This window comes from Pinus tabuliformis, chromosome 3_2, assembly GCF_031772625.1.
Source record: "Pinus tabuliformis cultivar Carrire ecotype Pingquan chromosome 3_2, CPIR1, whole genome shotgun sequence".
Taxonomy (NCBI): Eukaryota; Viridiplantae; Streptophyta; class Pinopsida; order Pinales; family Pinaceae; genus Pinus; species Pinus tabuliformis.
This window is the reverse complement of record NC_142302.1, coordinates 655838906-655910994: the sequence shown is the minus strand read 5'-3', so window position 1 is coordinate 655910994 and position 72089 is coordinate 655838906. Positions and strand designations below refer to the sequence as shown.

The 72089-nt window shown below is 34.7% G+C and overlaps 1 protein-coding gene and 1 pseudogene across 2 annotated transcripts; both read left to right on the top strand.

The window, feature by feature from the left end:
• The first annotated feature begins 11829 nt into the window (after positions 1-11829).
• LOC149182365 (uncharacterized) lies at positions 11830-15307 on the top strand. The gene is made up of 4 exons (XM_089414537.1): positions 11830-11975; positions 12093-12406; positions 12620-14698; positions 15291-15307. The coding sequence occupies exons 1-4, from the start codon at positions 11830-11832 to the stop codon at positions 15305-15307; spliced, it is 2556 nt and encodes an 851-aa protein (XP_089270663.1).
• Positions 15308-37680: 22373 nt separating this feature from the next.
• On the top strand, positions 37681-43257 carry LOC149182364 (uncharacterized; annotated as a pseudogene). The gene is made up of 4 exons (XR_016257120.1): positions 37681-38240; positions 38457-38554; positions 41553-41630; positions 42769-43257. The product of XR_016257120.1 is annotated as an uncharacterized LOC149182364 (transcript).
• Positions 43258-72089: the final 28832 nt, after the last annotated feature.

Below are 72089 nucleotides of genomic sequence, written 5' to 3'. Positions count from 1 at the left end.
TATTTCATAATTATTTATCTATTGACGTGTTTGTATGAGCTCCATTATGAGAAATAAAGGGTAATTGTGAATTTGTTTTCTTTTATAATTGTGTTATATAACTTTATTTTATTAATACAAAGTCGTTAAAAGTGTATTTTAAAAGTATTTTTGTTGGTTAAAAATAATATTCTATATTTTATTTGAATTTTTTTCAAATAATATATTTCAAAAATACAATATCTTTAATTTTAATTTAATACAAAGTTTAATATTTAAAAAAAAAAAAAAAAAAAAAAAAACTTTTTACGATAACCAAAAATACTAATAGATATGAACAAATTCTAATAATAATTTATGGGGAATAAAATCTTTAATCTAATTATAAATAAAAACACATTTTAAAAAGTATTATTTAAAATATAGTAATAAATGTAAATAAGTATAAAAATAATATAATATTAAACATTTTAAGATAAAATAAATATAATTAGATTTTCTAGAACATAACTATAATATTATCTTTATTATTTGGCAGCGTATTTTAAATAAATAGGATGTTTGAATATCCTCTCTAGTCTGAATATTGTACAAGATCAGGGACAAGATTGTCCTCTCTATTCAAGAAAACACAAATCTCTCTACCAACTAGAGTACATGCCCACTCTAGCTAGTCACCCTTGCAAAAACTATCCAGACATGTGCATGCGTGCATTAGTCGTATATCTACCTGAGCTAGGGTATTCTTGATCAAGTGGCACAAAAATTCTCAAATAATAAAGTAAATAACTTTGAAACAAATAGGAAGAATAACCATCAATCTAAAATACAACAATGATTATATAAAGCAAAACAAAATTGTGGAAAAAAAATCTTCAAGCACTTAATTAGTTGGGGCCTCTAAACTAAGCAATCTACATAGTACATTAAAGGATAGTTAATATGCTTCCCGTCAGAGGTAAGGTGTGCCAATGCCACGACAATAAGGGACATGCACTTAACCTCCTCCACACCAAATTCACCTATCCACCATTGGCCACCAACAACTTAGAAGTCTGTAGTGTCAACAATGCCCTTACTTACATACCTTTGTGCATATGTTAACTAGATCTCTCTTGCAATGTTGGGTAGTATATCAAGGAATTAAGGCCATACCTTCCCCCTCTTGGACAACCTAGTGATAAACTAAATATCCTCCTTTGTGGGCATATATCACAAATCAAGAGTGACCTTGAATGATTTCCTAACATGATCCCAATGACAAATCAACTGTTGTAAAAGGGACGAGTTCCCTTTAAGGAATATAGCCTCCTCATAAACTTGACAAGGCCAAAATTCCTCAAATCAAATGAGCATGAGTATGAGGTGTAATAGAGCAAGGGATCCTCTCCCTCTCCTTCTCTCTAGTCTCCACTCATATATAAAGATGTATATGTCGACTTGCTATTATTGTTGCTACTTCTACGCTCATCTTTGTCATCTTTGATTAAGTACAATTCTTTTTAGGCACATGTATATAGAAAAAATAAATTGGAATTATAAATGCATACATATATTAACATTTTTCAATTATCAAAAATTGAAATTAAATTAACTTTGCAAAAATAATGTGGTGAAGTAATTGATGTCTCTATAATAGTTAGCATACAGTTTTTTATGCATTCTATCATAAAACAAGCATCAAAATTTCATAATGCTTCATATTTGGCACATTGGTGCTAATTTAGTCATTAAACATATTGATATGATAATTTTTTTATTATATAAAATATAAAAAATTGTATATATATAGCCAAAAAGATGTAATGTGTGTTTTCTTTAATAGATAATACATGCTAACTATGACACAATATATCTAAAAATAAGCATCACCATTTTCATAGCGCACCATGTTCTTTGACAAACTAGTGGTAATGTAGTCATGAAAAACATCAATATGTTATGCTGGACAACAAGCATTATTATTTTTGAAGGTGCTTCACGTTCATTTGTGCACTAGTGGATTTATTACAGTGTGATGCATCAATATGGTGCATTATTGTGGTTTATTCTCCATAATGCTAGGTTTATTGCAAAGATGATGCCTCTTCTAATATGAGATGCATAGTATCCTTTTCGATGCTCCTTGTTGTTTGGATCATTAATGTGTATTTTTTAATTAAATAACCTAACATGAGCAATGTGTTGTGTTTTTATAGTGCTTTAGTAACGATGTGTCCCACTAGATGCACAACAAATAATGCTTCCTGTAAAATCATAGGGTGCACAATCGAGTTTGGTGCAAGTTGAACCTGTGAAGCGCATTGTGCATAATTTTTTTAATGTAAAAAAGGGTCGAATGCAAGTCCAATTGTAAATTTTAATACGTTGAAATTGAAAATAAGGAGGTGACACTCAACCAGGGCCTGAAGAACAAACAGGAGGGGATGAAAACAAGTGAAGTTAGGCCTAGGAAGAGGAACCACACAGCTATTGTTTGAGCCCATGAATCTGCAGAAGAAGATGCAAATCTGAGTAAAATTGACTAGCAAGCGAGACCTACTGGTTCTAGTTTTTCTTAAAATCTTGTCTGATGTATAACAAGTATATTTTGTTGCTATGCTTCTTTTCTAGAATATATATGGTAGATACCAGCGTTGGAATGTAAGCAAAAGAATAGATGTAGGGAAAGTTATTTTAGAAGAGATTGGACAATGAAATCTCTGAAATATTTTAAAATGTAAGGTATTGGCATAGAATCTAGTTTTTCTCCATTTTAATATAAAATCCCTACATGTTTCATTTTAAAAAAAAGGAGGTGACAAATGATTTACTTGGTCTCTTTTAGCCCAAGGAGATATGGTAGCCTCATAGAGAAAAATAAAATAAAAATGTTCCTTATCTTCCAAAATTAAAAAATGAATCGAACAGATCGACAAAGGCATGAAACAAAGGAAGTAACAATGTAGAGTGGTGCAAACATGGCCGTTGTAGAAGGAAGGTGACCACCGATGTTTGTTTGAGTAGTTGGAAGCACAAAAGAAATTGTGATAATGAAATTTGGTTTTCTATTTTTTGTAAATTTTACCCTAGCATAGTGCGCCTAACAATAAGATGCACTAGTGCATTATGGGGCACCAATACACACTAATACATTATCTTTTTGAATATAAAAAAAGAAAATTATTTTATAAGCAAAAAAATTGAATATGCAATGTGTTATCTTTATCTTTTCACACCAATGCATGGTTATATTCATAATGCATCAGTTGGATTTTTGGTTGTATGTTAAAAACACTTGAGGCTATAGTACTATCAAGCACAACATTAATATTTTGTTGTGTGCTAATATTGTATACAAATTGGTGTAGTTAGGTTTTTAAGCACACAAGTTATGTTTTTTGGCTTTTTTAGATTAAATTTCATTATTGAATAACCAATTGTTCTAATTTGATTTGATATGTTCTTAACACACACATTGATGCTCTTAATTTAGTGTGGAGTATCGATATGCATTTTATTTTATTTCTAAGAAAAGAATTGATATTTGGCATTTTATAATAATATTGATTATCAATGTGCCTTATTAGTTTAGCACGAATGCATTATGTTTATGACCACATTGGTGTGTCCTGATGTTTTAGGTGCATTGTTGTAAAACCCTCTGCAAAATAAAACTTATGTTGTCCCACCTCTGCTAGCAACCTCCATTGTAAATAGAGAAGGGATAAATTTTTCAGGGAGGTTCCTTAAAAACCTTTGCTACAAGGTGTTTTCCTTGTAATTCATGTTCTTGTAAGTAAGTGAAATGACTTTCTGCACTAGTCTCTTACATGCATTGAATGTTGGTTGATAAGTCAAAGAAGGTGGATGGCTTCCTTCAAGGCACATGATAGAAAAATATGAGTTTTAAGGTTAACACTTAGCAATAAATGCTTTATTTTTCTCATAGGTCCCCCTTTTCTCTTCCCCTCTGGTGGAATCATAGCCCCTCATGCTCTTTTTTGTCATATTTGACCTTTATATATTATATTCCATAATTAGTTTTTACATAGTTTTAATTCACCATGAAAAGCTTAAGAAATGGTCCATATATGTATATTTACATCATACATAACTAGTGATTCACCAATTGAGCCATGACCTTGAGCTTTGCACTAGGAATCCATACAAGGAAAATTACAATATTTAGAAGTAGGGTCATTTATTTAAGCTTACATGGCCTAAAAGTTGTCATTATAAAGTCGCCTTTACAATTTATGTATAATTTGATCCAATTTATTCCAAGGTCCAAAACTAGGGTATTACACTTGGACTATTTGTCCACATCTTTAATGAGAGAGTAAAAGTAACAGTAATTGACACATTCAAAGTATGTGAAATAAAACTTAAAATATACATCCAACCTTTTAACCACTTTGTCATTAATAAAATAAGTTATTGATCATACAAACATATTTACACAACCAAATAACCAAGAATTACATGTTATTTCTCTTTATTTATCTCATTAAGACATGTTAATTATGGTGGTATGAAAGAAAAAAAAGAAGAAAAAAGACTACAAAGAACAAATTTCCCAATTCACTCCAATTTGGATATTTTCTTCACATGTGCATATACACACATTTATGTGGACTGCACATTTAATCATAACTAGTTACAAAATGAAGGAACATATCTCTTTTTTCTCTAAAAGCTTTATTAAATTTGACATTGAATGCAAGTGTTTGGTTTGGTATGATAGCAATTTTCACTCACTTCAATATTAACATCATTAATGGTATTAATGTCTTGTCATGTGGGTCATGTCTGCTTGTTATCTTTGTGATAGCATTTTCTCTCACTATGATACTAACATCACTCATGTTATCAATGTCATATCTTGTGGGCCATTTCTATAGGATAATGTTATATATATCACATAGTTGTCATGGCTAGTTGGAGTGAGGAAGGAAAATATCCATATCCATACCTTAAACCAAAATATGTACTGAAATCCTTTTTGTAGTGAAATTTTTAAGGTCGATGTGATAACATTCTCCTATATTATTTACTAACAGTGTCAAGTGAATTTGATGTTATGCTTTATAGGCACTCTCTAACTTGTACTTGTTATCTATGCGATGCACTACAAGTCATTATTAGAATATCATATAGAATTTATTTTACATTAATACTTACTCTATTTTATTAATACTTTTAAATATTGTTAACTCTAGTGGTATATATTAGGGAAAATTTAAAACATGAGAATAATAGGATTTTGGTTCCCCTAGTTCTACAAACCCAAAAACTCAATACGCTGAACTCTAGTTTTAGTTTGAGTTCATCCCTTTTAACATTTAGCAATTTTCAAAGGAAAAATGACCTCATAAACTCCACTTAATTGATGGTACCTTCTTTTTTTATGCGGTAGCCTTAATGAATAACAAAGTCTTTTGGCTTACACTTTAGTAATGAGATCCTACCACTTCTAATCTTCAATGCATGTTTCCAAGAAAGTTTGATGAGATGGGGTAAGTTGGATTGGTGAAATTCACATGTTGTAAATATGTATATAGTTAATCATATATAAAATTATAATTTTATTTGAATTATTTTTATAAAATTAAAATAGATATAATTTTTTATTTAATTAATATTATTTTTAATTATATTTTTTTATAATTAAAATTTTAAAATGAGTTATTTTTTAATCTATTTTGTTTGAGGACTTTTAAATAAATATTATAAGTGTTATTTACAAAATATTAAACTTAAGTAAGTAAAGATAAACTTTTCACTCCTTTATCATTACACAACAATTCAACCAACCAATTACATTATATTAATGGCAAAATAAAATCTATATACAAATATAAATGTTGATTGTATTTTAAATTTTGTTCATAGTTTCCAAATTGTAGATATTCATATCAATTTTGGTTCAATTGTTATAATATTTGAGAAAATATGGTAACTACGAAAAAGTTAAACAGCCGAAAAGCAACTGGAATCTTCTAGTGTTAGAAAATATGGTATTTACGAAAAGGTTAAACAACCTAAAAGCAACTGGAATCTTCTGGGCACGTTTTGTAGTTGGCATACTTGCTTTAAAAGGGATATCAATATAGACATTAGTTACAATGTGATTTAATATTAAGTTAAGATTATTTGCAGGTTTATAAAAACATTTTTAGATACAATTTACGATATATGAAAAGCTATATCGTTATTTTTTTTTTTTTTTTTATATTATTATTTTTTGGTTAGGATTATAGTAATCAATTTGTTTTGTCTTGATCGATTAATATTATTTAATTTTGAAGAAAAAAAAATATTTTTTAATATTATTGTAAAATTTATTTTTCAAATATTTGATTAGACCATAATTTGAAGGTTTTATTGTATCTTTTGTGTCATGTGGATAATTATTTCAAATTTTTTTGCCATAATTTTGGATAGAGTTACAATATTTATGCCATGGATTTTATATATTTGTGGAGTGATTTTCATATTAAGCTTCATATGGAAACCAAACAAAATTAAAATCTTTGAAAATAGCTCATACTTATTTACCATCATTTACTGCCTACCATAACTTAAGAAAGTACTTGCATAAAAAATGGATAGGAATAAGATGTAAATAAATATACTTACAAGAGTTATACACTTTAATAAGGGCATAGAATAACTTATACAAGGAATGACATTTTTCAATCTGCATTCAAAAATATATTTTAAACAACAAAAAAATCACATTCTTACTTGAAATTATATTCTCGAATTCAGGTGAATTCTGGTGAAAATGGTTATTTTGCCTATAAGTTGGACTACACCCTTTTAATAAGTCGGAGTAAAAATGTAAATGTGTAGACTTACTACCCACTACAATTCATGCAACTCATTGCCCCTTAGTTGGAAATTAATCTTCCATTTTATATATCAATTTGCAATTTTTATGAAAATTTAATTTCCATTGTTTGAAACTTTCGCATATGAACTATCGGGAAGTTTTCTTGTATGATGGTACTAGAAAGCAGAGAGCACATAGATGGGTGGAGTGTCCACCTTAAACATCCTAGAGGGGGAAACTTCCACAAATCCGAAAGTTTCAAACTTCAACTCTCAAACATAATTTCCAATTAAGTAGTAGGGACTAAGCTACCTTGCAACACTTGTTAATGCTTGTTCTCCCTCTAAAATTAGCTAATTTGGGTTTTCGTTGTGAAAAAAAAATATAGAACCTAACACTTTTGTTTAAATCTACAATTAACACAACCATATAAATTAAATGATTTGTAAAAATGGATATGAATCAATCCATAACATCAAAACACTTACTCCATGATACATCTCATATTGTTAAAATTGATTAAAAACATAAAAACTAATTCAATTATAATTTTATTTTAAATTATTATTATTATTAATTATAAAAAGAATTAATATATAAGTTAAACATATATACATTAAAAAAACATTGAAGAAGATTCTTAACCATGAAGATTTTTAATCTATAAATAGGCTTTGTTACAATACTATGGCCCAATACCATGGCTTATCAATACCACAAGCCCAAAAAACCATAACTCACTTCATATGACACTTGTTCATATGACATTTTTTTAATTAATCAATTTGATTATAAAGGTTAAAGGGGCATAACTACTTTGGAGATAAATCTCAACCCTTGATTTGTGTATACTACTGAAAATATTCTAAAATATTCTAGGATATTCCATGGAAGTTAAATCCCTATCATCTATCTAATCATTATTGATATTTAAATTAAAATTCTGGAAGCCCTATTCCAAAATAGACACTACTACTTAAATATCTATTTGTTAAGAAATGTTAATGAGAAGTCATTTAATCTTTTTGGGAAACTTCACTACTGAGAATATTTTAGAATATTCTAGGATATTCCATGGAAGTTGAATCCCTAACATCTATCTAACAATTATTGATATTTAAATAAAAATTCTAAAAGCCCTTTCAAAATAAACACTACTATGTAAATATCCATTTATTGAAAAATGTTAAAAAAAGTCATTTAATCATTTTGACAAACTTCTGTCCAATCTTATAATACAAAAATTTAGAGTTTTAATTGATCTTTTTGACATTTAAGTCGATTTAAAATTGGGCAAAAAAATACTATAAAGATACCTTGAATTATGATAGAACTCTACATACTATAAACATATCTTGAATTATGATAGAACTCTACTCATGCACATTATTTCTATTAGATCTTTAGCATATTTGTGCTAGAATCTTTTTACTACAAAATGAACTTACTTTTTGTTAATGATGGTGAATTAGTTCTTTGACTTACATAATAGTGAATGTAGTTTATATTTGTGGGTTGTTATTTTTTTTAAAGCCACGGGAATTGATAACTTAGGCTAAGTTCGGGTTAAGTGATCTCTTCTTGCCACTTAAAAATTGTGATACTCACATAAATTGCAATTACTTAAGTGTTATATTTATTTTCTAACCATGCCTTTTTTCTTCATTCCAAGGACGATATGCAGCGTATGTTAGATTTTTTAGGGTTAATGATTGATATAACAATATATTTATTTAGATTTCAAAATGTCATTTATAAAAATTGATGGGGACGGTAACATTTTTCCTCTAAATTATTGGAACTAAATTCAATTAAAATAATGATAGAGTTAAAATATTTTAATTTTAGGATTTTTTATTTAGGATTTTTTATTAGAATTCAATGATACAATTTTTTATGAAATTATATTTTTTCCTTATTTAAAATGTATTTTGAAATGGGTGTGTTTTTATTTTTGTTAGTGGAATTCAATGATACAAATTTTGAATGAGATTATTATTTTCGTTGTTTAAATAACATTTTTGGATCCATCTCGAAGGCGACAATGGTGGAACCCTAACCTAGGGTTTGTTTCAGAACCTCTGCCCATGGCGGTTTGCAGTTTTGGCTATCGGTTTATGGGCGCACTGTCGGCTTGAACCGCGGCATCAACATCGGTTTACTCGGAGTTTTGTTTTCATCTGCGGTCCCCTCCTGGGTTCTCTCTGCCGCACTGACTTTTCCTTACATCCCGCAGACCGGCCCCCCGATCGAACCCCGTTTAGGCCTTCTTACCGACAAGTTAAAATGGGCGATGAGGAGTTGGTTGACTATGAGGCGGACCCCATGCCGCATCAAGACATATGGGCTCATACTAGGCGGCCTCAACTGATACCGCGGAGCGTTGCGCTGGGCTTAGTGACAGGTGCTTCGTCTCTGCAGCCGCACTTGTCCGCTACAGGTAAAAACAAATCCCCGGTCCTCACTCCCGCGGACTCCTCGCCTCTCGACTGTCCGCCCCTCTCCCCTGCGACGGCACAGCTATTGGGCTCAAGTTTTCTGAGCTCGCCTTTCCTTGACACCCCGCTCCAGTACCATCTCTGCCCTGTATTACCTCCGCCCCCTCCGCCTCCACCCCCATCGAGCTCTCATTCACCATCTGTTTCATTTATGCCGCAGGCACAACAGCCCTCCATTCGCCCCTCTGTATCCCTTCTCCCCGGCACTAGCTATTCGACCCCTCGCACGCCGATTCGCTCGGGGTGCTTCACTACCCCGCCGCTTCCGGTTCGCTCCGCTGCTTCCGCCCAGCACAGCTCCACCGACCCGTGCCGCAAACTCCTGAAGGGGACTCCATTTGGCAAACGCTCTGAGAAGGTGACAAAAGGTCGCTGCCTCCGGGCTATTGATTCAGACTTCAACATCAATTTTGGGCCTGAAGCACCACTTCCGGATGTGATGGATGCTGCTCGTAAGGTCCTGGTTGGCAGAGTCCGGGGCCGAACATACACTGCGGAGCGACTCAAGCTCTGGGTGGAAGAGATTTGGGGGTCTTTCTTTAAAGAACTTCCAGATATTATGGTACTTACAAGGGGCTGGTTCGCCCTGCATTTTCACCGGCCCGAATACACACAGTGGGTCCTTTCCCAATATTGGCACATTGAGCTCGCGCCAGTCATGCTCAAACGGTGGGATCCCCTATTTGACCCGGAACGAGAACAACTGGGGGCTGGCCCCATTTGGGTTCGTCTTCCTGGGTTGCCATGGCAATTTTGGAATCAATATACATTCCAAAGAATTGGGGACACTCTAGGCACTTACCTGGAGCACGACAGGACGTACGAGAAATCGGGTATCAGGACAATGGCTCGAATTCTAGTCCATTTGGACACCAGGCCTGGATTGGAGGAAAAAATCACCCTGCACCACAGTCATGTTTCTCGCAAACAGCCACTTGATTATGAAGGCGTACCATTCCGTTGCCGTAGATGCCATAAAATTGGCCACCTCTACAAGGACTGTCCACTGAATTCGGGGGTGACTTCTGAGGACACCAAAGGACCTCGTCAGCAGACCACTGTGGAACAAAATGCTGGAGATAATATACCAATGGAGGGTGTACAGGCACAACAAGAGACCCCATCCAAGAAGAAGGGGGATAGCGCTTCAAAGAACGCTCGATAGAAGGCATCGGCTGCTCCAGGACCGCCGCGTACCCGCTCAAAGTCCGCTGAGGCTGCCACTAAACCGGCGGAGGCTGCACCTTCTCGTCCGGGTAATGCTTCCACCCCCACCTTTTCTCAATCTTTCTCTAATGATATGCAATCATTTGTAAATTCTTCTTTGCAAGCACTCCATTCTGAGTTTGTGTCCCTCCCCTCCATACTCTGCACCATTGCCCCACCTCCACCCACATTTTCTACCACCCCTCCCTCACACAACCTGACTCTGGGTGGTACAGACTCTCCATCCTCTCTGGGTGAATCCGGCTCACATCATTATCATCTGAGGCCACGTGCACGGCCTCGTATATTAGGCCTGGGATCATCCCCTGGTCGCCATCACAAGCAAAAGCGAGGCAGACCCTCACAAATTTCTTCAGCAAAGCTAAATGCTGTTGCAGATGTCGCCATGGGGCGACAGGTTACTATTGAGCGGGCACTTAGAGCTATTGAGCCCATGACCTGTGGTGTCCCATGATCTGGCTCTCCTTCAACTGCAGGGGACTAGCCAACCCCAAAAAACGTTTGGCTCTGAAAAGACTCTTGCATGAATCTAGGTGTGATATCATTCTTCTTCAAGAAACTTTGTGCACATCCGAGGTGGCGGTGAGATGTCTACAAGCTTTGCTTCCTGGATGGATATTACATGGTCTGGATGCGTGTGGTCAATCTGGAGGACTACTCATTGGTATTAACCCAAGGAAATGTAGGCCACTCTCTGCCTGGGGGGGCAGAGGCTTCCTCAGTATGGATATAATCTTGGGTGACCTGGGTATCCCGATCAGAATTATCAATATTTATGGGCCTAACCAGAATCGTCTACCTTACTGGCAAGATTTCCTAAATGGTAACCATATCACACAGAATACAGTGATAGGGGGTGATTTCAACTTCTCATTGGGAGTTGGAGAATCCTGGGGTCAAAATGCTCAATGTGATCCTATTGCGGATCAAATGCAAATGATCCGTGACTCACATCACCTTGTGGATATTCCCATGAATAAGAAGCTACCTACATGGCACAATCAATGTACTGGTGAGGCTGCTCTGGGGAGGTGACTGGACAGGTTTATGATACATGAGGAACTAATACAGAAGTGCCCCTTATACAGACAATGGGTCAGTTCAGGGGGGCTATCAGACCACCACCCGATTCTTCTTCAGATTAGTGACAAAAATTCAAAGTCGCGGTCTCCCTTTAAATTCTTTGCCGGCTTTCTCCAAGAACCGGAATATATCAAGTTGGTCACGGACTTCTGGGCATCACAGCCCCCACTGCGGGATTAGAGGAAAGCGCTAGATTTTTGTGAGAGACTCAAGATGCTCAAAGTAATGACCGAGAACTGGGCGAGATCTAAGAGGAACAGAGACGAACAGATTCTGAAAGATACTGAAGCTCAGATAGCTTCATTGACTGATGAGAGAGGGACTGGTTATCATTCGGACGCTTCCAAAGCACTACTAAACCAACTGCTTGGGCAAAAAGCAAAGATTTTACAAGAAAAGGAGGAGCATTGGAGACTCAAAAGCAGAGCCATTTGGCTCAAAGCGGGGGACTGTAATACAAAATTCTTTCACAACCTTGCCAATGGCAGAAAGGCATCAAACACCATTTGGAGGCTACCAAGGGAACCAGATGGATGGGCTACTACTCACCAGCAACTGGCTAGCCTGGGGGTATCACATTTCAAGAGTCTCTACACGGCACCAAATGTTGTAAATCTCCCAGATATCATTAGACTTGCAGAAAAGTTCCCTCGTTTTGTTGGACAGGAAGATATTGAAGACCTCACAAATCCAGTCACTATACAAGAGCTGGAAAGTACACTTAAATGGTTTAAGAAAGATAAGAGTCCGGGACCAGATGGCTGGCCTGTGGAATTCTACCTGGCTTTTTATGATCTGCTGGGTGCGGACCTTTTAGCAGTTGTCGAGGAAAGCAGGATCTCGGGGCACATTCATCCGCCTATGAACCAGACCTTCATTGCCTTGATTCCCAAATCCGATGACCCCTCATCCTTCAATGATTTTCGCCCTATCTCCCTCTGTAATTGCCTCTACAAAATCATTGCCAAGATCATAGCCAACCGTATTAAACCTATCCTGTCCTCACATATATCAGCTGAACAATTTGCTTTCCTCCAAAACCGCCATATCCAAGAAGCCATAGGCACTGCCCAGGAAGCTTTACATTCCATCAAGTTGAAAAACCTCAAAGGTGTGTCCTTAAAGATTGATCTTGCAAAGGCCTTTGATAAGGTAAACTGGCTATACCTTAAAATGATTCTTATCCATCTGGGCTTTCCCCATCTGTTTATAAACTGGATTATGGGGTGTGTATCTTCTGTCTCCTTTGCCATCCTTATAAATGGCGCAGCCTCAGAACGTTTTTACATCAACAGGGGAATCAGGCAAGGCTGCCCACTCTCCCCCCTACTCTTTCTTATTGTTATGGAGGGGCTGAGTAGGCTCATTGAGGATGCAAAAAGGAATGGGGAACTCAGTGGTCTCAAAATTACTGATCAGTACTCCCTTACCCACTTATTGTTCGTAGACGACATACTTATCTTTCTCAATGGTAGCGTCCGAGATAGCACTGCTTTAAATAATATTCTCCTACTCTTCTGTAAAGCAACGGGCATGGAAATCAACAGGGACAAATCCACCAGATCATTGATGAGATGTACACAACAGGAAACTCAGCTGGCAATTCAGTTCTTCCCCTTCCTGGAAAATAATCTGCTGGAAGGTATCAAATATCTCGGATTCAGATTAAGGCCGGATGGATATAAAACTGAACACTGGTTGTGGCTTATTAACAAAATTGAAAAAAGGATCACCTGCTGGCATCATCGTTTACTGTCAAAAGCTGGCAGGTTACAGTTGATCAAATCAGTACTTGAGGCCACACCAGTTTATTGGATGTCCCTCACATGGATTCCGAAAGGCATTTTACAAAAAATTCAACAAATATGTAACAGATTCCTGTGGAATGGTAATAAAAAGGGAAAGATATTTGCTTGGACAAGATGGTCCCTCGTTTCCATGCCAAAGAAATGGGGTGGGTGGGGGCTTAAATCCCTCTCAGAATTTGCACAAGCTTTAACAGCAAAACAGGGCTGGTCACTCCTCAAGATGGACAGTTTATGGGCAGAAGTTATACATAAAAAATACATATGGCCTTCCAATATCACAGATTGGCTTCGCAGACCATCTTGGAACTATCAGGGCATTTCTGTGATCTGGAGAGCTACTCTAAAAGCTTTGCCTCTCATCAAGGATAACCTTTTATGGAAAATAGGTAATGGAGCACAAGTCCGTATAGGATTAGACCCTTGGCCTGGGTCAGGGAACGCTCACCTCCTGCCGGAAGACCTGATCCGACACCTCAACAATGGGGGCATCAAATATCTAGCACAGATTGGTGACCCACATCGATCTACCATCTTCACACAAGCATGGGTAACGGATCAACAGTGGCACTTGACAGATGAATGGACTGAACATTGGCAAAGATACATTCAGGCACTCACTGAAACACACATCAAGCTACATGAGAAGGAAGATGAACTCATTTGGGCACCTGCTAAATCTGGTATATATGCACCAAAGCTCGGCTACTTAAAGATCATCGAGGCCAAGAAGCCTGATATTCACAAAAACTGGTGGTCGGATATCTGGCATCTTCAAGCACAGCCTAGGGCCAGACTTCTAATGTGGAACATTTTAGCGAATAAACTACCAACAGGGGCCAATCTCAAAAACCGGGCTTTTGCTGGACCTACCTGGTGCGTACTCTGCAGAAAGGAGGAGGAATCTACGCCCCACCTATTCCTCACCTGTGAAGTCACTTTGGATATTTGGCAGCAGGTCAAACAGTCCCTCAATATCACCACTGCCTGGCACGCAGTTGATATTCCTACAGCCTGGGCGCATTGGTGGACTGCGGTGACTACGGAAAAGGCAAGAAATCTACCGCTAGTGGTGTCCTGGTACATTTGGAACAAGCGCAATGACATTATATTTGAGGAGGGCAGGGTTAACTGGCAGCTTCTTCCGCCTTCCATTTGCGCAGCATACACAGAAATTCCATTTGAAAACAAAACAAATCCTCCCAGGCATATCATGCCCGAAATCATTAACAGGGATATGCCTTGGGCCTATTTCGATGGGGCTGCACCGGCTCATGGTTGTGGAGGGGGTATTCTATTTCATATAACAGAAACACATTATTTTCACCTGAGATTGGGTCTTGGCCCGGGTACTAATAATCATGCTGAGCTTATTACACTGAGACATCTTCTATATTTTGCACTATCAAAAAATTGTCGACAAGTTCAAATTTTTGGGGACTCAAAGATAGTGATTGATTGGGCAAATAATAAATCTATCTGTCATACATATTCTTTGAAACACATCTTGGAAGAAATTGTTTTTTTAAAAACACATTTTGACCGGATCACTGTTTCTCATATCTACAGGGAAAGAAATACAACTGCTGACCGGCTCTCGAAAGAAACGGCGGATCGGCCTCTAGGCGATTGGATGATTGAAGAATACAGTCCAGAGGGGATGCACAGGTTCTATCACCATCCCTATATTGATGGTCTACAACAAGGGGACATCCTCCCCATCTGAAAATTTTGATCCACATGTCAATTTTTGTATATATCTGCATGGCTCTGATCGGCGCTACATTGTTTAGTTCTTGGCTCGAGGTTTATATACCTCAAAACTCTGCATATTTTTGAACATCTATGTGATACTGTTATATATTTTTGTATTGGATACAGCCCCATCGTATCCATAGTGACACCTACAGGACAGCTTTATGTAAATATTTCTGAACAGTGGCTACGCCACACTACTACATATGCCTTGGCATCAACAGCATGTAATCTCTATTATCTCTCTTTTAATAGAAATTACGAACTCTATTTTCCCCGGAAAAAAACATTTTTGGATGTATAAATGGATTCAACATCTTGAAAAATAGTGGAGGCACTTTGATTGTGGAGACTACATAATTCAAACTAGTAATTGAGCTAAGAGGCTCATTTTACAACCCAAAGGATGATCTATAATTTCATCCATACTCAAGTTGGTGTTACTTTTTCCTTATTTAAAATGCATTTTGAAATGAGTGTGTTTTTACTTTTGTTAGTGGAATTCAATGATACACATTTTGAATGAGAGATTATTATTTTCGTTGTTTAAATAACATTTTTGGATGTATAAATGGATTCAACATCTTGAAAGTTCCTCTAGACACTTTGATTGTGGAGACTACACAATTCAAACTTGTAATTAAGCCAAAATGCTCACTTTACAACCCACTCTGAGGGTGATGTGTAATTCCATCCATACCCGTGTAATTCCATCCATACTCAAGTTGTCCCTTAAAAAGATACTTTAAATAAAAAAACATTGTAAGCTATAATAAAAACATAAATGATTATATATATTTGGTTAGTTTTAATTAAAAGCATTATAAAACATCAATAATCTCATTTTCATTGTGCTTATGTGTGGTTCATTGTTAATATTACAATCCAATATGAAAAAGATGTGGTAAAAATATTTCACTTTTACTCTTGGAGTTATAAATAAAATATTTTGATGTCTATGTTAAATAATATAATTTTATATAACTTTACATAGATAAAGTAATTAAAAAAAACATATATTTCTCTTATAAATATTTCAATATAGAACTTAAATAAATTGTTTGAATATCCATGTCAACTAATATATTTCAATATGAAATGTGTGCATGTGTGCCACCTTAGTAAAATATTTCAATGCTCAAAAGGAAAAAGGAAAAAGTAATTAAAGGTAAAATAATTTAGTTACTTCTGTTTTTTAAACAAAAATGTGTATCTTTGTCATTAAATATGTGCCAAGTTTCAACAAATACATGGGATCAATGTCTCTCTTGCCTGGATCCTCTGAAGCCAATCGTGACCTGTATTAGTATCCTTGTTGAGCTTGTGGTCCATTATTAATTCCCCAAGTGCATCCACTTTGTTTTCTAGTCTTGATATTTGATGCTGGAGGGCCATGATTTTGTCACTTTGTTCAATTTGAGAGTGATACAATTGATAGAACTTAACCTGCAAATCATAATCAGCCCTTTGTAGGGCTTCATGAGCTTATAGACAATGAGAACAGGGGTTTGCTGCCAATGAAGTCTCAGATTTGGAGTCATCATTCATGGTGATACACGGGTGTAGACCATCAGAGCAACAAACAATATGAGAAGATGGAACAAACCTTCCCGAGAAAATTATACAGAGGAAATCCATCAAAATTGGACAAGAAATTGAAGGTGAACTTCCAATTAGTGGTATCTTGGTCATAAAAGGCACCTACCTAGTCTAGATTGTTTTCCAAGTTCCCAAAATCCAAGATAATCAGTTGAAAGCTTATAAGCCTAAAATGAACAGACTCATGTTGAGCAAAATGGATTTTAAAACCTCCACAAATAGAGGACCTAAGAACTAGTGGAGAGGCACCCGATAGAGCCTCATACCATTATAAAAAGCCATAATTAGAATGCAAAGCAACAGAATATGAGCCTAGCTCAAAGGGGTTTCATATGAACCTCGTCTATTGTTAATGACCAAATTGGAAACATGAAGCCTAGAATTATCTTCATGCAAAAGAGTTCAAGTCAATTTGTAACCAACCAAGGATAAAAGACCAGGCATTGCTAAGTTTTTTGAGAGCTAGAGAGTCCTTTACACCAAATTTCCCACAAATAGGAGTGTCAAGCCCACAAGTGAACAATCAGATGGATAAGCGACTGGAATCTAAGGCGGAGGAGCTCTTCACAGAGCTACTTGAAAGATGAATGCTTTGATTCAACAGTGAAGTTTAGGGACAAAGATTTATCGAAATTAACAATCCACAAAGGTGTAAAATCAGACCAAGAAGCCAATTCAATCATGGATGATGCAGGATACAAACATGAGTTTTATTTATTGCTAATTCCCTCGCTCAACCACACAATTCTCATCATTTTGTGATTAAATTCCCTAGTGCTGCTTCCAATGAAAACCATCATGATCCTAAATGGAGGTCGTTTCCAAGATTCAGATAGATAGATGCAGTAATAATAAGCATGTGAACATGAGGTAGCATCAAATGCATGGTAGTGGACTTTGTGTGATGCCACATCAAGGGGAATCCATTCATGCCTCCAAAGCATTACGCTTGCAGGGAGCCTAATAAGGGGATAGAAGGTGGCAAGATGGGGAATATGAAGGGGATATGGAGGTTTGGGGAGGTTAGGGAGAAAGGGAAAATGGGGAAAATATAGGGGGAAAGAAGGGTAAAGTAGCTTAGGGATTTTTCCAAAACTTTCATAAAAGGGGAGACCAAGAGAAGAACCAAGAACTGAGAGACATATAACCTTAGGGGATGGGACAAAAACAACTAGAGCCATTGATTTCAAGCTTGGTCACTTCCATGGAGCAAGCTTTATTTTCTTTTGAATCAACATTCACATTATGAAGTATTGGAATATAATAGAATTCTTTGGAATGGAAGGATTCTACTAGTCCTCTAATTCTTTGGAGCACCAATGCAAGGGAGTTATACTTTGGGTTGTCTTTCTTAATGAGATAATTAATTGTGATTAGCAAATCCCTAAGAATAATATTGTCTTTGATTCCTTTGTCTTTAGCAATATACAATCATTGTAGGAGGCCATACATCTATACATGATTATTTGTTTTCCTGCCTAGGCCCCATGCAAATTTGGTTTCTATAATTCCATTGGGATTGAGTAATATCCCTCCCCCTCCTGCCACACCTAATTTAGTTACTTCTTAAGAAGAGGGAAATGTGTAATTCATTCAATTTTTAATATAAAATAATAATAATAATAATTTATTCAAAAATACAATTTAAATAATGAAAAATTACACATGATCTATATAGAGAGATACAAAACCACTATAGATCCATCTCAGAGTGGAGGCTTTTGTGAGAAGAAATTATGTTCTAGCATTTCCAGATTAAATCTCTTCATGTGTAAACATTTTTTCAAGTTTTGAATTCTAAAAAGATGTTTGCATATAATGAGATTTGATCCCTCTGGGCTCTTGGTATATCTGTGGTTAAGATGGATCTATAATGTTCCAAAATTCCGACTAGATTTTGGACAATATTAACAGGAAAATAGTACAAACATAGAATAATTAGACTCAACTTTTGAAATGTATAAATGGATAAAGTGTTGCAACAAATCTTAGAATAATTAGACTAAGCTTTTGAAATGTATAAATGGATAAAACAAATCTTTAAGGCACTTAGACTAAGCTTTTGAAATTTATAAATGGATAAAGTGTTGCAAAAAATCTTTGGGACACTTAGACTATATAAATTTAATGGAGTAGACTAAATTTTCTATTTTTGCCTCTTTTTGCCACTTTTTTGGATATCTTTTCCAGTCATTTTTGTCTAAATCTAATAAGGATTTGTTGAAATCACAAGTTTGAGTGTGAAGTGTGCATAATCCAAGTGTTATGAGATTTTGCGAGTGGACTAACATTTTTTCACCAGAATTTGATGACACAATTTCAAGGAAGATTGTGATTTTTGTTGTTTACAATACATTTTTGAATGCATTAATAGATTCAACACCTTGAAAAACCTCTCAGACACTCTAATTATGTAAATTGAACAACTTAAGCTCAAGCTTTCAAAAATCTCGATAAGATTTTGGTTAGAATTAATCAGAAAAATACTTTGAAATAAATCATTTCTTTTATTAGTTAAAATATGCATTTTTTAAAAAGCGTTAAATTTATTTATACATTCAAAAATATATTTTAAATAACAAAATCTTAAGATTTTATCTAAATTTTATTGTCCAATTTAAATAAAATATAAAAAATAATCATTTAACCACTTAAATAAAATTTATAATTTCAACGATTTAAAATAAAATACATTAAAATTATATCTTTAAAAACACTACAACTTAAAACATTTTAATATTTTTAAAATATTAAAATATCAATTTTTCGATGCGACTGGTTCCTAACCATCTTTGACTATCGAACAATATTTTAAAGATAAAAGTGATGACGAAGTCCCAATATCCCACCATAAAATTAAAAAGTCTTAACCGTTATATATTTGATAGAAAATAAAGTAAAATTATATAATATATATTTATAAAAGAAAATAAATTTATTTTAAATGCATGTAGTTTCGATGGTAAGGAGAAGTTATTATTATTATCCTTATTTAGGTGGGCGTATAATTCAGATTAATATATTTAATATTTGGTAGTAGTTTTTACCTGAAAAATTATCAATTTAGGTGGGCGTATAATTCAGATTAATATATTTAATATTTGGTAGTAGTTTTTACCTGAAAAATTATCAATTTATTTAACAAAGTATTTTGGAACAAAACTATTTTCAAAAAGAAAAGCATTATATTTATATTAAGGCAATATATACGTCATAATTCAATAAGTTCTCAAACTAACCTAAACATAAAGTATAACATTGTTACGTGTATTAAACTAATCCAATTAATTACCCCAAAAAAGTCTAATCCATTAAACAAATTTATGTAGAGTCCATGATAATAAATTATAATAATAGTTAATTATCGTATACATGATTACGATGTTTTATTGAATTATTTGTTTATGGTTTTAGTTAAATGTATTAGGATTTTTTATATTAAAATTATTATTTTTATCTAACCTTAGTTATTTTTTAATTTTTGTAATGTAATAGTAATATTTAATATTTAGTTGATAATTATTTTAAAAATTAACTTATTATAAAATATAATATCTATAAATCAAAATAAAAACTAGTACTTGTATAATTTAAAAGCGGTATAAATTTGTTTATTTTTTTTAAAATCAAATATAATATAAAAATTAATCAAGAGTGTAATTAATATATATTTTTCTAAACGAAGTGTAAATTTATTTTTTATGTTATTTGAAATGTATTTTGGATATTTTTTTTTAAGAATATTTAGATTTTCCAAATAACATATCTCACATTTATAATTTTATTTTTTTATTATAAAATTTAAAATAAAATTTATGAACTAAAATATTCACACAAAAAACAAAAACAAAAAAATATACCTATTAAATAACGTGCTTAAAATATATTCAATAAAAATCATAAAAATATGATAATTTACATATAAAAATATATCAATAAATTAAATTAAAAAGACTAAAACATATATTAGATAGTCTACTTATAAAATATTTAATAAAACACCATTAAAAATTTGATTACTAAAATAAATTAATGATGAATGCACAGTGATATTTATCTTTTAAATTTTAAGAAAGTTATGTCTTAATTTCATTTTAAGAAAGTTATGTCTTAATTTCTTTGAAATTATTTTCTTATCTAAATTTTTTAATATTCTTTTTATATGTTAAATATCGAGAAAAAGGTACATCTAATCTTGTAACAAATATTCATTAAATTATTAGAACTCCCTGATACATGAAGTGAGATTTTGATTAATAATTTTTATTAATTTCTTAACCATTTAAATTGATTTAAAATTAGATTAAATTTTTATATTTATTAATGAATATTAAATAAAATTTAAATAATAATAATTTTTTTATTATACTATAGTTTTATTTAATTTTTAATAAATTTGTAATGAAAAATAAAATATTAAGTGAGCATTATCTGATGCAATGAATACTAAATAGACTATTCGAAAATCATGAGAAAGTAATTAATTACAACTATTTCTCATGGAAATGATCATATATAAATAATTTTTTAACACAGCTGAATCCCAAAAAATAATATCTAAAATAAATTATTTTTATTGTAAAATAAATCTAGTCATTCAAATTCAAATAATTTTAGAGATATCACTAGAACTTATAAATTTCCAATAAAACAAATCACACTAAAAACCTCGTAGAAAACTTATTTTTCGATACAAGTTCTACGTTGACATGAAAACATGATCTCGCAATCTCATACTAAAATAATCAATTATATCCATGTTATGTTTCGTGTCTCTTCTAAAACTTGAACTTATTTAGATTTTGTCATGTAGTACCTACCATTTAGATTTTGTCACGTATCGTACATCATAACTGTTATACTATTTAGATTTTAGTAATTAAAGGTGATTAAATTTATTACATTATTTCATGTTTTATATAAATAAATAAATAAATAATGGTGTTGTTTAAATATATTATGTTTTAGAGTTTTGAGTTTAAATTTGATGAATTTTTAATTTTTGTTATTTAAAATGGAGTTTTGATTATATATATGGATTCAATACTTTGAAATTTTTTAGGGCATTCATATTGGGGAGAGTTTACAATGAAATTTCTATTGAATTTTGGGAAAATTAAACTAGAAAATATGTTAGAAAACCCTTCAAAATGTACAACATACAGAGACCAAAGGTAATAAGGAAAAGTACATCTAAAGATACAACTAATGTCATGCCCCTAACAAGAGATTAAATAAGATATGCTTCCTCACACTAGATCACAAAAGTCTCATTTTGACTAAAATACTTGTGTATGGAATGTCTCAATGATACTCATGTCCATCAACTATTAATTGCCCCATTTTTTTGTAACTGCCAAGATTGACTTGTGTTTGCCTATTTATTGTTGGCATGTGGGACATGGAACCATTGTAGTGATTCAAAATTTATTTTAAGGGTTTTAATTCAAAAGAGAACTTGCGTCAACTTATTATCCTTTAGAATTGTACCATAAGTCACATGCATCACGATAATTGTCGAATCCCCAAATACTAATAACTTTCATATGCTCATTAGTATGCCAATGACAACCTTTGGAACTGAGCATATGCTTTTGCTCGATTGTTTGTCATATGGCCAAAGCTCCATGCAAAACCATACTTTACGATTCCTTCCAATAAGAAATAAGCCCTCGCACACTTACCACCCAAATATTATTATATTATTATATTACTATGAAATGAAATTCTAATTATTGAAACATAGAGGTATTTTACAAACACATATGAAGAATACATGTAACATAATATAATACTAAGCATAAACTACTAAAGTAACATAAATAAATAATTAATAATAAAAATTAATATGATTAAAATACAAACTATTTGTGTAAATAATGGTGTTCAATGTCATGTGAATGGTTTAATGTGGGTTGAAGGGCTCTTGTGGGTTGGTTTTCTTTGGTGTTTGAGAGTCTTATGTGTTAGGGGTCTTCTGTTCTATGTGAAAATGGTGTTGGGGAATGAGTACTACATAGAGGCCGTTGTGACCTATGTCCAACAATCTCGTGCTTCACTTGGGTTGAGGTTTGTGTCACAAGCTTTGTGAATGATATAATGGGTTGTAGCTTTGGTGATAGGGTAGATGTGTTTAGCTTTTCTCTTGTTTTTTTCGCAAGCAGAGGTATACATAGTAGTTGCTCCAAGTGCGCCCTCCCGATCTCTATCACGTTGTCATGTCAACGAATGCGTTGTAGGTAGGGGGAGGGGACATTGGTTTGCAAGGGCAAAGAGGAGTGAGGCTTTCTGCTCACGACTCAGCTACCACTTACTTCAATACAGTTCCGCCAAAAAGAAGGAAGGAAATTCGCAAATTGGAGACTCAAGCTAGGGTGGAGAGACAATCCCACTTAGATTCAAAAATCTTAGAGGATATGTCGAATTGGGTCCCTGATCCTCGGCACATTAGGGGCAGGAAGAAGCAAAATTTGAACTTTGTGGCCCTGCACTCGCAAATGAAGATGTTGCTAGGTTTGGTCCTCAAAGACAAGCAAGTGGAACGACATAACGTCTTCACCACCCTAGATGACATAAAAATAATGCTCAAGAATCAATGCTTTTGCTTGGATATGATTGATTCTCGTCTTGCCCCATGTGGATGGGCACGTTGCATGTGAATCTGATAGCGGGGATCTGCTAGATCCTCCAGGTTCAAGCACGAGGGTACTAGTGATGGTTTCTTCTTCAGATAATGGTTAAAATTCGTGTTGGTTGGCTTTGTAGTTATATGTTCTCTGTGTTTTGGTTCCACCCAATCAGAAGGGGTTTTGAATTTATGATGTACTTACTTAATAGTCTATGTGTCGTTCATGGTGTAGTGTTTGGTCTTGTGAATTTTGTATCCAGGTCTGTATGAAAATATGCAGACCAACTAGTGGTAATGGCTTGAGGAGGATTAAAATCCTCATGGCACAAACTAGCAAAACTATGTAATCCTGAGTTTTTCGCAGTACAAAGTTCTTTATTTTTAAGTTTGGTTGGTGAGACATGTCAGAGGGATTGATCTTCCAAACACCTGGATACACAAGGGCTTGCCAACATGTTTTTTTTTCCAATTGTCGTACCACCTTGCAATACAAAGTATTAATGTAAAAAACATGATTTAAATTAGTACAACTTTTTAATAATAAATAAATAGATGCACATGAAAAAAAACAATGATGTGAATTAAAAATGAAATGATAATAAGATAATTCTATTATACCCCAAGTAAATTTAAGTAATGAGGGGATCAAATTTTTGGAAGTGTAAGATTTTTTTTCAATTTTTTACATTATAGAAAATGTTATGTATTTTAAGAGATTCTTTACATTTGATAAAATTGAAGTTAAGATAAATTTAGACAAATGAGATTTATCAATCTACTACTACTAATAATAATAATTGGGCGGAGAGGCTCTTTATAGCCTAGTACATGAGAGAGATGTTGTCACTTAATGTTACATTAAAAAAATTACAAAATATATATGTGTCAGCGAATATATGTATATGCAATGGATGTTGTGTGTAACTTTACTTTAAAAATAATAACAATAATAAAGTTACTCTAAAAATCAATGTCCTCCATAAATAAAATACTTCAATTTTCACCTTTATTTTACATCAAACTTTATATAGTGAGATAAAGTGATTGGAAAAAAATAGCATTTTAGTATGAGGGATGTATGTCATTCTTTCATTGAGCCGAGATCTAATGCCTATAATATGGCATGACGACAAATATTAAGTAAAATGTAATAATATTACATTTTAATTAGTGTTTCTCTTATTGGTTGGGGGTGGTAATAAATATTGTAATATTATATTTTATCCAAGATTTCCCCTCACACAATTCATTTTTTATTAAAAGGTTTCTTCATATTTGAGGTTCATAAGTAAACTTAACTCCTATGTAAACGTAATAATATTACATTTTAATTAGTGTTTCTCTTATTGGTTGGGGGTGGTAATAAATATTGTAATATTATATTTTATCCAAGATTTCCCCTCACACGATTCACTTTTAATTAAAAAATTTCTTTATATTTGAGGTTCATAAGTAAACTTAAATCCTATATAAACATTTGATCTTAGTATGGTAGAGATGTTGTAATCTTTAACATTTTGACTTGGTAGAAATAAAATAAAATAAAACATAAATTAATAATTACATTTATATTTATAAAATTATAACTAATAATTAAGCCAACCTAAATTCATCTTAACTCCGCATTTACCAAGCGCTCAGAGGAATCAAATCTCTTGAGATGAAAACATCTTTTAGAGTGAAAAAAGGTTTGATCCTATCACTTACAATGGATCTAGGCTAATAATAATAATAATCATATTTAATCTTTGCTACTATTATAACATTCAATTTATTCCTTAACTATGAACCAATTATCTTTTAATCACATATATTTTTATTTTGCTTAATATTGTATATAAGATAATCTCTCTCTCTTGCAACAAACATCATTGATTAACCAAATTTAAGTATCATTTATAACTTTGACATAATGTAATTTTACAAGGTGTAGTCTAAATAATAAGTTAAATGACTCTTTTCTAAGTATTTTTTCTTGTCAAAATTGAACAAAATTTGGTAGATATTTTTAAGTTGTTTAATCTGTAAAGTTTGAATGCTATAAGGGTTTTTTAGGGTGTTGAATCCATTCATGCATTCAAAAGTGCATTTTAAACAACAAGAAATCACTATCTTGCTTGAAATTGTATTGCAAGATTCCATCAATTCGTTAGACTCTACCATTTTACAATATTAAGAGTCTTTAAAATTTCTGATTGGAGGCTTTGATGATTCATGATTTAAGCAAAGGTCTTCCATAAAAATCACATTAATATCTTAAGGTCGAAGGTTTCGAACCCCATCAAGATAAAGTTGGAGAGCAAGATCCACATCAAATATTTATATCAGAAATGCAACGATAAGTTTTTAACAGTCATAAAAATAATATTATAAAATAAAATGGAATGTTATAAAATTCAAATAAATAATTAATATAATTAATATAATAATTAATAAATTAATAATAAAAAAATTTAAACTATTTATAATTAATTTATTAAATTAATTTTATTTATTTAATATTCATATATGCCTTGGATAAACATTAATACTTATTCATAACTTTTAATATGGAAGATTCAATTATAATCATTTAAATAATAATAATATTATTATTTATAATTATAATAATAAAAATAAAAAAATTAATAAAAATCAGAATTTAAAATCAACATAATATAAAAATAAAAATCAATTTAAAATAAAAAAAAATAAACATACAAAAATGAGGAGAACACAAAAAATACTTTTTTAGAGAAACGTAACCAAAACATAAGGGACTTAGGAATAAAGGGAAAAGACCTACGAACTTGATATCCATCGTCTCTATTAGGAGTATTAATTCTCTTCTCAATTTAGATGGCTTCTCTTAGTTTAAAATTTCAATCGCCCTAAATTAAGAGAAACCATTGAAATTGAAATTGAGAAGAAAATTAATACTCCTAATAAGGATGATGGATAGAAGATCATCAGTTTGTGGGTCCCTTCCCTTTGTTCATAAGCCCCATTTTGTTTTTCTCCACTCTTTGGTTTCCTTCTCCTGTAGTGTTTATGTTTCTCTAAAAAAATATTTTTGTGTGTTCTCCTTATTTTTATATGTTTAATAAGTATTAATGTTTGTCAAAGTCATATATCAATATTAGATAAATAAAAATAATTTAATAAATTGATTATAGATAGTTTTAAAAATTGATTATTAATTCATTAATTAATAAATTGCTTATTTTAATTATTTATTTGTTTCCTATAATGTTCCATTTTATTTTATAATATTTATCTGTATGATTGTTAAAAATTTACCATTGCATCTCTGCTATAAATATTTGATGATCTTGCTCTCCAACTTTGTCCTGATGATGAACCTTAGTAGGGGTTGCTATAAATATTTGATTTGTTGATCTTGCTCTCCAACTTTGTCCTGATGATGAACCTTAGTAGGGGTTGTTATAAATATTTGATCTGTTGATCTTGATCTCCAACTTTGTCATGATGATGAACCTCAATAAGTGTTCGAAACTGGTAGACCCTAAGATATCAATATGATTTTTCAAGAAAACCTTTGATTAAGTCTTTAAAATTTTCAAATTAATTTTCATCACTGATTTTTTTTTTGTAAGCTGCGGTAGATCTATTAATTATAAACATATAAAGTACAAAACAAAGGAGCCTCAATCTGCCCCGAGGGGAAACCAGATCTGTTGGCTCCTATCCTTCCGAGAGTCAATGAAGTTATCATTTTGAGCATTGTTCAGTATCACACGACCAAAAAACCTCTTTCCCGCAATTGTCCAAAAAGTAAACCAGTTTTTCTCAGTCCTACTGTTCCTACCCAGAGAACTGTTCATATCTACTATAGACCCAAAACACAGAATATTGACTTTCTAAACAGAAAATGAAACAGGGAACCAGCCTTTTAATTCTCTGCATATCCACGATCCCTTGCGTTGCTGTCTCTGTCTGTCTTCATCTCCGTCAGCATTGTTTTAATTTCTTTGAGGAGTTCGTTCTGCTGTCGCACCAGCTCCTCCAGGCTTGCAGCTTCCTGTTTTGCAGTCGCTGATGCTTGCGCAATCTCCAGCATTTCCGACACCACCTGCTCCAGGGCTTTGGCAAGGAGGTGTTTGAGGACCCAATATGTATGCAGGGCACGGCGGTACATAGTTAGCCTGCCTCGCGTGTTGCCAGGGTCTGGCAGCTGCGAGGCCCATTCGTTCATTTCTAGGTCCGAGGGCTCTTCTAAAACCCTCGCCTCCATCGCGTCCATGATGTTTCTGATGTCCGCATTGGTCTCCACGTTGTATGCTTGTTCCGCTTCATGCATTGCTGTGCTGGTCGTCCTGTTACCCCTCCTTCTCCTTTTCGGCGTCCTGTTACCTTCGTCTGCGCTTGTGGGTTGCCGGGTTTGACCTCTTCCCCTCTGCTCCTGCTTCTTCCGCCCTCTTTCTTTTCTAACTTGCCTCGGTCCCCTGCTGCTCTGGCCCGAATCGAACTGTTTCCCTTTGCAGTCTTCTCCTTGCCTGTAATCCATCTCCTCAGAGCTCTCTATTTCAATTCTCACGCAATCTTGCTCAAAGTGCCTTCCCTCTGCCGCTTCCTTTCCTTTTTGGCCCGCTATCCCCCTCCGGTCACTCATTGTCGAGCGTTTGAGTCGCTGGTTGCTATCTCTCTTCCAGAACTCCTCTGCTTTCGCCACCTTTCTCGTGTTACTAATGCCTGTCATTCTTCCTTTGTTTCCCCTTATACCTGTCTCGCCACCTTTGTTTGAATGATGGGATTTCTTCCCGCTTCGACTGGCGTCTTTACTTCGCATGATGTCTGTTGTAATGAGAATCGTTTTTTGTTTTGGGCGTCGTCCCTGTCTTGCTGCAAAATCATTAATTTCTGCTGTTCGTAATTTAAATGTGCCGTCCTTCTGTCCTCTCCGATTTTCCGCCTGCTCTTGCCAATTACGCCCACTCCCGATCCACGCGGGGTGAAGATTATCCTTGTCCTGCATCATTAATATCACTGCCAATCAGCTGCTTTAGCCCTTCCCATTTCGCCAGCGTGGACTGGGTTATCCAGCTGTCATCGATTCTATCCATTGGTTCCTTGCACCCCCAATTTGCCAGGCAATCTGCGGGTTTATTACCCTCCCTTCGAACATGCGAAGTGATTTTATAATCTATTCCTGTTAGCATCTCTCCTATGTCCCGGACTATGCTTGCGTTCCTCCAGCTTGTCACCACTTTCTCCCAATTCTTCCCTTGAATTAGTTTCCGGATCGTCTCAATGACCAGGGTGGAGTCTCCCTCGATTTCAACCTTCCTGTATGCGTTTCGTCTGGCAATTTTGAGACCGTGGTAAACAGCCATAAACTCTGCCTCATTATTGGTCATAGTTCCTCCATTTTCCGCATATATCCACTCTGTTTCCCCTTGTTCATTTCTGAATATTCCGCCAAACCCCGCTGGACCCGGGTTTCCTTTCGCAGCGCCATCGAAATTGAGTTTCACAAACCCTTCTGGAGGCTTTCTAAACACTGTATTGCTTTGATTAGCTAAAGGTTGTCTCTGATTAGTTTCCCGATGATAAATCATTCCCTGCTCTAGGTTCAATTTCTTTAAGATGGCTGTCTCTGCTTCCGAGGTTTTCCAGTCCTCGTCGGCCCAGTTCTCCGCTAAAATTGATTCTCGAATTTGACTCAGCGTACGCTTCCACACCTCCTCCGGCCCTGTTGACTTCCCTCTGAAAATTCGGTTGTTTCTCTCCTTCCACAAATTCCAGATGTTAAAACCCGCAGTGACACTCCACGCTCTTCTAACTATTTTGCTATGGAATTTACTTTCTCCCCAATCCCCTATGGTTTGAATTATGTCATTCGGGTTTCTGTTTGTTGTGGAGAAAAGATTTAACGTTTTTTCCCACTGGAATTGCGCCACACTACAGCCGTTAAGGAGGTGTTCCTGCTCTTCCATAGCCGATTCACAGAGATGACATCTTGATGGGCCATAAAAACCTCTTTTTTGGATTCTATCCCACGTTAGAATTCTCTTTCTTCCTACCAGCCAGGCAAACAATTTAACCTTTGGCCACCATTTTGTTCTCCAAATCTGTTTCCAGATTTGGTCTTCCTCTCCCTGATCTTGCTGGGTTTTTGCTTTGTAGGCCTCCTTTATAGTAAATATCCCTTTTGTTCCTTTGCCCCAGCGGAGTATGTCTCTACCTTCTCTTCTCTTTATTTTCCTAGAGTCCAATTCCTTTCCAAAGGTTGTTTTTTGTTCTTCGGTTGCACTCCTTTCCCATTCCTCCAAAGGTTGTTTTTTGTTCTTCGGTTGCACTCCTTTCCCATTCCTCCAAAGGTTTCCAGTGTCGCCATTCCTCATTGCCTTGCTCAGCAATCCAGTAATCATTAACCGTGATTAGGTTTCTGTGCATACCTATTCTTTGGAGTTCTTGCATACCTTGAAGATTCACCATTTTCTCTCGTTGTTGCCAGGCTTCATCCCAAAACCTCGCTATCTGTCCCCCTTTGATTTCCCAGAATATATTACTGTCCACTAAGTCTCTGTTTTGAATGGATAAGTTCCATATATCTGATCCCCGAGGCATATCTTGCTTCCTGATAATTTCTTCCGGATTGTTGGGCATATTATATTTAATTGTCCAGATTTCCTTCCAAAGATCCTGTCCTCCTTGTAACCATCTCCAGCGTAACTTGGCTGCTAATACCTGATTTAGAGTCCCTGGGTCTCTGAGGCCTAAACCTCCCTTATCCTTAGGTTTGGTTAGGCTCTCCCAAGAACATAGGGCCCACTTCTTTTCTTGCTTCGGTCCCCCCCATAGAAATTTTCTGTACATCTCTACGAGTTTATTGCATATTCCTTTAGGAGCATTCATCACTGATAGGGAGTATATCGGTATTGCCTGAATGGTGGCTTTAAGAAGAACCACCCTTGCTGCTAAGTTCAGAGCTCGGAAAGTCCAGTTTTCCATTCTCTTCATGATTTTCTCAAGGATATTTTTCCAGTTCCCTATCCTGATGGTTGAAGAGTCTAACATTGTGCCTAAATATTTGGTCGGGAGCTCTCCCTTCCGATATCCCAGGACTCTGGTTAGATGATTCTGTATAGGTTCCGCTATGTTGAAGAAGAAAGTTCTGGATTTCTCATTATTGACCTCCATCCCTGTGCCTTCCATAAATACCTCGAGAATTTTTTTTATCCTTTTCACTTCTCTCAGGGTTGCTTTGCAGTAGATCATTATGTCGTCCACAAACTGTTGGTGGGTGACAGTGGTTTGATTTCCCCATAATCTGAGCCCTTGAATGTTTCTGTCCCTTAATTCTTTTTTAAAATATCTGCCTAAACCTTCTGCTGCAATGATGAAAAGAAAGGGAGATAAAGGGTCCCCTTGTCTGAGGCCTCTTGTTGCATTGAATGTTGTTGTAGGCGCTCCATTTAGCAAGATGGAGAAATTCGGAGTAGAGATCATGCTTAGCACCCAATTTACCCATCTGTCACAGAATCCGAAAGCTTTAAGGATCATTGTTAAGTACTTCCAGCTTAGCCTATCATAGGCCTTCGATAGGTCTAATTTGATCAGCATGCCCTTTTCTTTTTTTGTTTTCAGCGTGTGAATTACTTCCTGAGCCACCACTAGCCCGTCCAAGATCTGTCTCCCTTCGACAAACCCGGTTTGCTCTGGGGAAATAATACTTGGAAGAATCAGTTTCAGTCTCTGAGCTACTATGGACGCCACAATCTTATAAATGACATTACAGAGGGCTATGGGTCTGAATCCTTCAGCTTGGTCTGCCTGATTAGTTTTAGGAATAAGTGTCAGAAGGGTAGCATTTATTCCTGGCCATATTCTTTGATTTATCCTTGCTTCCTCTACAACTTCCACTACTTCATCAGCAATAAAGTGCCACCCAGCTTGGAAGAATTCAACAGTGTACCCGTCTGGTCCAGGAGCTTTATTTCTCTTCATGTTTTTGACAATCTCCTCCACTTCTTCCTTCGTAATTTTCCTCATTAGAGCCTGATTTTGGTCTCTTGTCACTACTTGTGGTATTTCTCTGCTTATCTTGGCTATGGCCTCTGTTCTGTTCGATTGTGGTTCCTTCAATATATCTTTGAAGTGGTTAACCAGCACTTTTTCAATCTCTTCCTGCTGAAGAACTCTTTGTCCTTCTTTGTTTTTTATTGAGAATATTCTGTTTCCTTGGCGATGTTGGACCATGGCTTTGTGGAAAAACTTAGTGTTCCTTTCTCCCTCCCTGAGCCATTGAACCCTTGATTTCTGTTTCCATAAAATCTCTTCTTGTTTCCTTCTTTCTTCAAGCTGATTTAGAATCATCCCTTCTTCTTTTGTTCTCTCTTCCTGTATACCTTCTAAGATGTCCATTTGTTGTAGTTCTTCCATTTTCTGCTCCAATCTCTTTTTTTCCTCTATAATATTCCCGAATTCTTCTTTGTTCCATTTCTTTAATTTGATCTTCATTTCCTTCAGCTTGAGTTGAAAAGTATGCATCTTATTTTTGCCCCTTTGTTCACTCGTTCGCCACCATTCTTCTAATTTTTCCATCAATCCTTCATTTCTTAGCCAAAAGGCTTCGAATCTGAAGGGTTTGTTGGGGGGCCTTTGCTTTAGGTCTATTTCTAGTTTGATTGGCCAATGGTCCGATCCTGCAACAGGTAGGATTGAGGCTTCGATGAATACATCCTTTATCATTATTTGTTCTGAGATTAAGAATCGGTCGAGGCGCGAAGCTATTTGACTAGCTCCTCCCCTTCGATTGTTCCAAGTGTGATTTCCATTTATGGTTTGGATATCAATCAGTTTTTGTTCTCTTATTAAGTCTCCAAATTGTTCCGAAACCTTATCCAGTCTCCTTGTTCCTCCTCTTTTTTCCCCTGTGGCTTTAATCAGGTTAAAATCCCCACCTACTATCCACTGTTTTCCTGGCATCAAGCATCTTAATGCTTTTAAATTCTGCAAGAAGTTTTCCTTTTCATTCTGAATGTGCGGGCCATACACCCCTGTAACAATGACCTCCTCCGTCGATCCTATTATGTTAGTTGTTCCTGTTAGAATTCTTGGGAAACTCATCCAGTTACTGAACTGTATTTCTTCTGGATTCCAGATTATTACCAGTCCGCCAGCGCTTCCAATAGCATCCTGTCCCATCATTTCATACCTATTTCTGTTTCTGTTTAAAATTTCTCTCATCTTCTCAGTACTTACTTTGGTTTCTTGTACTATCATTATACTGGGTTTTTCTTTTTTCAATCTCTCATTTAGATACCTTTGTTTGCCTCTGCTATTGAGGCCTCTTATATTCCAGGTTGTGATTATCATCTTAACAGTTTTAGGGGGGTTTGGAATACCTCTGAAAGGGGTATCACTCTTCCTGAACTTACAAGCGCCTCTCCTACATCTTGTATTGTTTCACTCATGGGTCTTCTCCCTCTTTTTTTCCCGACTTTGCCAGCGCTGCCCGCTCCTATGTCTGGTTTCTCTGTTTTTTGACTTTCCCTCTCATCTGTTATTCCCTTTTTTTCCTTGTATCTTTGAAAAGCTTCTTTATACCTCTGCTTCTGTTCTTCTGGAATAAATCGTTCATCAAGCCTCCTCCATTCTTGTATCAGTTTCGCCATTTCTTGTTCTTCCTCTTCTCCTTTCGTGCGCTGTGTGTCTATCTCCATTTCTCCTTGGTCCTCTTGGGTTTCGCTTAGGTTTTCAGTCCTCTGTTCTTTATTCCTTTTATCTTTTCCTTTGCTTGCATTTTCGCCAATTACCTCCATTTCTTCCATTTCTTCTTCCTCACTTGCCTCTGTCTCGAGACCTTCTTCCTGCAGAACTGTAAACTTGTTTTGTGATTCAGTTTTCTGGGTTTCCTTTTGCTTTCCCATCGGCATCCTTTTATTTCCTCTTCTTCTCCTCCTTTGGATTTCTCTGAAATCCTCTTCTTCTACCTCTGTTGGCCTTGTTGCAGTTCTTCTTGCGATCTCTGCTTCCCTTTCTTTTTCAGCTAGCGTTATGGGGCAATCTCTGACTAAATGGCCATACTCGTGGCATCTTCTACAGCGGAATGGGATATGTTCGTAATCAATGGTTTGATTCCACATCTCATCATGATATTCCAGTTCAATAGAGTCTGGAAGAGGTTCTGTTATGTTCATGTAGGCACATATTCTAGCATAGGTATTATATTTGCCTCGCTTAGTTGATTCTGCCACTTTAACAAAAGAGCCTATTGAATTTCCGATACCTTTGAGGATCTCCGGATCCCAGAATTCTGATGGTAGGCCAAAAAGTCTTATCCATATTGGGACAGCTAACAGCTTTTCCTTGTCTGGGTTGTAGCATTCGACCCAGTGTCTCATGAACAGCCCCGCATTGTTCATGAAGTAGGGACCTTCCTCAAAGATCCGAGTCCTATCTTCTAGATTAGAGAATATGACCGTGAAAAACCCCTTCGCTCCCAACTTGACTTCTACATGTCCTTTTGGTTTCCATTTCAGATTGATCCATCTCATAAGATCTTTCTCAGCTGGCCAATATCCTATGAATTTACAGATCAAAGCATAATCTCTCATATAGGTTCTGTAGTTTTCTAATTTATTGGGCGGGATTACAAACCTTGGTGTGTTCGTTGATCTTGGTAGGCATTTGCTTTGGATTCCTGCTCGTCTTTGTGCTCCAGCTTCTGAAGTCTCTCCTGCGGTGGTTCGATCTCCTTCGTCTTTCCTTTCTTTCCTTGCTTCTCCTGTTATTACTTCTTTATAGGAGGGGATCTCTCCCCTCCCTGACTCCATCCCCATTCCTTCGGATCAGTACCCTTGCTCGTTGTTTAACAGGTTGTTACGCTCCCGTAAGTTAGCTTGAAGAGGTCTGATCATCAAGGTTTGTCCTGCTGCTCAGGACTCTTCCTGCGATGCGTCCCCTCTTCCTGAGAAAGCAGCCAAACCTGTTCCCCTGCTCTCGCTTAGCCGACCCGCCGACGAAACCCTAGCTCCGCCTGCTACCCCGTCGCTCGAGTCCTCTCCAAAATCTTTCAAAATAGATTAGCACTATCAAGAACCCAATTTTCATCACTGATTAACTGGTAGACCCTAAGATATCAATATGATTGTTTAAGAAGACCTTTGATTAAGTCTTTAAAATTTTCAAATTAATTTTCATCACTAATTAAGACTAGGGGTTACCCAATACCATAAACATGTAAACCACAAATAACAAACTAATTCATAATCAGATCATAACAAACTAATTCATAATCAAATCAAAACTAACTCAACTTGATAGTTCTTAGATATCATTTTTTGGGATTCAACTGCGTTAAGTAAGTCATTCATCTATGACCATTTCCATGAGAGGTAGTCGTAACTAGCCAATTTCTCATGATTTTTGAATAGTCCACTTAACACTCATGCATCAGGTGATGCTCATAGGGGTGAAGAAGTGGGACTGAAACTAGTGAAATAAATCACATATCGTCAATCATCACTTCCGGGGCTTGCACCCGGTAACCATGACTTCCCGGGAGGTCACCCATCCTAGATGGCCTCTGGCTCAAGCACGCTTAACTATGGAGTTTTCCCCACAATCAAGCCCACTTAGCTTGCTACCCCATTTGCAAAAACTTAGTAGGTATTGTGCTTCATGAACCATTCAAGTAGAGTTCCCTTCACTCTTTTGAATTAAGTATTGGTGGTTTTCACATTGCATTATATTAGATATCAATTTTTGGGATTCAACTGCGTTAAGTAAGTCATTCATCTATGACCATTTCCATGAGAGGTAGTCGTAATTGACTAATTTTTCATGATTTTTGAATAGTCCACTTAGCACTCATTGCATCGGGTGATGCTCACAGGGGTGAAGAAGTGGGACTGAAACTAGTGAACTAAATCACGTAGCGTCAATCATCATTTTTGGGCCTTGCGCCCGGTAACCAGGACTTCCCGGGAGGTCACCCATCCTAGATCGCCTCTGGCTCAAGCGCGCTTAACTATGGAGTTTTCCCCACAATCAAGCCCACTTAGCTTGCTACCCCATTTGCAAAACCTTAGCAAGTATTGTGCTTCATGAACCATTCAAGTAGAGTTCCCTTCACCATAAGTTTTTATTTAATATATTTTTTTGTTTGCTAGTTTATGTGAGTCCTAAGATGATTTCTTGGCTTGACACCAACCCTTAACACAAGGCTGGATTTTTGCACATGAAATTTTCAACTTGTGACCTCTTATTAGAACACCCTATTCATAGACACAAAATTATTTAATATATATTAAAGAATAAATGGATAATTAAAATTTAATAAAGATTTGATTATATATAATATTATTTACATATTTTATTTACTTAAAGTGTAAAAATTATTTTTCATTTATTTGAGATAGATTAAATATAATAAAAATAAATATTAAATACAAACTATCCGATACATAATTATTATTTTAAATAAAATAAAATTATCATGGTTTAATTTTTTTTTGATGTTTTTGGAGATTTTGAGGTCATATTTTTTTGATTAAATTTATCTTAAATTTTACATGAATTTGGTGGAATCACAAATTTAACCCATAAATCATACACAATTAAAATACTCTAAATTTTTTCTAAAACACCGAATCCATTACAAATTTAAAAACAAATTTTAAATAACAAAAATATATAATATAACAAACAAAATCATTTTCCAATACAATTAGTGACATCCACTATTAAATATAAATATTTAATATAATTTCTTATTAATAATAATATTTATATATTTAAGATATAAATATTATTAATATAATACAATAAATTTATCATTAATTATTAATTAATTTATTAACATTTAATTTATATAGTTGATAAGGGTTCTTATGCAAGTAATCACTATCACGATATCCAGTAAAAAAAGATATCGAAACGTGTTGCAAATAGTCTCATACAAGTTCATGCAAGACGCTTTTGACAACAAATAATCTATTACAAATTAATGCTAAGACTTTTTCTTCACTTAAATTATGTTTAAGTGAGAGTGTTCCTAAATTGACCCAGACCTAGATTTACGTTGGAACAAATAATACTTTTGTATTTTATTTAAGAGTTTTACCTCATATATAATTATTTATAAAATTTTATAATAATAATTTTTTTTTAATTAAAATGTGTTTAGGTTGGGGTTTGGTAATTTTGGATGTTTGAGTAGTTTTAATGGTTAAGAGCATGTGTTTTTTCCTAAAAAATTACAGGTTCAAAATTAAAAGGGTATGTTTGGCGTGACCGTGACCTCATAATCGCATAATAATAATAATAATTTCTGCAAAGTGACTTCCATTCATGACCTTAAAATTAAATAATAATAATTTCTCCAATATGACTTACATTCCTAAAACCCTCCTTATAAAGCCTTAAACTTGTGACGTGGTCGAGATAAAACACCAAACAAATCAACTAATCTACTCTTGAAGCAAACCAACTAATATCACATTCCTCAAACCCTTCTTATGAAGCTTGAACTTGTGACATGACTAGGATAAAACACCAAACAAATCAACTAATCTACTCTTCAAGCAAACCAACTAGTCTACTCTTCATAGATCTTAATAATAAATAATTATAATATTTTTAAAATTTTAACTTTATATAATGGGAAAAACAAATTTTTAAACAAATCACTTAAATTAAAATGGTTTAAATTTTTAACTTAAATTTTTTGAAATAACAGATTCTAAAAATATAATTCCTTTTTAAGTCTTTCCTAATCCATAGAATTTTTTTTCCAAAAAACCACATATTTTTATTTAAGATAAACGAAAATACCAACATCAATAGATGTGACCGGAACTATTGAACAGATTCTCATAATGACTTAACGGGAAATAAAACTTCAATCTAATTATAAAATAAAAATATTATTTAAAAATCATTATTTTAAACATCATAATAATTACAGATAAATACAAAAATTATTATAATATAAAGAATTTATCGTATTCAAGAATCAAATAGATAAAAAAAATAAATATTAAAATTTGCCCAACTTGACACCGAAATAAACATATCAGTAATGTCACATCAACCATTACAATTATTTCATTAAATAAATATAAAATCCAGAATTAAAGTCATGATTATGGACCCGGAAGTCATTATGAGCAACCCCACAGCAAATCTCACTTTTGACGTTAAGAGGTATCTCGCAAAAATTTATGCATAGTTCAAAATACGGACCCCAGGGGCCAGCAGATTCATGGGGATTCAATAAAATTTTGGATTCCGACAACTGGCTCTGGCGGGAAAGAAAACAAAACCCGCCTGCGATCCTGTCGCTGGTTTTTATGTTTCCACTGGCGAAAGGGTTAACGGCCATTCTTTGACGTCATGTCCGAACAAACGCACTTTTTCAGCTTTCAAACCATCAATAATGCCAACTCCTCGGATTCCTTTTATGTGTAACATATTCACAGTATTTTAACTCATTCTGCGTGTAATACCAGTCTCAAAGAAGCCCGAAAAATGGTGGTGTGTCGAGAGTTTAGGGTTCCAGATTGGTAAATCTTCAGTGAAGGACCGGTAAAGACTCTGTGAGCTGGTTTTATCGACACCTGGGAGCGACTTTAGGGTTGTCTGGAAGTGGGTTGCGACTAAAATGGCGGAGCCGAACCGGAAAAATGGACATCCCCCTCCTTTGATTGGGAAAGCGGGCAGATATACGGTTTTTATTAAGCTCCCTCCCGTTACTCCTATACCCGCAACTGCCAGTCCTAAGCCCAAGAATGCTGTGGACGTAGAGGCCCAAGCCTCTCCTGCCCCGACTAGCTCACCGGAGACATTGGTCGGCTCTGTTTTGGGTTCGATTTCGAATGCCGTTGCTAAAATCCAGCATGGTAATTGTTTTCTGTCCAAAAATTGCTTTTTCTGTTATGGATCGACGTATGAACATGCTATACATTTCATTTGTTGACGGGTTCTTTGTTTGAATTCTGAGGTTTTAATCCTGTACAGAAGCAGGGTTTTACAGAGGTTTTGACTTGCTTTTTAAAAAAGATTATTAAAATGCTTGAATGGCTTGATTGAAATGTGTGGTTTTGGGTGTTGTGCAGTACATTCAAGGGTGGACGAGTATCTGGCAGATTGGTTTGGGCTGAATTAATCCAAGTACCAATGGGCTCTGAATGAGTATCTGGAAATGAAAAATATGGTATGCAAATCAGTTGGCATTTTTGGAAGTTTTTGGTTTTATTTTACTTTTTATCTTTAGTGGGTTACCGGATCAGATTTCGATGATTTTAGCAGTCCTGCTATGCGATCTAGGATTTGTGTTCTCAGATTTCTGAAGTCATGAAATTGTATGTCGATTACTTGCCGCAATGCACGGTTGTTATCAGCAGCCTTGATCTGCTGTTAAGAAACAGAGGAACATTGTCGCGCTTCAAAGACAGAGTTCTGACTAATATTAGGTTCATGAGCTATCGCGTATTTTTAGTTCATCGAAGCCTGTCCACTTCTAGTGGCCTTGATTGCATTGATTATTGGTCGATGTATTGAAAACATGCTGGATCTCGGAAGCCATCCTTAGTGGTGAGTAGTTATGTGCTGCAAAGGACCACCATTTATCAACGAACGGAATTAGAGTGCTGAAACTGCATGATGCAGTTTGTTTTGTCATTTCTTTGAGAGTTTCCTCCCGGTGATGAATCCATAGGAATTATCTTGTTGATCACAGCATGGTGATCTCTTTAGCTATAATAGATTGCAGCACTGGACTAAGGAATCATGTTGTCTTTTGTTTTCTGCAATGAAATCAGGCTAGCCTATTCATTGTTGGTATCAGGCCTTTTTCAGCGATCCTGGCATCCCTTTTTTGAACTGGCTTCTTCTACAGTGAGGCTAACATGCCTAGATTTAGCATTATGGGGAAGCCATTGACACCATTAAATTCCATTACACCTGGCCAATCAGCTGTTGGTTCGGGGGGAGGGGGTATTTATTCTTCCATTGTTGCCCAAGATTCTCAACTGGCCCCAACTGCTGTTGTGTGCATGTGCATCCACAAGTGCAAATCACAGTGCAATCACAGACCTATCATGTCACTTGGTAGGACTTGAACTCTGGTGGGGGCTGTATTAGCTACCTGCTTTCACTAACCAGGCAAGCCACCATTGATTATTTTCTTCCTCTTAAAAGGTAGATGCAAAAGAATGAATTACTTAACTGTTTAAAATCATATAAGGTAAATGCTGGCATTATGTATAAATTTCTGTGAAAGATGCCTCACTGTTACTTCTTTCGGCTGAAATTAAGGGTTATGCTGCATAAAGGAGCCAGATTAGATTTTGACTCTTGAGAGATGGAGTGATCCAATTGAGCTTTAGTTTGATTGAATTAGGTGTTGTAGTAGGCTGATTGAGTTTTGGTGTTTGGAATCGATTTGCAGTAGTCTCACCCGTGTAAAGGAAACTGAAAATATTTCTTGCTTTTTCTTAATTATTTTAAAATTGTTTCCTTTTGTTTTGTTCATTTTGAGCTGGATTTTTTGACCTTTCCATGCTTTTATAGCGCTTCATAGCCTAAACTTGTAGTGCTTGTTGATAAAATTTCTCAAACGTGACGTGCCTTTATGTTCTCAGAGGAAGAGAATGTGATTTAGTTGATGGATCATGGCCATATGTCAAGTTCCCTATCTTTTGGTGAGAATAGAGGGAAGCTCAGTTCCCTATCTTTTTGTGAGAAGAGGAATCTTTTTGTTTTAGTGAAGAACAGGAAAAGGATCAGCTTCCTATCTTTTGGCAAGCATAGGAATCTTTTGGTTTCAGTGAAGAATGGGAAAAGGAAAACCTTTCAAAAGAGGAACACATGTTGCTCAATAATGTGGCTAACACTCTTGTGACTAGGCAAAGCTAGCCTTGTGGCTCTGTGAGTAAATCTGCATCAGAGCAATCTAGAAGGTCAATATGGCATCCTTCATCTTTGTTTAGAACAGAATGACCCTGAGTTGCAGGAAATGTGCCCCCTTATTGTTTCCATTGCCCATTTAATCTTAAAATTTGAATGAAAGTAGACTATAATTAAAGATAAATGCCAGCTTTAATTCAAAATATTAACATTAAAATTAAAGTGGGACCTCCATTTCAGAATGTTTGGTGATGGAATCAAACTCATCAGGCCTTATATGGAGAAGAGAGAAATTGGGATGCTTTTCAGCTTTCAGACTATTTTCCAGCTAGGAATTTGGTGATTCTAAGATTCAATGGTGCCAACTAATTAAACCTACATGCTGCTCAATAGTGCTCATGCCATTTGAATTAAAACATCAAATGGTAGCGGCTATTGAAGCCATTCAGCAAGAGGAAGCAAATGTCAGATTTATGTACTTGGTTGAGTCAGATTAATGAGCCAGACTTTGGATGAGCTTCGTACTCATTTGATTATAATATGATTATTTTCGGACACTAGAGTATAGAGGTCCTTTGGCCTCTCAATATTTGTTATTTGCGTTGGAACTTTAAGTATAGATGGCGTTTTACTATATTCACTCTGGCATGCTATATACATGAAAATGTTTTGCATACTTATGTCTAATGGTTTGAAATTCATTGATGTGTGTTTGTGAGTGTTTTTAAATTTGAATATTTTATGCACTTTCCAATCGACGAATGCTTCAAATCAGTTTTGGTATGATTTTGGTTCAAATTAACGCTAATATGGTTCACAGTAAATTGTCATTTACACTTTCCTGATCATTTTATTCCAATGTTCAATGTATCAGTATAATGTTTTAAAGTTTTCTTTTTCGTCTCTTTCTGTTCTTGGTTTCTTTGTTTATCTGGTTTGGTTTTTTTTGTTTTTGTTTTTTGTTTTCAAATACCGCATTTTCCTATTTCAAAACTTTTGGGGGATCACATGTCCGTGCTGTACCCATTTTGGAAACTTGTACCAGTTTCCATGTTTCATGCTACTTACGTTTGCCGACTATAGTTGCATTTCTATCAGATTCTGAGAAGTCTTTACCCTGCACATTGGTTGGAATTGCCACATTTGGTTGGAATATGTTTTATGCAAGCACTTTGAAGTCTGTAAATATTGTAACAAAAAATGAACACACGGAAGTTTGTGGTTTTGTTATGACTTAAGATTACTGTACTTGCTTTGACAATTACACTTGTATACTGATGTAATACAATTTCAATAATTTACAGGAAATGGAGGAAGGAAAACCAAAAGAAACAGTAGGTAAGGGACAAGAAATGCAGCAGATTGGTGAGCAGGTTATGAAGGTGTATTTTCTCTCCCTTCTGGAACACAGTATTTTAGTGCATGTACCAAGACTCTTCTTGTGAGGTAATTTGGTTAAGATTGAGAGGCAAACAAGTTGCCGAGAGAAAGTATAGACCATAAATGGAAACAGAGAGACTAACAAGAAAAATTGACCATATAAGAACATTTATTGGTTTACATGTGACATTATCAAAGAATTTGATAACCGAAACACATGGACCTTTTTGGAGTACTACATGTACAATGCTTGGATCATGTTTTTATTCATTAATGCCTAGTATTGTTAAAATTATGTGATGAATTCTTTTACCTGCAATGTCCGCCCATACTGTGCCATTTCAGAGTAATATCTCCCGTGTGCTATGAAGACTAGTTTAAGAGGTTTGTATCTTGGACCATTTATGATAGAGTTGAGCATGCCTGAGTTGCATCACCCTCTGTAGGTGGATTGTCATTGCAGTCCCTACAATAGAATTTCAAGATTCCTTTAGGGATCTGTGTCTCAACCAGTTTGACAAATTTAGCAGGTGTGAGCTGTGCCACTCATTTGCTGTCAGACCTAGCTTATTATCTTCCAGCTGCTGGTTGATATTCTTTTATAATAACAAATTTTGCTGCACACACTTGGATTCTAACTTCAGTGGCTTTATTTTCCAAGCAAGTGACTTTTTACTGTGAAGTGTGAAAAGGCTGCAGAGCTTTTGTGTTTAAGCTCTCAGATTACAGCCTGTCATCCATGGAATACTCAACTTATCCTCGGGCACCTACTAATGGAAATCATAGAGTTGAACTTATTTCATATAAGTTTTGGTAGCAGAAATGTGTCTTGGATACCCCACATGTTTTAAATTTACTTTTGTCTAGGTAAATGTTTTTTTACAAAAGATGTTTGAAATCACTCGATAAATTCATGGGTAATGTATCACAGGGGAAGATGGTCTGAAAGTATTATAAGGTACTTCAGCGATTTGAGAATCAGTTTCTTTAATGTGATGTGTATTTCTCGGGTGGGTCATGATTTTGACTCTTGAGTATCTGAGCCGTTGGATATTTTGTATTCTTTTGTTTCAGATGAGTTATGCCTCTTGAAATTGAGTGAAATTTATCTGATATTGTTCAAATGTGTTGTTTTTGCAGAGAGATGACCAGCCATCACCCTGAAGCTTGATAGACTATTGGACTTGTGAAAACAGTTTAGTGAATTTTTTGTATAGTTATTATCGCTGGTTTTATATTGTATTTTCATCTGTAAGAGCATGAAGCAGTGGATGTATTTTCTTAAGAAGAAGGGCAAGATATATTTCTGTTCCTGGCAGAAAAATCGTGATCTGTACCATGAGTTTCTGTTCTATTACAATATGTCTTCCTGAAACTTTCTGCTAGCTTCAAAGGAATAGAGAATTTCACACTTTCTAAAAGCAATGTCCAAAGTTGAACAGAAATGGTGTGTGCAGATTCTTCATAGAATCAACTAAGAACAATCTTTTGTAGTTCGTAGCAAGGCAGAAGTTGGAGAATCTGTACTTTTGCCTAATATATCAACATAGGCCTATCAAATATCATGCAATGGTATAAATATTTTGTAAGCATTCAAGGGTAATACGAATGTGCACACATTTCATGGTATGGTTGGTGACACTACATTTTGAGACAAAATTGACTATGACAATGGGGTATTTGTGTTTTCCTGGATAACTGCTATTTTAATGAACTGGTAAATTTGAAATGGGAGCCAATTGGAGGACCAATCTGCTTTTCAATTGAAGTTAGTGCTAACTGTAATAAATTGAAACTGGTGTAAAACCGTGTTATAAACTAGTCAGTGCTTTTTTAAAAACGGGAATGTATCTTTTTGCAGATGGTAAACCCAGAAAAAAGATAGACCCATCCTCACACTCTTAAGTGAAGAAATTTGCTGGTATATTGTCAGTGCTTGTACAATAATCATCTTGAATGCGACATCATCAGTATTCAATATAATCAATAACCACGTCCAGCAAACCCCAAGTAGTGGAAGGTATTCATGCTAGGATTTGAACTTAGGTCATTGACACAACCGCTCCAAATTACTGCTGGACTGCAGCCCAACAGACAGTAAATTTTAGTTCAGTGCTTGGTACCTGTTTTCCCTCAATTTTCTCGAGCGTCTGTATCTTAGTGTCCATTAGATCATTTGGTCGTTAACATCAAAGTAATAGTTTGTATGGTATATTATAGGCGAGTTGAACTAGTTTGCTAAAGCAATAAGAAATCTAGACATTCCTGTGAACGTGATATAAACATAGTATTCCAAATTGTTCTTAAGATTGTCGTTTAAGAATGTGTGATTCTTTGAGACTATGTTTGGGAGATTGATCGAGTCTATATAAAGACATTTTTTTAATCGGGAGACCAGCTTCTCAGTTCCAGAAGCGGCATATCCTTCAGGCTGATCTCATACACTTTCTCCATTGGGAATGTGATTCTCTGAGACTATGTTTGGGAGATTGCCTCGAGTCAATATAAAGAGGTTTTTTCAACTTGTAGATCAGGTTGTCAGTTTCAGCTGCAGCATCCTTTAGGCTGATTTCATACATTTCCTTCTTCATTGGGAAATGCACACTTTACATTAACTTGATAATTTGTTATACATTTGCAGCTGTAAAGGTCATCTGCACTTGAAAGAAATATATCATACTCATTGATATCTTTAACTCTAGGGTGTTGATCTATAATCCCATCAACTTGTGTAATTTTTCTCCAGCTAGTACTGACTATCAGGATCCAGTACTACATGGAGGAGGTTTCTCAGTAAATGAATATTTTGTAATTGTAACATTTGGGCAGTCTGATTGTATAGCAGTCATATTTGATGTACGCTCTCCAGGGTCCTGGCTGATTTACCAATGTACTTTGTTCAGGTTTCTGTTGGCTTCATAACTCTTTTTCTAACTGTATTTATCCTTTGATTTCTTTTATGGAATAGCGAGGTACAGTTTTTCTGTTGAAAATAAACCATTTGGATCCTTCTGGAAGTAGAATCAAAGTCGGCGGTTTCATTCAATGCTATTGTCTATATTAAGACTTTATGCTTCTTTGGTTTTGTTAAGCTGTCTATCAATGTATAATATCCTTGTGTGACATGCAAGACTCTGCCCGGAAGTTTCTCACTCCTGTGGACTCCTGTGGATTGGTTGACATGCAAGACTCTGCCCGGAAGTTTCTCACTCCTGTGGACTCCTGTGGATTGGTTAAGTGCTTGTATGTTTATTTGTTCTGGGGTTTGAAAATTTGAAATGTCCACAGGTCATTCTCTATCTTCCAATGTCTTGCCCTAGATTTGATGTTTATTGAAAGTAATATCCCAATTAACTACATTTTTGGCCTCCAACGATTCTTTTTTCATCCTGTACTTTTAACATAGACTGGGCAACCCATTTCATTAGGAAGTGCCATTGATGCCATTTTACCCATCTAAGCTTCTTTTGGAGTTTTGCCTATTTGGTATTCTATCTATACATACTGCTTGCCACTCTCCTGACACAAGTTTCTTGGGGGTACACAAAATCTTGAAAATTATTTATCAATGACTTGTCTAGGGCATTGCAAAACTCAAATTAATCTGAGGTGTATTTGTTACCATGATCACACTTGAATTTTGTAGTATATTTTTCAGTTTACTTTTTATTTTTTTTAATTACAATGCCAAAGGCTCCAAATGTTTTAAAGACGTTCAGTCTCTTTCATAAAGATAATTAAAAAAACATTAAAATGTATTTTACATTAGGATCACAAAAGTCAAAATGCATGAATGTAATAGTATATTTTTTAAACTATAACACACCTTGTGACATTGTGTACGTTGATGAATTCTCTACATGAATCTTACAAACTTGGAGGGTAGATTTCAAGACGGTATTTTACCTTTTCTTTTAAGAGATATATTTACTATTGACAACTTCCCACCACGTGTTAATATAGTATGAATAGTATAAGATTCCAGTGATGTGGATGGTAGATGGCCTGGTATTGGTTACCTTTTCTCTAATTCTGTTGCAAGAGGCATGAGCAAATTGGGTCTTTTGGCGAGTGTTCTGAACTTACAATTTAACCAATTGGCAGTAGATATTGCCACTTTAATTTTTTGCCAACACAATTTTTGACTTTGCATCATTTCCACGGTTTACATCCGAAATTTATAGTTTTGAAAGAGCAACTATGTGAATTAATATAAAGTTGCAGTTTTCACTGTGTTTTTGAAGGGTCACTTCATGAACCTCTTTTACCAAGTTATTTCGGAGTTGGATAATTACAAATGGCCGACATTCTCATTATTTTTCGTCATAGTTTGTGAACCTCTTTCAAAAAGTCACTTGGAAATTGGATGATTACTCATTATTTTTTACACGAAGATTCTCTCAATCCATGAATGTCATAATGTGTGGAATCAAAATGTCATTTGGAAGTTGGATGATTACACGATGCTTTAGATAACAATCCCATTACTTTTGCCATGAAGATACTTTGTCAATTCATGGATATATCCATGAATATGTAAATACTTTCAAAAGCTATTTAGAAATTTGATAATTAGACTTTTATGGTGGATTAAAAAAGGATAATTTTAACAATCTCATGACTTTTTCCATGAAGATACTTTCTCAATTCATGGACGTGTAAAGACTTTCAAAAGCTATTTAGAAGTTTGATAATTAGAATTTTATGGTTGATTCAAAAAAGTATTTTGACAATATCAAATTAAGAGAGGAAGTGGTGAGAGCTCCTTAAATGGCGTCATGTATGGGTGAAATGTTTTGAAAATTAAGTTTTTAATTTTCTGTAGATATAGATAAAGTGGTCATGAATAGTGAGTTCTTAAACTTTTTTTTTGATAATAGTAGCATCTATTTAAGTTTTGCCTTTCTCATTTGCATTTATATGTGATGTTTTAACTTATAATAATAGAGATTTTTATAAAGACCATGTTATGATTGTCCAATCTTTATTTATGAAGTGTTCTTTTTGTTTGAAGAAAGTGATAGTCTTTTTTTCATTTGCTAACTGTTGTAAAATTGACCCAATGACTTGCTATAGTTTGAATGCCCTGAAACAACAAAATTTAAGGATGCTACCTAATATGTTCACTACATTGTCATCATCTTATATAAGTGTGTTTTTCATTTGTTTCTTTGTCCAAAAATAACTTAAAATTATTACATAAGAACAAATATTTGTCTTTTCCATTTTTATATGAAGAGCTCTAGAAAATATATTATTGAAGTCATACAAGATCATTTGAAAACCAGACAAATTATATCATGCTTTTATACATGTTTCGGCATTTGTCTTACTAAGCTTCAGCGCATTTGTTAGCTTTCTCATCTTTTTATCACAAACGTGTTATTTTGGAGTTATGTCATTCACATTAACACATCTTTCTCATGTGACACCATGTTTTAAAAAAACAAAGAAGTGTTTTGTTTGTGGGGTACAATGAGGAAAAGGAAGGCGGAAATTTAGTAAATTTTTCTTTTTATTCTTGCGGTGCTTTGTAATAGTCATAGGGAAAATGTTTGTGTGTCATATTTTCATGGGATAATATCTTATTTGTATTGTCTAACAAAAATATTATAATGTAGCCATTTGTGGATAACAGTTATAGGCAGAATGCTAATTCCTGTTGCAATTACATGGGATAGTGTTTTATTTGTAGCAAGTGGTGCTTTCATATTTAATGAAAATGTTTTTGTGAGTTGTGTTTCCATGGGATAACATTTTATTTGCACTAAATGGTGTTTTCGTATTCGATGAAAATTGTTTTTTGACAAAAATATTATGATACAGTGGTTTGTGGATATCATAGTTGTAGGGAGAATGCTTATTGAGTTGAGTTTCTATAGGATAATGTTTTATTTGTAATAAGTGGTGCTTTTATATCTAATGAGAATTACAATTTTTGTCAAAAATGTTAGGTGTATATTGTAAAGTTGGACTGTTATGTGTTGGGATGTCAGCAGACATATTGTGATGTGTACAAAATTATAGAACAAGGATGATGTGACATACACTAGCTAATGTGTGTAGCACGTTCATTGATTTTTACAATGTGTTACTGCATTGTAAACTTGGGTAGTTAGTATATAGGGAAGTTGTATGCCCATTTCTATTGTTATATTTTGAACTTTAAAAATGGGTTGGATTGTAAACATTGTATTGAACCTAGATACAAACTTAAAATATTCACATTAATACATTGTAGGTTTTCAAAATTTCACATGCATGCAACTCACAATTGGCTAATTCAATTGCGGGTACACATATCTCCAATGGATATGATTTACATTTATTAGATCTATAGATTTTGATCATATTATTTTGATGTAATTTTCTAGGTATAATTCATATGAAATTCATGTATGGATTTCAATTTTATTATAGATGATGTGAATTGTTGATGTAATATGTAGTAAGGGATAATTAGTATGTAAATAGAATCATTAGTGAAATTTTCTTTGTTAAATTATGGTGTAATTTATTGTGTCGACACCCTACATTCAATATAGTGATATTTACTTCGTAAAATTATGATGCAATTTATTATCTCATCACACATTAAGGTTGGGATAACTGAAGTATCACTTAACAACTAGGGATATTGTAAATTTTGGAAACATTGAAATGCCAATTATATAAAGATAATAAACAATTGTAAATCAACACAATAGTGCATAGTCTTTGCTAAATTTGAGTTCGTTATAATAAGAAAAACTAATCAAATAGATCAAAATTCATTGATTAGAAGATGATTTAACTGTGCAGAGTTACTATTAATGTTCACATCATCCTTCTTGCCATTGCTTCACATTCCCTATTTTCCCAAAGGTTGTGCTATTGAGGCAAAAAATTTGAGGAGAGTAGTAACTTCATGTAAAGGAGATGTGAAAATAGGGGTATTGTAAATTTTGGAAACATTGAAATGCCAATTATATAAAGATAATAAAAAATTGTAAATGAACACAATAGTGCATAGTCTTTGCTAAATTTGAGTTCGCTATAATAAGAAAAACTAATCAAATAGATCAAAATTCATTGATTAGAAGATGATTTAACTGTGCAGAGTTACAATTAATGTTCATATCATCCTTCTTGCCATTACTTCACATTCCCTATTTTCCCAAAGGTTGTGCTATTGAGGCAAAAAATCTGAGAAGAGTAGTAACTTCATGTAAAGGAGATGTATATGCCTAGGTGTTATTTGAAGGAAAATCCATCGTTGTTGATTATTTATTTGATATATTTTTTGAGAGTTTGACAGTTCAATCTACCATCATCTTAAAAGTACAATTGCCCCAATAGTAGTTTTTTCTCATAGGGCTCACCTTTAGTCAAATTTTGCAAATCGACCAAATGACATATTTGAATGCAAGAAATGGATAAGACATGTTTATTAGGGTTATCAACCATCAATAACTTTAATACAATCAAAATTTGATCCCTTGAGGTATGCAAAGTGGTTTGTCTTGTGTGAAATTGTGTTTATTAATGAAATGAGGAATTTACGTGTAGAGATGGGCTTAGATAGGGTTATTAAGTTCATTGATTATTATGGAGTTCATTGAATCTAGTTTTGGGTTGCAGAAATGTGAAGATGATATGGGACTTGTTAGAAATATTGAGAGGATGGGTGAATCAATATTTCATCCAATCATTAATTTTATCAGTTTAAAATTTAGATAGTCTATCATAATCTCAAAACATAAACCATGCATGTACACCAAAATTTAAAATAAAAAGAAATTACTTGAATATCTTTAACTCGACTTCAAATTACAATGATGAGGACACAAATCCTCTTTCACAAATTCAGGGGCCAACCTGGTAAATGAGGACACCAATTGTTCTGTACAAGCCCAGACACCAACTTGGAAATATAACGAGGACACCAATCCTCTTGAGCCAGCCCAGGTTCCAACCTGGCAATAGAATGAGGACACCAATTCTCTTCAAGCACTAACTTGTTAACAATCCCTTGATCTTTTGTATATCATATGTACATACCTCTCCTCACTTATTGCCAATTTGTCATCTTTACCAGATCTGATATTTTCCTTCAAAATATTCAGAAAGAGTCTTCAAAATAGCCCAAAGACAAGGTTTAGGTTTGCTCCAAAACTGCTTCAAAATAGGCTTAAAAGATTCTCTCAAACAAGATCCAAAACCGCTCCAAAACATGCTTCAAAATAGGCCGAGACTAGTGTTGCAAAGGCCGAAAATAGAGCTTCCATAAGGTCGAATCTGGTGCTCAAACTAGCTGAAAACAAAGTTGTTAGAGGGGTTGAATATGAGGCTCAAACATGGGTTGAAATTAGAGTAGAGAAAAGTCAAATTAGGGTAGAAACATAGGTTCAAATAAGGTCTAAATTCAGAGCCGAATTCTGTCCTAAAACTGCTCCAAGATGTGCTCCAAATATTGTTGAAAATTGCTCCAAAGATGCCCTAACTAGAAAACAAAAATCTTGCAAAAAAAACCCTTGAATATTGCTTCACATCTCCTTGGTTCATGAGATATTAACCTATTCAAATGCTCCCTCAACAGGTTTGAATTTTTCCCTTGATCTCCATTGAGTTGCTTGTTCAAAATGAGTTAGGTGATGGCCTATTTATGGGCCTTTTTGACCCCCAAGCTGGGTTGACTTGACATTTAGTAGGGCCGAATTGTTAATTATGAGGGTCGACTTCACTAGGGACCAAATTCCATATTTTGACTTCAAAAAATCGTATTTCCTCAACTAAGAGGAGTTAGAAGGTGTGGCATACCTCGTTGGAAAGGTTTTAGGATGAAATTTAAGCCTATTTCATTATCTTCTTTAGGTGGATAAACTTGACTTCAATAACAACCTTTTTCTCAACAATTTGCCCCTTTGTTATTGATGGAAACAACCTGACAATTGTTTCCTCAGGTTGCAATTTGCTTCTCTTGGCTATATGCAACTCCCCATGAGTTCTTGCTGCTCCCCCCTTTGACATTAATAGAAAAGGGGTGCTCTACTGAGATGCAAGAGAGATGACGACCAACTTTTTTCAAAGATATTCAAATAGTTCTTGAGGCAGAGGTTTGGTGAAGATGTCCGCAATCTATTCCTTGGTGCTGATATATTCAATTTTGATATTCTAATTAGCGACCTATTCTCTTAGAAAGTTTTACTTGATTGGAATATGCTTTGTTTTCTAGTGCATGACTGGGTTCTTTGAGAGATTGATTGCACTAGTATTGTCATAGAAGATAGTGATGGGATGATTTATCTCCATTTTGATATACTTCAATGTTTCGTTCATCCATAGAATCTGAGTACAACAATCTGCTGTTGTTATATATTCAACGTCATCTGTGGAGAGAGATATAGATGACTACTTCTTGCTTAACCATGATATAAGAAAATCCCCTAAGAAAAATGCATTTCCACTGGTGTTCTTTCAATGGTCAATGTTTCCTACCCAATCAACATTGGTGCATGCTGTCATAGTAAGATTTGTGCTCTTTGGATACCATAATTTGAAATCAAGGGTGTCTTTTAGATATTTTAATACCCTTTTTATAGCTTGCATGTGAGACTCTTTGGGAGCTAACTGAAATCTTGCCACCATACCAATTGCCTGCATGATGTATGATCTTGAAGTTGTCATGTATAAGAGACTTCCATTCATTGATCTAAAGTAGAGAGTTGCATCTACCTTAGGAGATTCATCATCCTTCCTTAGCTTACATCCTATAATCACAGGTGTAATTACATCATCACATTCTTCCATTCCAAACCATTTAAGCATTTCCTTGTATTTTATTTCTGTGATAAAAATTCCAACACTAGTTTGAGTTACTTGAAGTCTAGGGATTAAGGACAACTCTCCAATCATTGACATTTCAATTTATTTTGACATTTCTTACACAAATCTGTCGCTCATTTCATTATTGTTTCTACCGAAAATTGTATCATCGACATAGATGAGTATGATTAGAAGGCTGTCTTTGTTTATTTTCATGTATAGGTTGTTTCCCACAACTCCTCTCTTGAAACCCTATTGTTGAAGATAGTGGTCTAGTTTGTTATACCAAGCTCTTGAATCTTGTTTTAATCCATACATGGTCTTCTTCAATCTGCACAAAGGCTTTGAATTCTTTGACAAGTCAAAGCCTTCAAGTCGTTCAATGTATACTTCTCCCTTTAAATATCAATTTAGAAAGGTTGATTTTATATCCATTTGATAGACCTTGAAGACTTTATAACATGCAAATTCTACAATCATTCTTATAACTTCTAATTTGGCAATCTGAGCAAAGGTTTCTTCGAAGTCAATTCCTTCAATTTGAGCATACCCTTTGCACAACAATCTTGCCTTGTTTCTGATAAGATGTCCTTCATTCATTTTGTTTTTAACCACCAGCTCGGTTTTGATTATGTTTTTATCCTTTGGATGAGGCACAAAATCCTAGGTTTGATTTTTTTCAATATGGTTAAACTCTTTTTCAATCACATTTACCCAATGTTAATCCATGCTTGAGTAAATTTCTTTGGTTTTATTTGAGATAACAAAGTGATATTTCTTTCCTTCGGTGTAATAGTCATTCTTATTTATGTTTGTATCCCTTCATCCATATCTCCAATGACCTAGTTTTTCAGATGATGCTTATGTACAAACTTCACTTCCGTCTTGGTTGGACTCTGTGTTTCTTCTTCTTCTTGATTTTCTAATTCCCACTCTTCTTTTGAAACATTTTCTTCTTAATTTGTAAGCATAATATCTTCTTCGTTTGTTAGATTTTCTTCTTTTTTTGGTAGAGCTTCGTTTATTTTTACATTAATGCTTTCTACTACCTTACGAAGTCGATTGTTGTAGAATTTGTATGCCTTAATTTTTAATGAGTATCCAAGAAAAAATCCTTCGTTTACTCCAGAATCAAACTTGCATAGTGAATTATCATTTATTTTCATAAAGTATTTGCGTCCAAATATTCTGAAGTGTTTCGCAGAAGTCGACCTTCCTTTCCATAGTTCATATGGAGTCTTATTACTATTTACCTGGACCTGTGCCCTATTTATGATGTATACTGTTGCCCTAACTACCTCCTTCTAGAATTTAATACGTAACTCAGATTCTAACAACATCGTTCTTGCTGTCTCATGTACCGACCTATTCTTTATTTTTTCCATGGGGTTCTAGCAATAGAGAGTTGCATTTTGATTCCATGTTTTATATAGAACTCATTGAGTTATCTTGAAGTAAACTCTCCTCTATCTAATCTTAAGCACTTGATTTTCAAATCACTTCTATTTTCAACTGGTGCTTTGAAAATTTTGAAACAATCTAACACCATTGATTTATGTTTAAGGAAAGCTACCCAAATAATTCTAGTATAATAAATAATCTGTGAATAACATAAAGTACCTTTTTCCTTATAGTGCTGAAGTTTTGGTTGTTCGACATAAATTTGCGTGGATAATTTTCAGTGGCATAGATGATGAACATTCCTTTGACTTGAAACTAGTCCTGGTTTGTTTTCCATGTTGACATGATACATAAATATCATTTTCTAGTTTTGAATTTTTGGGCATATCTCTTACTCGTGTTTTTTTGATCTTCACCAGGTTATTAAAGTTGTGTCCTAAGAATTTATGCCAAAGCCACCTTTTCATTTGTTTGATTCATGTAACATCTTTCTTCTTGAATTTCACAGAGACTGTATACATATCTGTTGTTCTTACCCCCTTTTTCTACAAGACCTCCTTAAGATGCTCTCCATAATTCATATTTTTTTACACGGAAGATGAGATCATATCCTTGATTGCAGATTTGGCTGATGATTATAATATCCTGGTTAATTCCTTCAACATATAACACATTTTGTGCTTTGTCCCTACCATTGTTGAGACTCACAACACCTATTCCAACAATTCTCGTAGACCCATTATCTCCAAAGGTCACATTTCCTCCCTTCTCTTTGCTTAAAGAGATGAACTTCTTCTGGTATCATATAATGTGCTTGGAACATCCACTATCAACAAACCATTGACACTCTAATTATCAACATACATAACCAATCCACATTTTTTGGGTGAAAATTCTTTAGTCTTCCTTTTCTAGACTCCTCTTGTCTTTAATGAGAAATTTTGTGCTTTATGATCTAGATTGTTGCACCTGTAACATTCTATACTATACTTGGAATGAAGAGAAAATGAATTATGAGTTCTGATAAAGTCACAACTTTTAATGTCAACAACATTATTTTTAGGAGGTTGGTGGTTAGTCCTATAAGTCTTGCAATATTTTTCCTTATGACCAAAATATTCACATAAGAAATAATGACCAAGGAATATAATTGGATACCTTGCAATATAAATTTTCCTTGATGAGTCATTTCTTCTGAGGGAGGTTTGTCTCTTTGAAGTATCACTCGGTTTATCCCTATTTCTTACTAGACCACTGTAAGGATTGTGAGGAGACCCTTTGAAGACATCGACAAAATTTTTGGGTTTTTCGACACTGCTTTTGATAAAGCTTTCATGGTTTCCTTTGTGATGAGTGCTAGTGTCTACATTTTCTATATATCCAAGCCTAGACTTGTCATATGATGATCTTTAATAGTTGATAATGGTGTCCAAATTTCTAGAGCTCTGCAAATTTTTGTTGGTCTTGTCCAAGTCCTTTCTCAGAGATACTATTTTAGATTCTAGCTTTTCACATATCTCTTCCTTTTCCTTCAACTTATTGCTAAAGACTTCTTCTATTTGCTTAGCTTCCTCTTTCTCAAATTTGAGAGAGATGATCTATTTGGTTAGCTTTTCATTCTTCCTTATGATTCGGTCATTTTCTTCTAAGGCGCTGATAAATTCTGCCTCTAAATCACCCAAACCTTTAGTCCTTTCTTCTTCTTCCAAATTTTCTGCTTCATTTGAGACAACCATAAATAATATTTCTCTATTTTCATCATACTCTTCCTCATCAAAGACATCACTATCTTGCTTGGAGAATAAATTCTTCTTTTTTGATCCTCCCCTTTTGGATGTCCTTTTCTTGGGTTCTTCTTCATCACCACTATCATCTTTAAGAGGAAATTTCACATCATAATGTCTTATTTTACCACATCTAAAACAAATGAGAGGGAAATTACCTTTAAGCTTGGATCCTTTCTTTAGCCTCTTGACAAGGTGTGCCATTTTAGTATTAGATTCATCACTAGAGAAATCACAATTCTTTCCTTTTCTTGATGACTTTGATGGTTTGATTGCAACTTCCTTATGGGTTGGATTTCCTAATCTCATCTCATATGCTATGAGAATTCCGTGACGTCATCCATCGATAAAGTCTCCAAATTCTTTAGTTCTTCTATGGTATAAAATTTAACATCAAAACGATCTGGAAGAGATCTCAAAACCTTTGAACAATTAGTTTTTCCTCAACTTTTTCATCAAGCCCTATAAGAGAGTTAACTACTTCATCTACTTGGAGAGAGTAGGCAACAATATCTTCTTATTCATTCATTTTTACTTTCAAACTGTCTTTTGAATGCTTAAAGATTTTCCATATTTACCTTGTCACCTCTTTCATACATATTATAACCGAATCCAACATCTCTTTAGCTGATTCACAATTAATGAATTTGGTGAATTTTGAATCTGACATACCGCTTGATACAAAGTTCAAAGCCTTGGCATTTGCTACATATGCCTTCTTCCCATCTTGGTCTGTTGGCAACGGAGATGGGACCTTGTATTCATTTGTAAATGATTGTCAAAATTCAACACCAAAATACATCATATAGTACTTCATTATGATATTCTAGAATGAAAAATTTGTTCCATCGAAGTGGGTAAATTTAAGTGCTTTACTATCCATTATGATTTTAAAACCCTTCTTCTAGTTTTTAGTCTATTCTTAAGAAGCTTCCTCTAATACCAATTGTTAGAAATACTGAGGGGGGTGGGGAGAGGAGGGGGGTTGAATCAATATTTCATCCCATCTCTAATTTTATTAGTTTAAAATCTAAGCCAATCTATTAGAGTCTCTAAACTTAAACCATGCAAGTACACCAAAATTTAGAATAAAAAGAAATTACTTGAATATATTTAACTCAGCGTCAATTTATTGTAGATTCACAAGCTCATGCAATTTAGTAAAGCACAGGACAAGAATCTACTTCTACTTTCAACCAGCAGAAGCCAATAGATCGATGAAAACAATATGAACACGAAGAAGATAAATCAATGGCACGTAACACAATGAGTATCCGAGGAAAGCCTCAATTGAAAACCCCCACTATCTGTATTGCATTAAATCAGAAATCCAAGATGATAATCTCGCAAGAACAATCCCAACACTCAGTATGATCAATGTCCTTGCTCACAAGCAAGTTCAAGGCAATCTCTAGCCTCTTTTACTGCTCTCCAAGCCCATGGTTCCTTGCACAATTCCTATGGCTGAATAACCCATATTAATGGGAATCTAGTGCTTCCAAAACTGCGCAATCCAAACTAGGTCCAGTTCCCGATTGCATGCATGATCTATACAACTCAGTAAATCATACAACTGATAGTACATTATCCTTGCACTCTAGTTTCAACTGGCTCTTTCTCAAAATTGACATGCATGAGTTTCTGATGAGGGAATCTTCAGTTAACTAGAGTGAAACTTGTGGATGCACTAGTGCACCAAATGAATGTTAACTCTCCATTAGTTCCACAAACAATTTGGAACTAATTTAGCAAAACATAACTCAGTACACTGAGTTATCTAATTACAACTCATAATCAAACTCATCCTGGACCCCTAAAACTTAGAGAGAATATATACATGACTTCCAAAAGACTTCCAATTCAAAATTTTTAAGTTAACTAAGTCAACTTAACTTATTTAACTATTACAAGTTGTTATGAGAACAAAATTACAATTTTAATTCACAATTTACTTCAAGGACAAATTAAATTGGAATTTTTGGATTCTATTTTTAACATTTCTTGTTTCTATTTTCAACACTCCCTCTCAACAAGAAAGGAATTCAACTCTATCCTGATCCTGAACCTTCGGTATGTTCTGCATGAAGCACTTCTCTCTAGTGTTGTTGCTACAACAACTCCAGAAACAAAAAAAAAAGCATCCAACCTGAATCAGTGTGATGCATTTGTCATCAAAGTCTCTGACTTCTATTGCCTTTGTCTACTGAAAACTCTGCACTTTTGCTGACTCTGCTTTTCTGCACTGTTGTCAACCCATCTCTCCGCTCTTCGGTATCTGAATGCTCTAGCCTATGCCACTATGATCTCTGAGTGCATCAATAACCAATGATTCCTCCCGCTACTATGTACTTTGGGCTCCTGTAGTAAGGTACGATCCATGAGATAAAACCTCTCAATGGACCCTGCCCAATTTCAACCCTCTTGGGACTAGCACTTCACATCCCCCCACCTCACACATGGAGGTATGGATACATGTGCTCCCTATGTCCACTTGGCTCAAAATCCCCCCTACTGGAGGTCTCTGCATGAGTGGATGCCTCCACTCAGTCTCCTCTCAGCTTCTCTAATTGTGGCTGCTCCACAACTTCCTAAATTTGCTTCTGAGATTACTTCTTCTAGGGCTACATGTTGAGAGGTAATTTAATCTCCCTCTTAACCACCAAGTTTCTAACCTTTTCATTTCTCCTCAAGGATTTGCATGCATCTTGAACCTCAAAAGCACATAGGTTCTTGACCTGTGCACTGATCTGTTTCACGTGTCCTGTGGAGATATGTCTAAGGAAAACCTTTCCCTTACCAAAAATCACATCATAGCAATGATCTTCCAATACCACGACTGAAAAAAGATTCTTCTTTAGTCCTAGAACATATATCATATCTGTGATCTTGAGAGGGGAGCCAAACTCCCTCTGAAAGGTAACCGTACCGATCCAGGTAACTCTATACCTCTCGTCATCTCCAAACTCTATGCTTTGCTTGAGGTATTTATCCTCAAAATCACTAAAGAGATCTCTATTCCCTATCATATGGAATGACACACCATTGTTAAGATACCACATGCATCCCATGATAGTGTTGGCCATGCATGTAATGAGAGTGAAATCATGTTCGAATTGTGAAGCTAGAGCTTCACCTACTGTCGCTACTGTCGACTCCTTCTTGATTGCTTTCTTATGTGGGCAATTATTGGCATAATGCCCGTGCTCGTGAAATTGAAAACACTTGATTTTCTTCAAGTCCATCTTCTTTCCACCCTCCTCACCTTCGGACTTCTTTCCCTTTTCCTTCTTTACCTTAATCGCTAAGACAAAATCCTCTTCCACTTCCTTGGAAGAGGTCCCATCTCTGGTGTTCTGTCGAAACTCCTCTTGTACCAAATCTGACCACAGTCGTTCCGAATCTAGCAGCTTCTCCCTCTCATTGATAGAGTCTTGATAAATTTTCCAACTCTTGGGAAGTACTAGAAGAGCTAGAATCACCATACCATCCTAGACAACAGTGATTCCAACACTTCCAAGTTCATCCTAACAATGAGTGAACTTAGTCAAGTAATTTGGAATTGAGTTATCCGCCTCCATGTTGATTTTTCGAAGTTTATATTTTAGTGCCAACTTCCTATAGTCACTGTTGTTCTGGAAAAGGTCCTTCAATGCTTTCCACATAGCACACGGAGTTTCCTTCCCATGGAGACTCAAGAAAATCTGGTCTCGAACTCCCTCAAGGATTATCCGCCTCGCCTTTGCCACACACTTCTTCCATTTGACTATATTTTGAGCATCCGATGCTGGTGGATTAGGAATTCCCTGATCAATGAATTAATTCAACCAATTATCCTCCAACATGACCTCCATCTTGTCCTTCCAGGCTATATAATTTGAGCCGCCCTCTAAGGAAAACTCGAGCCGTAAACCGTAGAACGCTATCTGATGATCCTAAAGTATGTATTGCAAATTCAAATTTCACCTATAAACCTGAACTCAAAAATTCAAAATCTCCTCTAGTTTACTGTTCTCAGCTACGATACCATGTATATTTCGTACAAATCTAGATTTGATACCATGTAGAATATTCCTATAAATTCACAAGCTCATGTAATTTACTAAAGAATAGGACAAGAATCTACTTCTACTTTCAACTTGCGGAAGCCAATAGATCGATAAAAACAATATGAACAAGAAGAAGATAAATCAATGACACAACACAATGAGTATCTGGGGAAAACCTCAACTGAAAACCCCCACTATCCATATTGCATTAAATCAGAAATCCAAGATGATAATACAATGCTTGTTCTCACAAGAAAAATCCCAACACTTAGTATGATCAATCTCCATGCTTACAAGCAAGCTCAAGCCAATCTTTAGCCTCTTCTACTGCTCTCCAAGCCCCTGATTCCTTGCGCAATTCCTATGGATGAATAGCCCACATTAATGGGAATCTAGTGCTTCCAAACCGTGCAATCCAAACTAGTTCTAGTTCCTGATTGCATGCATATTCTATAGAACTCAATAAAATACACAACTGATAGTACACTGTGCCTGCACTCTAGTCCCAACTGGGTCCTTCTCAGAATTGACATGCATGAGTTTCTGATGAGGGAATCTTCAGTTAACTAGAGTGACACTTATGGATGCACTAGTGCACCAACTGACTGTTAAATCTCTATTAGTTCCACAAACAATCCAGAACTAATTTAACTGAACATAACTCAATAAATTGAGCTATCTAATTACAACTCATAATTAAACTCATCCTGGACCCCTAAAGCTTAGGGAGAACATATACATGACTTCCAACCCAAAATTCCTAAGTTAACTAAGTCAAATTAACTTAGTTAACTATTACAAGTTTCTATGAGAAAATAATTACAATTTAATTCAAGGACAAATTAATTTGGAATTTCTGGATTCTATTTTTAACATTTCTTGTTGCTATTTTCAACATTTACAACCAACCTAGGTCCATCTTAACTTTAGATCTACAAAGCGTGGAGGGGAATCAAATCTCTTTTCACTCTAAAATAGATTTGCACCTTAAGAGATATGTCCCTCTCGAATACAATGGTATATATTAGAATACCATTGTCAAAACCATGGTTTGTTAGAACTTAGAGCCCAAAAACATCCAATTGTAAATTAACTATTTTACCTTATTTTTTTAAATTATTAATTTTATTTTTTGAAAGTTAATTTATTTATTAATTTATTTATTTGATGTAATTTAACTAGACATAGAGCTTGTTGTCTTTCTGTATTTTTGAGATTGCGGGAGTAAACACATAGGATAACATCAAAACCACTTTGGAAGCTGAGATCTAGCCCTGCCAGCTTCAAAGAGGGATCTTTATGTTTAATTTAGTTTTGTTTTATGTGAATTTTAGGCTAGTTATGATTGTACTGATTGTTTTGATTTGATTGGTTTGGTTTATTTAAGTGTTATAATTCCATTGGGATATGGAGTTGATAACTTAAACTGGATTTTGCATCGATTTTTAGAGCAGTTCTCTTAGGGAAAGCTAGGTTGCACTATTTGGATCTTTTCAAAAACTAAATGGATTGTGAAATAGTAGAAGTGTAAAGTTTAGTAGAAATCAAGGAGAAATTAAGAATTCCTTGATTTGACTTTAGTGGAAAACATTAAAATTACCAACAGCCAAAAGAGGGTGCTCTAAGTAACAAATTTTATGATTAATGGGGGAAGTGGAAGGCTCTTCTTTTTTGGTAACCCTACTCTCATACTTTAATTTGGCCTTCTTGGCTAATATGTTAGCTTCAACTTTGATCAATAGGAGAAGTTATCAATTTTATGATCAACAACAGAAGTGGAAGGCTCTTCTTTTATGGTAACCCTGCACTCAGATTTTAATTTGGCCTTCTTGTCTAGATGTTAGTTTCAACTTTGATAGCATTAGCTTGCATTTTTTCCAAAGTTTCCGGGTCTATCTCTCTAAGTTAATATTCCATGTCTACAATGAAACCATCAGGAAAATCAATTAAAGCTAGGCCAGGGGAGGGCTTGATGTCTGTTGGAATGGAATTGCAAACAATATTAAACCGTTCACAATATTCTTCCACACTTTCATTTGGTTTTCTTTTCAGTATTTTATATTCATTTAGGAGTTGAAGTGGATTTTTCTTGATCTCCCATCTAGCTAAGAAAGTTTGATGGAAAACCTCAAGGTTGCCTATACTTCCCATAGGTAAACTCCTAAACCATTTCTTGACATCACCTCCTAAACTTTGAGCAAACAATCTCATTTTTACATCAGCTTCATCTACTTCTTGAAGGTAAAACACATCATTCATTCTATTTACACGCTGCTGAGCAGTATGAGAACCAGTGTTATAAAAAATCAGAATTTTATAATCCCCAGGCATAACATTTAGCTGGCCTACTAACACCAAAGGTGCATACTTACCTACCATTGCTGGTGTAAAATATTGACTGGAAGTTGGTCCTGTGGTAGGTGTCATTGTGATAACTATAGGGATAGTAGGAATAACAGTCTATGATATCATAGGTGAGAAAGTAGAAACTATGGAATGAGTAGGACTAGGGGGTTGTAAATTAACAAACTGGAAATATTCCCTTCCGTAGGTTTACCATACATAGGATAGTTTCCTCTTAGTGGAACATTAAAAGAAGGGGTTAATAACCCGTGATAATGATTCTATGTACTAGCTAGCTGAGGAAAGACCTGTGAGATTATGGCAAAAGGGAAAGACATACTCCCTTATTGACCAAATAAATGGGATAGATTCCCATCCCCTAAAACACTAATGAAAGGATTTGGCCATCCTTCATCTCCTTGGAAAGGATTAACATTTTGAGCCTACCCTAAGTTCAAAGATTGATTGGAAGGAGGGATATGACCACTTCCAAAATCCAAACCCAAAAAATATGCTGAACCACTTGGCATAGGAGTCATAGATGTGGAAACAAGAGATGGGGATGTTGAAGGAACCTAGGGAATCCCACTAGGTGGCATCCTGAAAGGATAGGCACCAGTGAAAGGAACAAAAGGTTGGGTGCCCCCACTCAAACTTGGAATGGAGGTAGAGCCATCGACTATTGCACTAGGTGTAAAAGTAGAAATAGAAATAGTACCCCCTTCTGTAACTGAATGAGGGGTCTGCACGCCCAAAGTATCAGTAGTCATACTTACGCCAGTAACATTGGCCATCAAGAAAAAAGAAGGAGAGTGAACAAGGCTCGCCAGCCTGTGATTCGGGGTACCCGTGTATGATACAACATACAGAAGATGACAATGAATGGTTATTTAAGGAGTGATGGGGGACTAAGGGATGTCTTCAATATCAATCTTATCTTCCGATTGGAAGAGATCCCTAGCAAGGATCAGAGCGATTTCGTCAAAATTATGAATTGCACTAGGTTCACCTTGCGAAATAAGAGCCCCTAAAGGTGGATTAATCTCCAATGCGTCAACTGCTATTGGTTGAAAATCACTAGCAGAACTACTCCTACGACTTCTAGATGAAGTCTTGACACTCGCAAGTGAAAGCCTACGAATCCTCCTAGACCGACAAACCTGTCAATCAACCACTTCTAAATGTTAAGATAACTTTTTAAAGACTAAAAAAGTAAAAAATTATGGAAATATAGGAGCAGAGAGCACTCACTAAAAGTCCCTAAAGATACAACCAAACAAGAAACTTCCAGGTATTTCCGCTCTGGGTGATTAGGATCAGACACAAAAATACAAGCAAGCGAATATAAGGACCTTCTGAAGATAGTTCAGGATAATTACTACACGATCCTACCAGCGAAGGTATCAGAAATAATTACGCTGACCTCCAGAAAATAGCCTTTGCTGGTGCAAGTAAACAAGCTTTGTAAGGGAACCCTCTAGAAGTACTTTGAAAGCGATACAATGTCTATCTCAGGTACCACAAGTATCCCCCCCCCCAAATTCACTTGTGTGGTCCCTAAGATAGGAACTAAGGTCACCGGTTCATAATCAGAAGCCAGGCGGAATAGTCGTGGGCACGTGATCTAATGAGTAGGAGAGGGGGTATCTCTCTTTCCCTGCCTTCACTCGTCCTCATGCTTAACTCATGTGTTCGAATATATTTCCTATACAACTAAACAAGCTTGGATTTTCACTCTTTAATCAACTTATATGTTTCAATTTAGAGTGGGCTTGGAGAGTTTACTCTCCAGACACTTATTCCAAAGCCCTAAATTCCCTAGAGTAATTGATGTATCTATGAAAAAAAGAAAAATTTAATTCATTTTAGATTAAGTGCTTGATTTTATTGGTTTTTATTTAGGTCAAGGTAGCGTAAGTGAAACTTATGATGTTCTGACGCAAAAAGAAATCAATAGAAAACTAGGCTATATGTAAATGCAACTTATTTTTCCTTGATGAAAAGTGATCTCTACAGGGTTCTATGATAAATCTATGAAAGAAAAAACTCTTTTTCTATTTTAAACACGCTCACACATTCATCTTATCGAAAGAGACTAAAAAAATGCCTAAAATTTGAACCACCTTAATGCATACTAGAATTTCTAAATGGAATATTATATGGAATTCTCTAAATAAACAAATGTGCTCTTTTAATATCCTAAAGTCAAAATTTAACCAAGATGAGAAACAAGTATCCATGAAAAATATCTCTCAAACGAAGCAAATTCCAACCTCAAACCAAGATTCACATACGTTTTGATAAACAAAAAGATCAAAACAAAAAACCAAAAGAAAGAAAAGGAAAAGTAAAATGTTTTTTTTTTCTTTTCTCTTTTAAGGACTTTGAATCAAAGTTTCAAGAAGGAAAAGCAATCAATCACCTCAAGATCAAAATCAAGCGAGAAGACACTAAATTTCACTAGCCATAAACAATCACTGAAATGATAAGACCAATGTGAATAATAGATCAAAAAAATTTGAATGAATTGATCTAAAGGGCACATAAAAGATTCATCAAACAAAAGATCTCAGAGGGCCAAAATCTTTCACTGAACCAAAATTGCAAGGACCTTTCTCAAATAATCGAAAAGAAACTTAATGGGCCAACTTCAAGAATAAAAAATGAAGCAATGAAAATATTGGATTATAAGGTGAGTTGAAAATCAACTCAACGTTCCAAAAGGTCTGAAACCAAACCAAGAGTGCAAAACTTCAAAAATTTGCAAACCCTAGGTTGAAAAAATCATTTTACAAAAAGCGACAAAGAAACCAACATCAACAAGTAACTAGATCATTCCAGACTACAAATGACTCTAAAAGAGAAGGAAAACTAGGATACTCCCCCAACTGAAGGAAAAAAATTGATTTTTTTCCCTAAATAAACGTGACTATTTATGAAGAAACAAGTGTTTAAAAGGGTTTCTTTGGAATAAATTGCATGTGTACGCGACTATATATAATAAAAAATACATATATGTAGAAAAATAGAGAAAAATAAAAAGTACAAGCATGATCCAGAAGATTAGATTGATTTCCCAAACTATAAATCAGTTAGTAATATTGGAAAATCAAGAAACATGATAGGAAAACCCAGATCAAGGACAAAACAAACCTTCTAGGAAATACGAGACTCTATTGCCCAGTGGAGCCGCCAAATCTATTGGCGGGAAAAATTTCCCTAAGGTAAGGGTTGACAACCTCAATAGATCGAAGGCAGACTGCCAACAAGAAGCATACATTCAAGAAAGAAAACTATAAAAACTACTAACGTTGGGTTCGACAGAAGTACCCATAGGTCCTACATTTGATGTTGATCATGTAGGGTCCAAACCCTTTGCTTCCTCCAAAGTAATCAATCCTATAACATAATTCAGAGAAGCATATATAGAAAGTAGTTCAAAGTGTGTGAATAATTAACATGTTAAATAATCAATAGTAAACATATAAATCATGATATATTAGACATAAATCATGAAAAACATGAGATCATAACATTTCAGGGACAAAACAAAGCTTTTTTATTGATATCATCAAATAGGAGTGGAAGAATACAACTTGATCCGTCTAGCCTTAGCCTCAATTAAAGATCACCTCTCAAGCATGTACAAGGGATGTCATATAATGGAATATGAACATCTCTACAAGGAAATAAGGGTTTACTATCACTAGGAGTGCAAGAGGCACAGGGAAAACGAGACTTGATCTAGGGAACAAAGGATTATAATATCGATATCCTATCTCCTTCTATGATTTAGGCCTTCCCATGCGGTGTATAAATACCACTAGAAATTAGTTGATTCAGTTAGGCCACAGGCTCCTGTAGGTGGGATTTTGGTGAAACTCGTAAACCTCGTCTGAGAAATAGGAATTTTTTTTTTTTTTTTTTCATATTTTAAATTATGTACGCAGGTTCTATATTATGGTACCCGTGTGTACACACACGTTTTTAAGAGAAGAATCACATATAGAATTGAAAATATTGGTTTTAATAAATGATAAATTCTGAATGGGAAAGGGATGCCCAAGACCATATCAAAGCATCATAACTACAAGAGTGCTAAATGATGCTATAACAATTTCTCAATACCATACCAGATTATTATCTGCCATGGACCTTGAGAGAAACCAATTGACGTTATCTTTATCTCATCCCTCTACATTAACTATTTCATCCTCATCTCTTTTCAAGACTGTCAACTTGATAGTAGATGCAAGAGAAATCCCATTGCCTAACAAGATAAATTTACATAGGCAGACTGGAGAACTAATATACAATGATTTAAATAAAACATCCTTGGCTGCTAGCAAACCTGAAGCTTTGTTAGAGAAATTGGTCAGTCAATTTAAGTTGGAAAAGGAAAATTCCAAAGCATTTTCCACTCAAATGAAGAGCTGAAGAAGATGATTGTGAAAATCAATGTAAACCCCAAGGACCAGAGTGTTTTTCAAAAATGTTTTTAGGGAGATGAATTTGAAATTCAAGTGTTGAGAAAGAAGTTAAAATTGCCTTTTGTGGAGTGCGTTATGGCCCTAGAAGTAGCCTAGGTAGAAAAAGAAAAGGAAATTTTAACCAATGAACTCTTGCAAAGCAACAACGAAATTACAAATCTAAAAGAGAAAAATTATATTTTACGGCAGAAATTAGATTCACATGTTTGTACTATTTTAATACAACCATAATTTGAAGATATTGCAGAGAAGTTGACCAGAGTAATGACTGAGCTACAAATATGAGAGAATGAAATGAAGAAGATTCAAACAAATTTTGAGGATTCACATAAAATTCTCAAGAGAACTAAGAGGGAGCTCGCCATGGCTCAAGAAATTGCTAATAAATATCAAAATGATTTTAGATTGCTTCTAATCAGATCACAAAATTAAAAGAGAAAGTGAATGGAAACATGTCCCTTATTCAAGCGAGAGAGATTATATGGAATGACATCATTCACACAATGAGGAATATTTGGGAATTTTTATTAATAATCGTAGAAGAAAAGATTATTGTTAGAGATTTGGAAAGTATAATTTCTACCAACAAGGAAAATATTCAGCAACGTTCCCTATTTTCTAAAAATATGATTGAATTCCTTAACTCTAAATCATCACAAGAGTTAAAATAAATGAAAGTTGAAGATAGAACAGAGTTGGTATTGGAAATAAATAAGATGATTTTGAAGAATATGTATAGGAATACAATTGAAACCAAGCTGATAGAGGTGAAAGAATATATTCCAAAATTTAATAGTAATTTTGAAAAAATATCCAGGGCAAGGTTTCCTTCTTTCTGGGATCAAAAGGGAAATCTACTTCCTTGGGAGACTTATGAGACTTTGCTGGTGGAGGCTAAGAGAAATATTGGCACTTCACATGAAAAGACAACAATTCTAAAAGGAGCAGCAATAGTAAATTCTTTACACAGGGATTTTCAGTTGTTATGGTTAGTTAGGATCTGTTTACTAATCAACCAACTTATAACAATAGGATTACCAACTTTCGAATGGCTCATAGCAGGTTTGTCAAAATCCAAAGCTCAGATATGACAGTCTGGAAGAGATGTAGAGAATGGATGTCACCTACAACAACAAGTACAAAAGTTAGGCCTTCAAATGCACTAGAATCTCAGTTGACTCAATAAGAAAATGCCACCTATTACTTCAATAGAATTTTTCAAAAACATTTTTATAAAATGATGTAATTTTGTTTTATTCTCTTCATGAAGTAGCTTTGAAGGACAAAGTAGTTTGTAGATAGTTTAGGTAGTTATACAATTTTTGACAGTTGACAGTTTCATAACTGTCCTTTTTGTAATTATTCTATAAAAGACAATTTTGAAGAGGAGGAAAGGTTCCAAGTTTTGGACCTCAAAAGAAAAAATTTCTCTTTGTAATTTTGATCTTCTTGGTGATCTTTAATAAATATTTCAAAGTGATTGAAGACATCTGTTGGGTGTGATATGTATTTCTTGTTATTTTCTAAGTTCAAATTTCATTCTTCTATAGAAGAGAGTAATGAAGCTGTTGGCCTTTAGCATTACAGTTTCACTGAAATTTTGATATCTGTAAGTTAAAGTTAAAAATCCTTAATAGGCGCTACTCTTTTTTGTATTCCATTTCATATTATTCCATATTTCTACTAAATTTTAAGACAAGAGATTATGCTTCAAGTAGCCTATTGTTTAAAATTTTCTTCAAACTCTTTCACTCATTGTATTGAAACCTAAAATAACATTCACCATTACATGGCCACTTTGAAAGAGTGTTTTTTACCAAGGAAGATTTAAATAAATTTGTATTTTAAACAAATATTTTGAGGTTTTAAAATATGGGAGAACAAATTGAAAATTTCATAGTCTTGAAAAATTGTCTTGGGCATTAACGTGTCCTCAGTCAGAGGTTGTATTCCAAGGAAAAACAAGAATTACTAAGGATTTGACCTGTGGTATTGGATAAGGCCTAATATATATAAGGAGATTAAAATCAAAGTGTTTGTGTGTGAAAGTGATGAATATTTCATGAATAGTTAACTCTGAAGAAAGTGTGCATGTAATGGGATATTAATGAATTATTTGATTTGAAACTAAATATGCACCCAGAAATTTGATGATGGATAAGATCGAATAGATCTAAAATGACTATATTGATAATGGATTGATTTGATGTGTAATATTTATGTCTGATGTGTGTTTTATTATGTGTACTGAGAGATGGGTTTGTTTTGAAGGTCTGATATGTAGTGAACATATAAGTCAATAGTTGTAGATATGTATGTAGGTTTGATAACCTGAAAGGCACATGCATGCGCATGTTTGATAATCTGAGAGGCATGTACATACACGAGTTTAATGATGGTAAGTTGTGTGTCGATTCTTCACTTTGGACAAATCTATACGTGAGTTTGATTCCTAAAGAACGCGTATACACACAAAAGTGCTTTGTCGAAAACACATATATAAGTTAGGGTTTTTCTGAATAAGATGTTTGATAAGTCTAATCAGTCTTATTGTGTTTCTGTTGTCTGTTAATGAAGTCTTACTTGATGATCTGGGTTTAACAATGATGATTGAAGTTGAATTGATTGATTGAAGAGTGATGATCTTGCTAGCTGTATGTGATTGAAGATATGTGATGGTTCTGTGATTATTTTAGAGTAGTTTAGTGGCTCAGGGTGTAACTCAGTGTTTTTTTCAGAATGACAGTGATTTAGTTTCAGGGTTCAATGTTTTGATATCTCTATGTAGGTATGCTTGAAGGAAGTCACATATACACACATATTTTCTAAATTAAAGTAGCATATATATTCTGAAATTTTATTGATCAGGGTTTTCAATTGGTTAAGTGAGTTGATGTAGTGTTTGGGTTCAGTGTTGGTATTCTCGTTACAATGATACAACTGCTTTGGTTGTTTGAGAATAATTTGATTGATTTGGGTCTCAGTTGGTTTAGTGATTTGTTGATTCAGTTGGTTCAATGATTCAATGATTTGTTGCTGTGATCAGTTTCAATTTTGACATTTGGTATTAGGTTTAAATGATGGTAGTGGGTCTAGTCTGAAAATTTGATGAAATGTGTTGTACAAGTTGTCATATTTTGTAGAAGGTGAATCTAGTGTGAAAATTTATGAAACACAGTCCACGACATCGTTGAGGGTTGGAGAATTCAGTAAAGGAATCAAAGCTTCCTTCTAGTGGTAGTTGGTAAATCAGATTAGGGGGTAGAAGCTCCCTTCCAGTGGGTGCCAATAAATGAGATTAGGGGGTTGGAGATCCCTTCCAGTGGGTGTTGGGGAATGAGAGAAGGTTGTAGCCTTCTACAGGTGGGTACCTACATGCTGGTATGATTTTGTGTCAGTACAATATTGTAAGAAGTTTTTATTAATAATAAAAGAAGACAAAGACGACAATAATGATGTTTTTCTCCCACATTGGGTTTCCACCTAAAATCTTGGTGTTCATTTATGTTTCTTTTGTGTGATTATTTAATTTTTTATTAATGCACATAGTTACTATTTAACTAATTCTTACTGAGGTTGTGATACATTGGTTCAAGAAATAGATCATGAATTAATTGAAAAGTAAGTTAACCAGATATGCACTAATTGTCTGCATAATAGTCGCGTATATACATATATTTATTTTAGTAAAGTCATGTACTAAAATATGAGTAAGAAAAGAAAAGTTTAAGTGAGTTTTAAAATACCGATTCAACCTACCCGTCTCAGTAGTTTCCCAATATGAGGATCGTCCGCGAAGGAACAGGTTCGCTTAAAGATGAAATTGTAGGGTCTGAAGCTCACAATTGTGTTTTAGGGTTTTTGGTCTCAGTCACAAACACAGGATATAGAGATATCAACTATAGTCACTTTCTACTAGGCTCATCCGTGCGACTGAAGCATCCTAGTCGCACTTACAACTCATCCTCCATGTGACCGAGATCTAGGATTTCAAAATCTCAGTTGCAGACTATTGTCACTCTCTTGTAGGCTCCAAAGAGCAACTAGAAGCTTCCTTGTCACATGCATGACTCCTCCTCCAGGCGACTGAGACTTAAATGATGGAATTTCAGTTGTCCAAAGATTTCACTCAGTGACTGTAGTGTTCAATAGTTAACCACAGACAATGAAAATTCATTACTCGCTTCAAAATCAAGATTTTTAGTATAATCATTGTTGGGTTTTTTTCATGGATGTTGTAGTTGATTTTTATGAATAGTTGTATGACCGAGGATCTGGATGATTGTACTCTCTTTTGATGAAAATATAATAAGAAGAAGAACTTGGAAGGGTTTCCCCATAGTGGTTTTTCCCTAGTCTCTGACCAATCATAGTGTATCTATGTGTGAATGATTTTCTTCTATTGTTCCTTTATGTTCCTTTGCATTGATGATGATCATATTTTTCTTTCTATGCAGTTGCATATGCTGCTGAATAATGATGTAAATATGAATAAAGTTATGATTTTATGGGTGAACTTAATAGCTTAAGGAAGAAATGCAATTATCAAAGAAAAGAACAATATATCCCTAAGAAAAATTAACAACCAATGATATTTTTATTTTTCCACTTTCTTATTAATGAAAAAATCATATTACAATAAGACTAAAGGAAAGTAGTGAACTTTGATATTATAGCTTGGAAGGGAGGTAATTTTTTTCAAGAGATCATATTGATTGAAATAATTAGTTAATGACATATTTTGCATCCATAAGAATATAAACATTGTTGAATCCAATTCTTTTTAAACCATACTCCTTTACGAGCTCCTCCCAAGATTCTTTAACTTCATCCTTTGCATATATGTTGAGGCAATTATATGAGTGATATATCGCCACAAATTAAATTATCAACCAAGATATCATAATCAATAGAGATGATGCACTATATGAGCCAATAATAGATAATTGCCTATGTCTGGTGAGTATAGCCTAGATAAGAAGCACTCAAAACTAATATTCCATTTTACAAGTTTCAATCTAACTTCCTCACACAACTTAAAGATCAGAAAGCTAAAATCATAAATAAAATCTCAACAAGCATGTGATCTAAAGGTTGTTTCTCATGTAATAAGTCTGTCCATTTATAGGTTCATGAAATAAAAAGATGGATTCAACTCTATTTTCCTATAGAAATGGGCTAAAATCAACTTACGACAATCAATCAAGGCAATCATTCCTAATTTAACTAGTTCTGAAGGAAGTTATGCATTCTTATACATGAAATTTTAGGTGTAACGAGAATCTTCACTTAACAACACATGTAGGTGAATGGTGGGATCTCTTATCTTAACTTTTCCTATTATTCAAAATAGAAATCAACAATTAAACGTACAACCTAAGAAATAAAGTTTGCACTCACGAAACTAATGAATCCTCATTCAAAAACTAATAGCTCCATACTTATATCACACACACTCAAACAAATTACTCGCATAGAACATAACTGAAATCACATCAAATGCTTTGAAATTGAATTATAACACTAAGTCACTCTGCACACACAAACCAAGCTATATTAACAATAATTATAACAAAAACTTTACCTTGATGGATTTGGTAGGCCCTTGCCGAGCTAACAAGGAAGCTAAGAGAAAGCTACAGATCTAAAGACTTTATTAACACAACATATTTATCAATCTTTGCTCATACCATTGATTTTAGAAAAGGTTTACAAAACTATTTTCTTAGTTAAATCTCCAACGTAATAATGCTATCTAAATCACTGTATCTCTGTCTAACACCTATCATCTACAAGCCTTCTCTTATAGAGGAATGGCCATTGCATACAAAGTTTTAAAGATATGATCAAAGCACCATCAAAATATTACACATCGTTCTCCTTCACATACTGGGCTTCATCCTCATGACATGCAGTGCATGGGGATGAAGCGTATCTCGATTTTCCATAAAAAGGGTGAGGCTTTGACCATCAGTTCCCTTGGTCTCATCAGAAGTAGTTCACTTGAACCATTGAAGCTGAAAAGTTGTGTCCGGTACTGGATGAATAGGGTCAGTATAGGATGAACACAGGTATCGAACAAGAACAACTACTAGATGAATGTAGGTACCAGACGAGCAAGAACATGGGTACCAGACGAGTAGGAACACGGGTACTGGACAAGAAGTATTGGTACCTAATGGATAATACTGGTGCTGGATGAGCATGAAGAGGGTCTTAAAATATATTTGAGTCAATCCAAATAATTAGAGAATATAAATATTCAATTATTCCATTTTTACAAACAAGAAATCATAAAAATCGTGCTTTGAATATAAATTACCTCATAGATACACAAGGATGTTAAAAGTTATGTTGTTGAAGAAAATAGGCAAGTGGTGAATAGGTTTGAGGTAAAGTTAGTAAAAAAATAGAGGATAATATAGGGTATTATAGGCATAAAAAAGGATACCCAACATTCCCCCATGCATAAGTCATTGCATGTCCTCATGCAAAAAGTGTTGAACCATTCCTCAAAATTTCAAAAATGGAGTCTTCCTAAAGCTTTCCTAAACATCAACTATTTGGATCTAAGATATTCACACCTGAAGCCT

Coding starts and splice junctions, on each gene's coding strand:
- LOC149182365 (XM_089414537.1), top strand. CDS start 11,830: ATGACCGAGAACTGGGCGAGATCTAAGAGGAACAGAGACGAACAGATT. Junction 11,976..12,092: donor CTACTAAACCAACTGCTTGG/GCAAAAAGCAAA, acceptor TGCCAATGGCAG/AAAGGCATCAAACACCATTT. Junction 12,407..12,619: donor GGCTTTTTATGATCTGCTGG/GTGCGGACCTTT, acceptor CACATATATCAG/CTGAACAATTTGCTTTCCTC.